This window comes from Eulemur rufifrons, chromosome 10 (assembly GCF_041146395.1).
Source record: "Eulemur rufifrons isolate Redbay chromosome 10, OSU_ERuf_1, whole genome shotgun sequence".
Taxonomy (NCBI): Eukaryota; Metazoa; Chordata; class Mammalia; order Primates; family Lemuridae; genus Eulemur; species Eulemur rufifrons.
In genome coordinates, this window is record NC_090992.1 from 32161543 (window position 1) to 32233304 (window position 71762).

General features: G+C 44.7%; 1 protein-coding gene across 1 annotated transcript; it reads left to right on the forward strand.

Moving 5' to 3' along the window:
• Positions 1-337: 337 nt before the first annotated feature.
• Positions 338-53188, forward strand: SH3TC2 (SH3 domain and tetratricopeptide repeats 2). Its single transcript, XM_069484004.1, has 17 exons — positions 338-389; positions 10525-10623; positions 14068-14195; positions 17505-17610; positions 19254-19397; positions 20454-20655; positions 21706-21779; positions 22788-22983; positions 28236-28369; positions 30962-31003; positions 31127-32830; positions 32938-33118; positions 45078-45228; positions 47208-47330; positions 48519-48669; positions 50486-50682; positions 52316-53188. Exons 1-17 carry the CDS (start codon positions 338-340, stop codon positions 52505-52507), a joined length of 3876 nt encoding a protein of 1291 aa, XP_069340105.1. The 3' UTR covers positions 52508-53188.
• Positions 53189-71762: the final 18574 nt, after the last annotated feature.

Consider the following 71762-nt stretch of genomic DNA (forward strand, 5'->3'; position numbering starts at 1 on the left):
AGAACCACTGTGTATCTGAGTCCTAGAATGCGAGGAATGTGCTGCAGCCTGGTAGGCATGGAGTGATCTGCAGAGAGGCAGGGCGGAGCCCTGCTCCCCAGCAGGGGCCTGACAGTGCAGGAGCTGTGGGCCTGAGGGCTGGGCCGCCCCTCCCACCCTGCCTGGGCCTCCTGCTGCAGCCGGGATATCAAAGGCTGCATTGTGCATTGAGAGGGCCTTGGTCCCTCGTGTGCCAGGGAGGAGGCGGGAGGAGGGACACCGTTGGGAGGCTGTCCCCTCCCAGCACTCTTCTGGCCGGTGTTCCCAGGGGCCTTGCCCAGGGTAGGATGGTGCACACATGGGTGGCTGCTTCTGCATCCCCGGGGAGCGGAGTCTGACCTGGGGCCTAGGTGAGTTTCCTGGGGGGTCCTGGCCTGTGGCTTGGCAGCGGTGGTTGGTCCAATGAAGGCTCAGGGACCTGCTGGTTTGGGGAAGCTCCTCTTCCAAAGATGGGGAGATGGCTGGGCTTTCTCCGCCCTCCCCCATTCCGTATTTGTCACTTTGGCTTTGTAAGGCAGGAGTCAAGCCTGAGAAGCATCTACTTTTCCTGAAGAAAGAGGCTTTGGGCTCTCCCTGCCGAGGCGCTGAGCTGCTCTTGGCTGCCACTCCAGGGTGTGACTAAGCCCTTCCTTCCTTTCTTCCCAAGATTCCCTAGAACAGGAAGAAAGTTCAGGCAGTGAGTTCCTCTGTGGCCTACGGGTGGTCATAAATTTGGCCCTAGTCACTGAAGCCTATTTTTGTCAGGGTTTCTGTTACTGGAGAAAAACAGGCAGTTTCCTGCCCCTTCCTATTGCAGTGTGATTTTTTTTGGGGGGGGCGGAATGTCAATTTGAGGCCACATAGAGTTGTTGCTCTAAGAAGTTGTCAAGTCATCTGAGATTTGACTTAGGGACCAAGCATTCTGGTTTGCCTGGCACTGAGGGCTTCCCTGGGATGCAGTCAGTGCTAAATCCCGGATAGTCCCAGCAAACCAGGGTGGTTGATCACCCCAATGAGAGCTCCTTGCTTCTTTTCAGAGCAGAACCAAGGCGGGGCCCTTTGTTCTCTTGTGTGATATTTATTAGCATGGGTGGTGGCTCTGGGGGAAGGCAGGGGTGGCCTGGGGGAGGGAGGATTCATTTGGGAGATAGAGGAGCATTTCTCCAAGGAATCATTCCTAATCCTGCTAGGATCATGTGTCTTCCGGGAGCACCACCGTGGTTCCTGAGATTGGGGAGCCACGGAACGCCCCGAGCTGAGGGCTTCCTACTCTCGTACAGATGACTTCCCCCTATAGTCTTTAAAGTGGGTCTTTAAAGGGAACCTGAAGCAGCCAGCTTCTGCTTCCTCTGCTCAAGGTCCTGGCCTGGGCACCTTGGCACCTGCAGCAGGGAGTGCCTCCAGACAAAGGCCACCCTGGCCCTAAAACTATAAGCAAACAAACCCCAAACAATGCCCTTGGCACAGAAGGTACAATGTTACCTATGAAACATTTTGTGTCTCCAGATTTCTGGGATTTATAAACTTTTCAGTCCCTCTCCCTAAATCCTATTGTCATTGTACTCCAGGGGAGTGGACATAGCATAGAGGGGAGACACGTAGGACCGCTGGCCTGGAGGTCAGAGACCGGGGTTCTGGATATGACTCAGTCTACCTCCACTTAGGCAGGTGTCGTCATGGCTGGTCACTTGGTCTTTGAGGTCAAAGTATCTGAATTTGATCTCGGTTCTTTTGCTTGCCTTGAGCAATTTATTTAACCTCTCTTGTGTTTTAGTTCCCTCATCTGTAGCTTTTATGAAGTGATTACACCTTCTTGATAGGGTCGTGGTGGGGATTCAGTCTACATGTGAAACACTTAAACCAGCCTGGCATGCAGGTAATTAAGCACAATAAGTGGTAGCCATTGTTAGTGACATTTCTATGACCCTGGCATATCTCGTTCTGTCTCTGGGCCTCCGTCTGTAAGATCTGAGTGTTGTAAACTGCCGTGTGGATGTGTCTGAGGGAGCACCGCCCCTGTGCCCTGACCCTCAGCTGGAGCAGCTCTGCTTCTGTTTGACATTTGTCCTTTAGCCAAAGATTTGCTGTAGAACAGAGTTATGCAGCTCAGAACAAAGATACCAATATTGAAGAAGGCATCTTCGATTTTTTCCTGATACTATCATTCAATTATTTTATTCTTTCAACTATTTTTTGCCTTTGGTAACTGGTTGATGACAGATTGATAACAGATTTACCTTTTCCCCGGGAGTCAGCCTGCCATGTGTTTCCACTGCAAGGGCTTTTCGTGCCCACACGTGTCAGGCCCTTTCCCTCGGGAGGTTGACATGGGTGCTGTAGTGAAGCCAGTTGATAAAAACATCCCCATTCTAGATGTCCCTATTTATCTTAGAGAAAGGGAACAGAGTGTGAGACCCACTCAGGAGCAACTTAATAGCTGTGTGACCTTGGGCAAGTCTCTCATGGGTTTTGAAGGTCACTTTTCCTGGCTATAAATTGGATCTAATGACATTATCCATCACATGGAAGTTTTGTGAGGATTAAATCAGATAATTCATCTTATGGACTTAGAACAGGGTCTGGCTTCTGACAACTCCTCAGTACTTCTGGGATTTTTTTTTTTTTTTTTTTTTTGAGACAGAGTCTCGTTCTGTTGCATGGGCTAGAGTGCCGTGGCATCAGCCTAGCTCACAGCAACCTCAAACTCCTGGGCTTAAGCCATCCTCCTGCCTCAGCCTCCCGAGTAGCTGGGACTACAGGCATGTGCCACCATGCCCGGCTAATTTTTTCTATATTGTTTTAGTTGGCCAGATAATTTCTTTCTATTTTTAATAGAGACGGGGTCTCGCTCTTGCTTAGGCTGGTCTCGAACTTCTGACCTCGAGCGATCCTCCTGCCTCGGCCTCCCAGAGTGCTAGGATTACAGGCGTGAGCCACTGTGCCTGGCCTTCTGGAATGTTTTATTGTTAGCTAATGTGGACCACTCCCACATCCCTTCTTCCTAATTCCTCACTTTACTGGAGAAGAAGTCTGTGCTCATATTTCTTTGGCTGCTTCTGTCTTTGTGTCTGTTTAAGTGGGAGCTAACGGTGAAGACCAAACAGTGAGTCCTCCAGGATAAGGGAGGCAGGAAAGAAGGCTCTTGATAGCACTGAGCTATCAAGACAGCTGCCCAGCTGGTCTGCGTGACCCGATAATGAATGTCACTTCTGACTACCCCAGGCGTCCGCAGTCTCACACGCGGACTCCGCCTGCAGCGTCTGTTCCCCGTGGTGGTTCTCATCTGCTCACAGAAATATCCTGATTGCACACAGTGAAAGGGCAGGACAGGCTTTTGGTTAACTGCCACCATCTCTGACTTCCCCACCCTAGGAGTTTCTTGCCACTGTTTACTAAATTATAGTTGGTCACTTCGGATCATGGAGAAAGTCATGTCAAAGTTCGTTGGTCTGAAAGCTTCTAGAACTCCATTATCTTCAACACCTTTTTGAAGAAATTTGGCAGATTTACGCACATAAAGAGAAGATGTAGATCGGGCGTGGTGGCTCACACCTGTAATCCCAGCACTTTGGGAGGCCTAGACAGGGAGGATCGCTTGAGGCCAGGAGTTCGAGACCAGCTGGGGCAACATAGTGACACCCCATCGCTATAAAAAATAATAAAAGAAGAGAAGATGTGGGAGGGATACCTTTGCCTACATTGATCACTGGTGTTTGTGACTTTCTTTCAACCTTTTGGTAAATGTGAGTCATCAATAATAATAGGAGATTGGGGGGGTGAATGTTGACAATAGTAAATGATGCTTCACTTTTGAATTTTAAAAGACTTGTAAAGCATTTTGAACATACCAGTAATAGGGAATATTAGAATAATAAGCCCGCCGATTATTGGTAACAATTTTTTACTTTGTGCCATATAATCTTGAGAACTTATTTATTTCTATCTCTTACTTTTTGAAAAAATAAAACATCACAAATACACTTAGTGTTCCCAGGAGAGCTCTGCTCTCTCTACAAAGTCAATCACTTTCATGAATTCAGTGGTTTTGTGCTTTTACTACATATTCATGAACCCACAATCATTACAAAGAATGATGTTGTAGATTTTTAAACCTAAACAAAATGATAGCATTATGCAATTTTTTTCTTTCTTTCTTTCTTTTTTTTTTTTTTGCTCAACATTATAATTGGAGATATATCCATGTGGCTAGATGTAGCTGCAGTTCTAATTTGATATTTGTCTCAACAAGGAGAAAGTGGGTTTACATCATAAAAACTGCTGATGGTATGCTTGTCAGGCCAAAAAAGAAAGAAAATGTAGGTGGAGAAAGAAAAGCGTGCAGGGAAATGTTTACTGTCTAGTTTTTTTTTTAAGTCGAGGGTGGTGGTGGGTGGGTAGCAAAGAGAGGCTGAGAGAGGAGAAATGAAAGTGAATTCTCATTTTCAGCAAATTGTCATGTGTGAGATGTTTCCCTGATGAGAGACCTTAGACCTCAGAGTTCCAGGGGCAGGTTAATGTAGTGGAAACAGCAAAGGTCTGGACCCACTGATTTGGATAACTCTGACTCTTTTGCTAACTTGCTGTGTGACCCTGGTAAAATCACCACTCCACTCTGGGCCTTCGTTTCTCAACAGCAAAGTTTGGAGTGGAACTAAATGATCTCTCAAAGCCCTTCCAACATTCATTTTCTTTAATTATTGCCTCTAACCCATCTTTATTCCTCATATTCAATATGTGAAGATGCCTTCTCTTTTCTTACTTTAAAGTATTACTATAACGTCATTCACTCTATTCCTTCACTTTTCATTGCGAAGATCAGAGTCCCCATTCTCACCCCCACATCCCTGGATTTCCATAGCAGCTGTTCGGCTGGGCCCCCGCCTCTCGGGCTTCCCTCTCCCTGTCCTTCCTATTCCACCATAAGCAGAAGTTTCACTTTTATCACGCCACTTCTATGCTCAGGAATGTTGCATAGCTCCCCATCTCTTACTGTATCTGTTCTACACACCTCTGCCTACTTTAAACTGCTCCCCCCTCCCGACCCTCCCATCCTTACCAATTTTAGTCCCACGATCTCCCACCTCTCTAGAACACACAGGCTGGCCTCTCCTGTCTTGTGTGGGTGAAACTCATGCCCGCCTATCCTGCTGACCTCTTTACCAGTAATCCTGCTTTCCCCAACCCATAAAACTCTGCCAAGAAAATAAAAAGCAAGCCACATACAGGGGAATAATATTTGCAAAACACACATCTGATACTTATATCCAGAACATACATATACATACATGTGTATGTGTGTGTATATATGTAAACTCTTATAATTCCATAATGAGAAGATAACCCAGTAAAAACTGTGCAATATGTTTATCCGACACTTCCATATGGAAAATATATGAATGGCAAATAAGCACATGAAAAAATGCTTAACATCATAAGTTATCAGGAAAATGCAAATGGAAACAACGAGATAAAACTGCATACCTACTTAGAATGGGTAAAGTGAAAAAGACTGATAGTATCAAGTGTTGGTGAGGATGTGGAGCTATTGGACCTCTCGTACATTGCTAATGGGAATACAAAGTGGTATAGCAACTTTGGAAACCAGTTTGGCAGTTTTAAAATAAATCTCAATGTTTTTTTGAATTGAGTGTTGGTAAATTTTTCTGATCACTAATAGTAAAAAGGAAACTAGCTTACATCAAAAGTAATTTATTGATTAATAAATGAAAGGCCATGGGTTTTTAAAAAATTTTTTTTTTTTTTTTTTTTTTTGCTTCAGGTATAGCTGAATCAAGACATTCAAATGATGTTTTCTGGACGCTATATTTCCTAAGCTCTCTTTGTACTAGATTGGAATCAACCTCAGGCAGGCGTTCTCTCTGCGGTGGGCCCCGCAGCTCCAGGCTGTCATACTCACAGCTTCAAGGGCAGTGGACAGAAAATTTCTCTTCCCTAAGAGTGATGTTGAGGTCCGAGGTCTAATTCTCATTGACTTAACCGTGGTCACTTGGCCATGGCACAGCAGTTGGACTATGCTTGAGTCGGGTGCCCACTTTCAGAGCTGGGAATGGACTCAGACCCACGTGAACCATAAAGACTAGGTTCAAATAGGTCACGTGGCTAATGAGGAAGCCAGGGTTTGAGTTCAGGACTGTCTGATTGCTACCTGTTCCTAGCCACTTCTTTCTCTGCCTTCAGTGTTAGAAAACAAATATAGGCCGGGCGAGATGGCTCACACCTGTAATCCTAGCACTCTGGGAGGCCGAGGCAGGTGGATTGCTCGAGGTCAGTAGTTCGAGACCAGCCTGAGCAAGAGCGAGACCCCATCTCTACTAAAAATAGAAAGAAATTATCTGGCCAACTAAAAATATATACAGAAAAAATTAGCTGAGCATGGTGGCGCATGCCTGTAGTCCCAGCTACTCAGGAGGCTGAGGCAGTAGGATTGCTTAAGCCCAGGAGTTTGAGGTTGCTGTGAGCTAGGCTGACGCCACGGCACTCACTCTAGCCCCGGCAACAGAGCAAGACTCTGTCTCAAAAAAAGAAAAAAAAAGGAAACAAATGTATGCCCATTACAAAATATTTGAAAAGTAGAGTATTTGGAAAGCAGACAAAAGTATAGAAAAGATTGTTAAAAATGACTCAGCAATAACTACCACAGGCCTTTGGCTTATTTTCTTTCAGTCATTAAGAAAATCATATATTTTTCCTAAGGTAATTGATTCTATGTGATAGTTTTTTGTTGCTTTGAATTATCTCTGTTCTTTTTCAAGGCTCAACTTGAGTTTCAAATTCCTTCATGTGGAAATAGAACTCCATGTGTAAAAGAGCTTTGGAAACTGTAAATCCCTGTGCAACAATAGTTACTGTTTTCCTATTACAGAGCTCACTCGAATTTTCCAGCTTCCTTATTGTTTCCCAAGGAGGTGCCCTTCTGGCTCGTGGGTCCTGAGGGTGCTGGCGAATTGGCTTGAGCATCCTCACACGCTAGGGGACATCAGATATATCCAAGATGCTAATTAAAAATGCACATCTTCAGACTCTGCCCCTGGATTTTCCAAGGTAGAGTAGGTAGAGAAGGCTCCAAGAATATTTTAAAATTCACCTTTTTATTAAAGTTTAACATCCACACAAAATTGTGCATGCAATCGTATGTACAGTGTGGTAACTTTTCAAACTTTTCACAAGGTGACTATACCACCTATGTTGTTCGATGCAGTTGTAACTCATTCATTCTCATTGTTGTACTGGATTTAATTATATGTACCATCATTTACTCACCCATTCTAGTGTACATGGACATTTGAGTGGTTGCCAGGTTTTGGCTGTTATGAATAGTGCTGCTCTGAATATTTTAGGAGATGTCATTTCGTTTTAGTGCATACAAATTTTTGGCTTGAATTGACATTGTCAGTTTTCCAAAGAGAAAATTTTCAAATTTTATTCTCACCCTTGCATTATATGAAAGTTCCAGTTGCTCTGTATCCTTACAACACTTGGCTTTATATGTTGTTTTCATTTTAGCCAGTCAGTGTAGTTGTGTTCCCATGTGGTTTTAATTTTTATTTCTCTGATGAGGTTGAGCAAATTTTCATCTATCTGTTAGCTGTTTGGATATTATCTTTGGTGGAATGCCTATTCAAACCTTCTGCCCATTTTTCTAGTGGGTTGCCTACCTATTTCTTACAGATTTTTAGCATTCTTTATATATTCTAGGTTTGAGTTCTTGGCTGACTATACATATTATCAGTATTTTCTTTTACTCTGGCAATTGCTTTTCGCTCTTAATTGCATCTTTTGATTAACAAATGTTCCTAATTTTAATGTATTACAATTTATCCATTATTTCTTTTGAGGGTAGCACTTTTTCCAGTCTGTTCAGGAAATCATTAATGACCTCAAGTCATGCAGATATTCTTGTATATTTTCTACAGGTTTTTCTTTTTTTTTTTTGGTATAGACATCTGTTTAAAAACAATTACCTAAGTAATTCTGATGCAAACAGTCCACAAATCACATTTTGCAAAACCTTGCAATTTTCTGTTCTAAACTTCTCATATCGTTTAAGAGCTTTGCATCTTGTCCTCCAGGACAGGGTCACCATCCTGGGCTTCCCTTCTTCAAGGTGGGCTCACTTCAAAGTCCCTCATTGTCAAGCCATCATTTCTTCTTCTTTTTTAATTAAATTTTTTTTTTTTTTTTTTTGTAGAGACAGTGTCTCAATATATTTCCCAGGCTGGTCTTGAACTCCTGCCCCCAAGCAATCGTCTAACCTCTGTCTCCCAAAGTGCTGGGATTATAGGCATGAGCTACTGCACCCAGCCAATTGTCTTCTCATGGAATTCCACAACAGGAACACACTCTCAAACCTGCCAGGCCCAGGTGTAAATGAGTGACTGGATAGAGTGGGGACCACTGTGGCTAGAGAACAAATGCCCTGCAGAGGGTCAGCAACCACTCAGCTTCAGCTGACTGTGGGCCCTGGGCTATAGATCTTGCATATTTCAAAGCAAACCTAAGCATCTGGGTTATGTAAAATATTCTGATTTCTAAATGATGTCCAGTGATGCAAACTAAAAATTTACTGTGTGGGCCAAAAGAAAAGAAAAAAAAGATGTTTGTGGGTTTGCTATAGCCCCATGGTCAGACTTTGTCCTAGGGTAGGGAAGCAGGCTGTCACTCCAAGTGTGGTCTCAGTGGCACGAGCATCACCTGGGAACACATTAGACATGTAGAACCTCAGCTTTCAACTACTGAGGCAGAATCCGTGTTTTATCAATATCCCCAGGTGATTCATCTGCACACTAAAGTTTGAGAAGCACCTATTTAAGACTTGTGGTTCTCAACACTGGCTCAAATTGGAACCATTTGGGGAACTTAAAAAATACCTATGGCTGCAGGAAGGACCCCCAAAATCAGAATCTCTGGGGATGAAACAGTAATTTTAAAAAGCAACCCAGGTGATTCAAATAGGCAGCCAGGATTCAGAAGCACTAATTTAGATCAACCCTTCATTTATAAATGGGGAAAGTGAAATCTGAAAAACTGGGCAGGTGAAGTGTCTTGGCCAAGGTCATGTAACTCCTGCATGGGAGGATTTGATTAGTGCCCCTTCTCAAGTCACGATTCCCAGGCCAGTGCCTTTTGGCTGCAATTTGGTTCCTGGGGGCAGAACTACAAAATGATCCTGTTCTGCTATAGCTCATTACCTCTGGCTTTCCAGCTAAGCTGCTTAGCTTTCAGCACTGCGCAGCTAACAAGATTTGCTGGATGAAGAGCTGTGAGCTGGTGGGCCCCTCCTGCTGCTTGTTCGAGCTGAAATCTATTTCATCCTCCTTGTACATCACCCCAAACAGTGCTAACTGGCCCTGCTGTGAAGACAAGGAAGGTCCTCAACGTGGGTGTCAAAATCCCCCTGCATAGGCACAGCACGGAGACACAGGCTCTTGGCAGCAATATGAGAATTTAGGTTCAGTATTAGTCGGCAGTGAGTGTGACTGCTCCATCCCTGTTGCACTCTTGGGCTGTGTCATCAGAGGCACTGATCCGGAACGCAAACCCTGGTCGGCCTGCTTGACTCTGACCCACAGTTTTACAAGAAACTGGGAGGGTCAAATGAGTGACTCACAAGGAGTGGTTGAGCCAAGATCCCTAAACCTTCTTTCCAGGACCAGGTCAGGCTTATAATATCCCGACCCTATGGTAGAGTTCTTAAGCAACTTCATGGAAAAGAAGGACAGAATCCAGTGACCAAACTTAACATGTTAAGGACTTGAGTTCCCTTGTTGTATTTTGAGGATACCGTAAAGGAGGCCACATTCTATAGCAGTACTGGTGACATTTCCCCTGTATCTATTTCCTCATGCTTTACAGCTGCACCATCTTCTCTCTTTTTGACACTTTGCCATCAAAGTAACCTTCTCCCCAGCCCTAGCCTGTGTCCTGACCTTCTTTCTTCTTTTCACTCCACTTCTGCAGCTGCAAAGACAAGAACTTTTCAGAGAGCTGGGAGGAGATTGGTCCCCAATAGGATCTTATTTAGTGGGCAGACAGGACAGCTGGGGACAATCATACATGTTAGGGACATTACAGCATGCCCCAGTCATTTCCCTGATGATGCCAGTCTCTGTCTCCACTTCAGCTCTTCTGTTATCCACCCATTGACCCTAAGCCTTGCTGTGGTCAGACCTATGCTGACCTGCGTAGGCTCAATGTATATTGAGCACCTTCAGTATACTAAGCCATGAGACTAGGTTTGACTTGTGGGTGGGAATCGGCTTTTTTAATAAGATGGGGACACCCAGCCTGCTGCAGGATTGAGATAGCAGGCATGGTAGTTCTTTGATAACAGCTGAGTTCAAAATAATTATAAGGCAATGGTGATAAGTATTAGAATTCTTCCACGCCACCAATCCTGGAAAAAATTGTCACTTTACAAAAACTTGCAGCCCTTGCTTATAACTTGCTTACACTCTCATGAATGAATTTTCATTTTATCTTCTCCAGGTAAAGAAACTCCTTCCAAGGATCCAACTAGATCGAGTGAGTGTATATGCTCCTCAGAACACAAGGAAAAATGTTTCCTGCCACAGAACATGACTCCAGGTATCTAAATCCCAAAGACCAGCTCTATTTTAAAAAATACCCTCCATGTAGAATATTGCAGTGACCTCCTTATCTCTCCCATCTACAGACTCCCTCCCTCTTACCCCTTCCAGGAGCTGCCACCAAATGCATCTTTGTAAGATGGACTTTAACTACGATATTCACTTGCTCACAAACCTCCCATTGCACCTCACTGCCTACGAGATTATTTCAAACCTTCTCTGGCACTCAAATCCCTTCACAGTCTGGCACATGTTAGGAGCTCCGTACATATTTGCTGTGTTAAGGAAAGTATGTCATCAGTTAGATTTGAAGGTACTCGGGGGCAGGGGTAATTTTTGTTCGTACATAGTTGGCACTCAGAAAATGTTTGATAAGTAAATATATATATGAATTATTGAATGACTCTGTGGTGGTCACATCTGTAGTCTATATAATACCTAACACAGCATCTTATTGTAGTAGGTTCTGAATAGACATTTATTAAATAAATAAATAAGCGAATGAAGGGTTGACTGTGTGGGGTGAGCCTGGCCGAGCAGAAGGGCTTCTGTATGAAACTGTCAGAAGCAGAAAAAGATTTTGAAATTAATGTGAAAAAAATCCTCTTCTTAAAACCTGTCTCTCACAAAGTCCACTTTAGGAGACCTTGATGAAGCCCACAAAGAGAAAATTGTCATCGGAGAAAGCTACACCCGGGCTGAACCCGGAAACTCTGAGGACAAACCTATGGAAGAGTTGGTTTCTGTTGTTCAGTAGCAGCGACCATTGATTTGAGGGCAAATCGTGTGTCCAGCGATCCTGACACGTTCTCATACTCACATGTGCACCTGGAGGTGCAGGCACAAAAATCCCCAATTAGCACGTGGGAGACGACTTCACCGCCACACGGTTACTATGTGATGACGAAGGTCCTTATTCATAACCACGATGCCCTTTTGTCCTCCAAAAATATACCTCGCCCTGGGATACAAAATAGAGATCTGTGGAAAAGATTTACATTATGAATATTTTAGACTATAAATCATATAGTAGATATTGTATGCTTGTCATACCAGGTTCTTTCTTTTCCCAATTTCAAATTCCAAACTGCCAAACTGCTTGGCTGGCAATGAGAAGAACCCTGCCCTCGGTTTCTTCCTTTTGTGTCAATGTGCTTATCTGTCTGTCAGGCTGGGCCATCCCTGAAAAAACCTGAATTACCATCTGCTGTTTCTCGAACTCCGCGGAGTCAGCATTTTGCCTTATCAAGGCATGAAGGCCGGTGAACAAAGGGTATCTGTAGGTGAAGCTGAGCTGACCTTGGGCTGGGCTGGTCCATCCTTCAGCGGTTTCCACCCTGACGATGTTTCTAGGAAGGTCGCGGAGTGAGGAGGGGGGACTCGGCTCCAGCCGCCAATTGCTCCCTTCTGCAGAACAGTCGCAGACAGAATCAATCCGACACATCACCATCAGTACAGGGCAGGCTTCCAGAAGGATTGACATATGACCCAATATACTTCACACTAAAACTAGAGTGAACTGGAGTTTCTCCCCACTCCGCGATGCGGAGCACTGTGGGATCCCACGGTGGGCGCAGACGTCCTGCTCTGAGGATTGGTTCTCGCTGTCTGAGAGCTCACAAGCAGTTGGCTTATTTAAGTCCAGGTCTTTTGAGTTCCATAGACATGGCAAGAAGGTGCACACGAAAGGCGCTGACGTCAGCAGGGGCTGTTCCAAGAGAGATGCCAGAGCAGGGTCTGGATCAGGTTTTGGAAGGATGGGAGAGACGGGGTCTGGAGGAAAGAACCAAATGAGGGCAGTAATGGCTGGAGTGGGGGAGGGGGCAACTGCTAATGTTTCATGTGTTTATTGAACATTTAATATGTACCAGGCACTGAGAAAATATGTTTATATGCACAATGTCATTTAGTAAGCCTCTTAGAACCCCTATGGGTTTTACTAAGGGAGAAAGCCAAGCATAGAGAGGCAATTAACTGTTCAGGTGGCACAGTTATTGAGAGGTAGGGTGAAGCCTTAAGCCCGTGTCTGTGTGACTCCTCGCTGGGTGTCATCTGCATGCTGTGCCTCCTCCTAGCGATCAGCGTGTCGTGAGGCTGCCAGATGCAGGGCTGGACGGGGGTTGCATGAAATTGGAACACAGACCAGGGAGGAACTTAGTGGAGCAAACATCCACTCCAAGTTCACATCAAAGTCAGGTCATTTGGGCATGTCGTATAGGAGCCGGACTGCAGCCTCGTATAGGAGCCGGACTGCAGCCACGGCATTTTCAGGCCTTTTAAAGGTAGGAGTTCAGGGCTGCCTTGTGGACCAAGCGGAGCATGAGAGCTATCTTCTCTAACGTGCTCAGGAACTTGTAAGGTCCTGGCAAGTTGGAGCTGGAACAGAGACCTCTGCGATTGTCTAGTCCAGTGCCTTCTTAGTGTATTATGTTGGATAATTCTGAACAGGTTGCTACTTCCTATCTAAAGAAGACACATTGCAAAGTGCAATTATAAGATAAGCCTCCTCAGTGTGGCCTTTCTTGACAACACTAACCAAAGTCATACCCCAACCCCTAGCTACTTCATCCTTCTGTCTCTTAACCCTATTGAGTTTTTTTTTTTAACAGCACTTTTCTCCATCTGAAACTATTGCATTTATGGAATTACTTGCCAAGTAGAATAAAAGCTCCATGAGAGCAGGGACCAAGTCTATCTTGTTCTCTGCTGTAACCTCAGCACCTGAAAAGCTGCTGGCTCATGGGAGGCTCTCAATAAGTATTTGTTAAGTGAATGTGCATTTTGAAGAACTTAAAGATAGACTTTAAAACACTGAGTACCTTGGCAAACATTAGCAAATACAGTGTCAGAAAGAAACTGGCTAGAGAAAATGTATGTTCGTATGTATAATTCATAAAATATGTCTATTACATATTAAAAATTTAATATATAGATACATTTATGTAAATATGGGTAAAGTAGTATTTATTCAAAACTTTCACCAATCATGCACAAGAAGCAATACATGTACCAGCCGGTTCTGTGTCAGCACCATTATGTCAGTGCCAGGCAGCGGAGGAATAAACCCAGCACAAGGCAGAAAGAACCGATGCCAGAGCATCACCTCCTGCAATTCCAGAGCCATCCCAGGTGTCAGTACTCCCACCCTCCATTACCCCTGGGGAAAACAGTTTAAAGGTGCACTCAGAGGAACGTTAAAACCACTCTAATCTCCAATTAGTGAGGACACCAATTTAGGGTTTAGGAGAACATGTAGGGGGAACATCGGGGATTTATCTAATTCTTTTTGTTTCTTTTCTTTTTTTCTTTTTTGAGGAGAGGGAAAGAGGAGTTTAATTCGCCAGCGCAGGAGGCTGGCAGACTCCCGTGCCAAAGCAACAGTGTCCTCTCTTCCTTTTCATTGCATTTCCAGGCTGATCCTTCTCCGTCTGTTCTCTTTAAGACCTGGCGCTCTCCTTCTGTGTGAAGAGCCGCTCCAGGAGGAGTGTAAACGGACCCTTGCACGAAGCAGCCCGGAGGCGCCTCTGGGCGCTGGAGAATGAGGACCAGGAGGTGCGAGCACTGTTTAAGGTGAGCCCTGGAAGCCGGTAGCAGCCTGGGCGCGGGGCTTGTGTCCGTCCCTAGCACCTAAGACAGCGCCTGGAACAGAGCGGGCCCTCGAGAAAACATCTGCCTGCCAGACAGACTAACTGAACGACTGGTTACATGCACATTCTCTGCCTAGCAGGAAGGGCAGCAACTCGGGATGGGGCAACCTGGAGTTGCTGAGTCAGAGAAAAGCTGGTTTCAAATCTGCTACTATTAGTTGCGTGACCTTCGGCGAGTTACTTAGCCCCTGTAGAATGGAAATCGTTATAGCACTACCTCATTATATACACTTTTTTTCTAATAGGATAATTTTGAATTTTATTTTATTTTATTTCTGGGATAGAATATATATGACATAAAATTTTTTATCGTTTTTAAAGTGTACGATTCACTATGGTATTAAGTACATTCATGGCGGATTCATCTCCAGAACTTTTTCATCATTGCAAACTGAAACTCTCCCCATTAAACAAGAACTCTCCATTATCCCTTCTCCTCTGCCTCTGGGGACCACTAAATATATATATATATATATATATATATATATATTTTTTTTTTGAGACAGAGTCTCGCTGTGTTCCCTGGGCTAGAGTGCCGTGGCGTCAGCCTAGCTCACAGCAACCTCAAACTCCCGGGCTCAAGCAATCCTTCTGCCTCAGCCTCCCGAGTAGCTGGGACTACAGGCATGCGCCACCATGCCCAGCTAATTTTTTTCTATATATATATAATTTTAGCTGTCCAGATCATTTCTTTCTATTTTTTGTAGAGATGGGGTCTCGCTCTTGCTCAGGCTGGTCTCGAACTCCTGAGCTCAAACGATCCGCCCACCTCGGCCTCCCAGAGTGCTAGGATTACAGGCGTGAGCCACCACGCCCGGCCTAAATATATTTTTTTTAAAGTACCAAAATTGTCAACCAAAAAGCAATGACTATAAATGTTAGGATGAGAGGAGGAAAAGACAATAAAGTAAATAAACCAATTCCTCATCTTTCCCAGTGGGTAGATGATATCTTCAACTGTAAAACCAAGGAAGAAAGGTAAGATCAAATTATTTACAATTTAGGAGGTACTCACTAGTAGGATTAACATCACGATGGATAAAAGTTGTTGCAACTAGAGGTAGAGGAAGGAGAATATTGCTCTACATATGCTCTAGTTATTTTTACAGTCTCTGCATTAATCTGGTACAAATTCAAAGACGGAAAGTACTCTAAATGTCAAGCAGCAAAAAAGATAATGTCTGGCTTTTCAGGAGGAGAAAATGAGACAGCATCTACAGAGAGCTGGCACGGTGTTTGGGCGGTGGTATGCACTCCATAAATAGTAGCTAAGGGTTTTTAAGTTTTATTTTATTTTTTTAATCTCTGGAATTCAGGAACTTGGAGATACTGGCTGCTAATTGCTACCACGGATTTTCCTTTGTTTAGCATGGTATCACTCTTAACTGGCAGCATTTGTTTTCCTTCTTGGAGTTGCATAAAATAATGGCACATTTTATAATCAATGGCATCTGAGGTTGATTGCGAGAGCCGGCCTGCTGGGCTGAGGCTTGAGCTGGGCAAGCTTGTGGGCTGAAGCTGAGGCCTGGAGTCTGCTGGATCTGAGATCTAATCAGTTACTCCTGCAGGTGACCCTGGGCCAGTTACTTAACCTCTCTGTGCGTTGACCTCCTTGAGTACAAAACAGGGATAAAGCATTTTTCATTAGACCTAAGATGCCATTGATTATAAAATGTGCCATTATTTTATGCAACTCCAAGAAAGAAAACAAATGCTGCCAGTTAAGAGTGATGCCATGCCTCGTCATCTTTTATTTCAGAAGTGGTTAAGTGTGATAAAAGTGCATCTTCGAAGGGGTTAAATACTGTCATTGCATTCTCTTCATAGGGCTGTTGTGGGAGGTAGATGAGGTATTGCTTGTAAAGCGCTTCGTGCAGTGCCTGGTGCGCAATAACTTCTCTGTAAATCAATTTCACCTAGCACCCACCCCTTCCCTGATTATGGGATCTGTATCTGCCAAGGATCTGGGGCCTCCTGGGGTCTGGGGTGGCAGAACCCCAGAGTTCCGACTTTGCTGAACTAAGGGCTCTTCCTTGGGATTCTTATACCGTCTTCTCCTTCCCCTAAGGTTCCCTCCTGATACCGCTCAGGAGGTTGGTATTGATGGCAGGACCTGGCCCGGGGGAGGGATGTTCTCACCATCTCTAGGTATAGCTGACTCCAGGGGCTTGGACAAGCAACAGAGATTTAGGGGAAAACCAGTCTGGCAGTGATTCAGGCCTGTTTTCTCAGGTATTAGAAAGGCCTCCTGTTGCTCTGCTTGTGAGCATGTAAATCAGAACACCTTTCTGGAGGGCAGCAGGGTGCCTGCATTTTAGGATTGGAAATGTGCGTATCCTTGTGTTCCCAGTGGTACTTCTTGAAATCACTTTTGTCAAAACAATTAAGGATGTGCACAAAGGATGTTTATTGCAGTACCATTTAGGATGTTAAAAAATATAAAACTGTCCAAATGTGAAACCATAAGGAAATAAAAGTCAATTATGTTGAGTGCAAAAGTGGTAAAGGCAACCATTAAAAATAATGTAGACTACTTAATGACACGGGAGATGGTTCATAAAATATTATTTTTAGCAACAAAAGATTGCAAAATAACTTATGTAATATGATTCTTTTTATGTAAAATTGTTCTATGGAAACTTGTGTAGGAAAAAAGATTCCAAGTTAATACACGAAGGTGTTAACATTGGTGATCTCTAGGAGGATGGATTTGGAATGATTTTTTATTTTTATGTGCTTTGGTTCTTCTGTTTGTCAGCTTTATAAAAATAATCATTAGACACAGATTCATAATCAAATTTGCTTCCAAGATGCCTTCTATGAATCATCCTCTACTCTCCCCCACACGCTTTTTTTCCCCCCACAAAAAGTAGCATTCTCCGTACGCAGTTCCTCACCCTGGCTTCTTTTGTCGCTGTAGTTGTACAGCAGTGTTATATTTGGAGGCTGTATGCACACAAAGAACTTCTTCATTCTTTTTTGTGGCTGTATAATACCATAATATTTCACTGTATGGATAAATTGCGCTCCCTTTAACCCAGTCTCCTGTTGATGAATATTCAGGTTGTTTCCATCTGTGTGTGTGTGTGTGTGTGTGTGTGTGTGTGTGGTGCGCTGATGTAAAAATCAATGCCACAATCAAGAAGCTCCTACAAAGCATTTGGTGCATATGTGAGTTTGCCAAGGGGATGCTTCTGTCATCCTAGGGTGACCCGTTGTTCTCTTTGTTCAGGACCTCTCCGCGAGGCTGGTCAGTATCCAGTCCCAGAGGGCCCAGTTCCTCATCACCTTCAAGACCATGGAGGAAATCTGGAAGTTCTCCACCTACCTTAATTTAGGTATGACACAAAGCAGGTGGGTGGAGGAGGATCTACTTCCACAGTTCAGCCAACTGGTAGGGGTTGACATGAAGGAATTGGCCAGGCTCTGATAATTAAAAGAGATAGAGCCCTAAGATTGATGGTTAATGTCTGGAATATCACACACTGCCTGAAACTAAGTCTAAAGCAAATATTAACTGTTAACTCCAAAATGCCATATGAGGAGGTTCGCTTCTTTGTGTCCAGGGAGATCTTTTTTTATTAGATAACCAATCACTTGGCAATCAGTTATTGGGCCTCTATTAAATTCAAAGTACTGAGATAGATGTGAAGTTGATTTTTTTTTTTAAAACAGGGAACTAATCTTGGGTAAGATTAAAGTAGCTGCTTGAAATAGTAAAGTTCCAGATGCTTTATCCCATGTATTTGGAAAAGAGTCAAAGAAAGAGATGAGATTATCTGCTTACAGCAGCCTCGGGCGGCGGGGTTTTCTAGAAGGTAAAGAAGGACGCTGGGGCACAGCATCAGCACCATGGTGGTGATAAATGGCTCACCTGCCTTCTCCAGAGAGAAGAACTGCCGATAGGGAAGTTACAGTTACAAAGCAAAGCCAAGCAAAGTAAGAGGCCTCCCTGATTTGATGCTCATTTTACGTCTCCCAGAAAATGCTGGGTTCCATGCATGGTACACAGGGAGAGATGCTGTGCAGGGGTGGAGGGGCAAGGTGGCTCATGGCTGGAACGTACAACTTCTCCTCTTATGGTCTTGGGGATTCTCTGCTCTCCACACTACATATCTCCTTCTGGACCATTAGAGATCCTCACCATTCAAACTCTGCTCCACGGACCAGCTGCGTGGGCGTTATACAGGCCCTGCTATAAAGGTAGAATCTCAAGCCCTATCCCAAACCTACTGAATGAGTATCCACATTTTAAGTTCAAGAAGTGCAACTACAGAAGATACACAAGTCTTAAATCAGTACAATGGACAGTCAGAATGGAAAGAGACAGGTTTTTGGATCGTAAGAAAAAGAGGAAGCCTCAAAAGAAGAAACATTTTAATACAAATAATTCATGTTCATAGGCATGTTTAAAATACTACACATAATTATTATATGTTTGCAATGTACATGGTTTGTAGTCTGCTTCTAACAGGAGAGAGCTTACTGGTGTTGCAGGAGGGGCAGGGGCAGAGTGTGTATTGATACATGGAAGCGAGTCCTGACTCCTTTGTGGGCCCTGGAGCTCTTCTCAGCCACGGCATCATCGGGGGCACAGGAATTTGAACCTCAGGTCAGGGGAACTTGAAGAGGGTACTAGGAACCCCCCGAGTCAACACAGTAAACTTAGAGATCTCCATGGATGTATTAGAAAAAGGCAGTTGGGTTTGGTCATCTCATGCATTTATGAAGACCCACAATATGTTGAAAATGGTAAATAATATTTAAAAATGACTTATATTTCCCAACAGAGGCTGAGAAGAATGAATTCATTCTAGGAAATGTCTAGCTACCCATCTTATGCTACTCTACTTCCAGTTAAATGGCAGGTTGGGGATCGGGGTTCCTCCTGGGGTTCAGGAGGGAGCTTGCTCACCTCTTCTGTGCTCAGCTAATGGCAGGTGTCATTGTGCTCAGGAATCTTGTTGGCTTGACTTCCTAGGCTACGTGTCCACATGCCTGGAGCATCTCCTCTTTGACCACAAGTACTGGCTCAACTGCAGACTGGTGGAGGACACAGAGATCCAAGTGTCCGTAGATGATAAACACCTGGAAACAATCCACCTGGGACTCCTGATACAGGAAGGTGAGCAGGTGTGAGGCTGGGGCTGGGGTCTTATCTGCATATTTGCTATCCAAGGCCCTAAAATAAGTAGGATACAAAGGAAGGCAAAAGTCATTCAAACACGAAATTGTCACCAATGAACCCACCTATTATAACAGTACTTCAAACATGCCTCTTAGTTCAACACTGACATCACATGAACAGCTGTGTTGTCAGTCTCACTGAGTGATGTTACAACTGCTTGGGGAGTTTTACAAAGATGCCCCTGCCAGATGCCCACACCGGTTAATGCCTAAACCCATGAACTCTCTGGGGGTGGGGGCCCAGGCATTGGCACGTTTTGGAAAGTTTCTCACACGATTCTAATATGTATCTAAGATTGAGAAACACGTCTCTAAACATGTGATATAATTTGATTGTAAAATAAACATGTAAATCTTGCAAAACTTGAAGTAGTTCATGAAATCGAGGAAAGTGATGTTGAGGAACCCCTTCAAGCACCCCCCTCATCTGTCACCACCCCCAGTTGACAACCAAGCTGGACAAGCCTGATGACATAACAGACACATTGAAAGAGCCAGATTTGCATATGAGATTTTTGCAAAAATGATTATGATTGCATTGCATGAATCATGTATGACGAAAAGAATTTCATATTGTGCTATTATGAAACGTCATTGGAATAATTATATTCACCCAAGTCAATTTATTTTTCATTGGTTCTAAGATTAAGCATGAAGTTGCAGTTATAAATGAAGTTCTGTTAAACATAAACATATCTTTGTAAGTTTTTATTTCATCTCTTTCTCAAGGTCAAGTCCCAAGTAAGCTTTATTCTCACAAATTACTCAGAAATTTTGGTGTCTATTCTCAGTGAATCCCCTTTTAGTGGCTTTATTCTTTGTACCAGTTTTCCTGGGATCACAAGGACCTCTTGCAGTGCCTGTCCCTGGACTGCCCACTTTACTCCCAGGAAGAAAATTATTTGGGCTCTGGATAGACACATTGCGTTGCGTCTTTTCACTTTTCACTTCCTGCCACTCCTTAGAAAGTTGCTGCTTTTTTCATCATCTGCAGGCCAGTTCTTCTGCAGAGCCACGTTCTCCGTGGCTCAGCCAGCGGAGAAGGAAGGAGAGTGTTTGGCACTTTGCAAGGACGAGTTAATCTCGGTGAAGACAGCCGAAGGAGGGTCTGAGTGGGAAGGTGTGTCCTTGGTGACGGGCCAGCGGGGCCTGGTGCCGGTGTCAGCCTTGGAGCCCCTGCCTCTCCCTTTCCACCAGTGAGTAGCCACCTGCCTCCGGGGAGCGGGTCTCCGAGCAGACTGAGGTCCGCACAGGACAGAGCAGGCGTGCTTTCGTGTGGCATCCCCAGTGCAGGGGAGACAACAGAATCGGGGTGGCCTTTTGTCTTTCTGTATTTTTTTTTAACCATTAAGGTTTGCACAATTTGATGAAATTAGAGACAACTCTAAATTTCAGATGGACGTTGTACCTAGGAGGACATATACCACCTGTCCTCTAATGCATTGTTTCTCAATGAATGGCCTGGGGACCAAGTGTGTCAGCATCACTGGGGATTTTACTATAAATTTAGACTCCCTGGCCCTCCTCAGACTCTTTCAGGGTTAGGTCCAGGAATATGTAGTTTAAGTAAGCACCCTAGAGAATGTTTTTCTTTTTCTTTCTTTTTTTTTTTTTTTGAGACAGAGTCTCACTCTGTTGCCCAGGCTAGAGTGAGTGCCGTGGCATCAGCCTAGCTCACAGCAACCTCAGACTCCTGAGCTCAAGAGATCCTCCTGTCTCAGCCTCCCGAGTAGCTGGGACTACAGGCATGCACCACCATGCCCGGCTAATTTTTTTTTTTTTTCTATATATATTTTTTTAGCTGTCCATATAATTTCTTTCTATTTTTAGTAGAGATGGGGTCTCGCTCTTGCTCAGGCTGGGAGAATGTTTTTCACACTTAAGTTTAAGAATCCCTGCTGGAAGGTATTGCAAACTGCAAAATATAGCGTGACAATGAACATTATCCCAGGCTGTGGACGCTGTGCGTGGCTCTGGCAGAGAATCTGACCGTGCGAACGTAAAGGGTCTGTTTGTTAGCTATTTAACTGACAGACTGATTGCAGAGCCAGAAAACAGCACAGGTCTGCTGAACTTCTCTCTTTTTCACAGTGCTTGGTATACAGTAAGTTCTCAATAAATGTTTGCCATCATTAGAATATGAGAAATAACAATACTTACCATCATCATCATTCTAACAGACTATTCTGTTCATTGCTGTAATTTTTTGAAATCCACGTTTGCAAACCCAATGTTTCCATTGGCAGATGGTTCCTAAAGAATTATCCAGGAAGCTGTGGCCTTTCCAGGAAGAGGGACTGGACAGGCTCCTATCAGATCGGTACGGCGGAGTTGAAAACATAGTATTGTTAGGAAGATGATGTTGTCCTGCCTCCTAATTTTATCTGCAGGTTTGGAGTCAGGTGATGTGAATTCCTGTCTCGCCTCTGCTACTGATTGGGTTTAAGGAAGCCAGTTTCTGTGTGTACGCGTGGGTTTCCCTGCCTGGGACACGAGAGATCTCAATCCAGGGCTGCACATACAAATGTTTGCAGGGCAGGCAGGACGTGCAGATGCGGAGAACGGCAGGGATGACGGGGATTTCAAGATATATGGGTAAAAAAAAAAAAGCCTAGTGTGGGCCACATTAAATGTTTTTGTGAGCCAAATGTGGCCTGAAGGCTGGATTCTTCTGGGTCATCAGTAGCTTTTTACTCCACCAGCGATAATGAGGCTAACATTTACTGAGGGTCGACTAGGTACCAGGCATTGTGCATTTTATCTTTTTGATTCCTCCTAATATTTATAAGCATCAGGTATTCTTATTATCCCCATTTTGCAGCTGGGGAGACTGAGGGTCAGAGTGGCCCAAGGAGCTGGGAGTTCATGTAGCGATCATCTGGTATAATGATTTGCACATGCTGGTCTTGGATTTGCGCCAACCGTGACACAGTGTTTACATAACAGTGGCAAAGTCAGACAAGCCAGGACAATGTCGTGAGCTTTCCACTTTTCCATAAGCTATGTTTATTCAGTTTTACGGCGCAGCCAGTATTCTGAGAATCTCTGTCTTACGTTTGTTAAAACATTTTTCCTTCTGTGAAACATGGAAAGTACATTGTAATTCTTTTTAAAAGGTCCTAGTTTGCCAAAATGAAAAGCCCGTTGCTTTGTGCCATTTCTGTTAATTTGTGTGTGTGTGTGTGTGTGCGCGCGTATGTGTGTGAAATTTTACTGGCTCTTGAAATTCTAATGTCTGGGAAGCCCTCATTTCATGCTCCATTGGAAGGTAGTGGAAGGCTCAGCTGTTTATGCCGTGCGTGGTTGACCTGTGTGCTCTCTCCCACAGGCAGGGGACGATGTAAGGCCTTGAAGGATTATGAGTCGGAAGAAAAGGATGAAATGAGTTTCCGCCGAGGAGAAAGCATCGAGATCATCGGCTTTATCATACCTGGGCTCCCGTGGTTCATCGGAAAGTCGCTGGGCTCAGGAGAAGTGGGCTTTGTTCCCACCAGGAACGTGGATCCTGGTTCTTATTCCCCATTGTGAGTGTGGCAGTGAGTATGTCGTGCAGCTGCGCCGCCTTCCCGGGGGTCCCTCCCTATTCTGAGCAGATCGGCAGGTGGTCTCCAGGGGTGCCCTGGTAACACGGAGCCAGACAAGTACATTTTGACAGCCAAGGCTGACACAGAGAGGGATGCGGGGGTGGCGGTGAGGGCGTGATCAGGGAATGGGTCAGTTCAGTTCACTGCAACCGATGGTCACTGCGGCCTTCCTCTGAGCAAGGAGAGGCACAGCCCCAAGACCCAGGGCCTGCTGTTGGGCACCGAGAGTGCAGTCTTGGTGCTTGGCTCCTGCCTCTCACCCCATCCAACCCAGGGGCCCTGTCAAGGAAAGGACGGGTACAGGGAGCAATAGATTACCAGCTCGGTGAGCCGACATTCCCCTTCCGTGTGGGGCTGGGGGTTGGTCTCATGCAGGTCTTCACTCATTCAGTTCTCAGGCTAAAAGCTTAATGTGTGCAGCCCATGTCGGCTAGGAGAGCAGGGTGCCTCCTTTACTCTTTCTGCCTGGAATCCAGAAGGGCTTGTTCTGAGGAGCAGACCTATGGGCCTGGCCAATCAGCAGATGGCCAGCCTGTCCCACCCACGCTGTCACGGAGGGGCAGGGAGTGGGGGTATTGCCAGTGTCCCTGAGGTGGGCTTCCTGCACGGGGCCAGGAAACAGTAGAAGCCTGTGCACTTAGAATGGTGCTTGGCACAGCGTGTGTGTATGATCAGTGGGCATTAGCTCTTATCGTTCTTGTTCTTGTCACTGTTGTGCATGGTCATCTTTGAGAGGCAGTTGTAATAGGATATTGGGGGCAAGTGTCAGATTTCATGAAAGACTTTTGCACCTCACACCTTGCCCCAAAGGACAGTAACTCAGTACCACTAATTTAATTATCACATTTTAGCTGGCTTAGTGGTAAGGGGTACACTGTCACACTGGAGGGCAGCATCCCCTGTGTCACATGAGGTGGCAGTACGACTTTCTCCTTGTGTCCACAGTGTCATCTGCTGGCCTGCACCTGGTCAGCTGTGGGACCCAATGCACCAGAGACTGCACATCTGGTACAGAAGGGGAAGATGAGTCAGGAAGCAGGAAGGGGTCAAAGAAGGAGAAGAGAGGAGAACTGGCTCTTTGTGTGCCCCTCAGAACACTCTCTAGATAGTAGACGTCCCTGAAACAGCCATCAGGGGATAGATTCTGAGCTTAGAAGAATGACAAATCACCTAAAAGTGTATGCGCTATTCCCTGTCTGGCCACTGGAGGGCACTCTTGGCCTATGTTCATTTGGTATTGCGTTTCTGAAGGTCTCAGCATTTGCTAAAGTCTCCAGCCTCTTCCTGTAGGTTCTCTCTTTGTGCTGGTGTATTACTCCCTAAAGTGTGTGTGTGTGTGTGTGTGTATATATATATTTAAATTAAAAAATAAGTCATATTGATAAATTAATGCACTTAAACCAGAAAAAAGAACATAGGAGAAAAGCCAATATTTTATAGTATTTAAAATTTAAAAAATTATATCTTTTTTGTTATATCCCTCTTTTATTCTTTATATTGTTTATCTGTGTCTTCTTTATGACTTAATTTCGTGTGGGCATCTATTTTTGTTGGTGAGAATTTTGTTAGTGTCATAGCCACCTCTTTGCAGGTAGGCAGTTTTTTTTCTTACTGGTTATTTTTTTTTTTTTTAAAGATTTTCTTTTTGTCATTGATGTTTTACAATTGTTTTGTAAATTATATGTCAGATGTGATATATTCTGTTATATGTTTATAGCAAATTGTCCACTTCTTTCTTCATAAAGTACATCACGTAGTAGTTATTTCAGTGGAGATCTGTGGGTTATAAATATTCTCAATCTTCAATCCTTGTTTGTCTTAATTATACTTAAAATAGATTCTTGAATGATAATTTAGCTAGGTATAGAATAGTACCTTCAAAGTGTGGAGAAAAAATAACTATTCATATAAAATTGCAAATCCATTTTGCCAGGGATTTCTCCATTTTATTAGTTTTTTCAGAGAATCAGTTTTTCTTTTCTTGACCATCTTTATTATTTCTTTATTTTCTATAATAACATTTCATTAATTAGAGCATTTACCTTGATTATTTTCTTCTACATTTTTGTTTTTACTTAATTAATTTATGTCTTTATCCTTTATATTTAAATCTTTCGTCCCATGAAATTGAACATTCATAATAGATAATTAAACCTAGAAAGAAGGATTAGAAGAAACAGACAAATTCTAAGACCTATAACCTTAAACAAATGGACATTTTGTTAAAAATGATATTTTTATTTATTTTGCTCAGGACTTGGTGTGCTTCCTCAATTTGAAGACTCATGTCTTTCTTCAATTCTGGAAAACTCTCAGTCATTCTTCCTTTGAATGTTGCCTGTCTCTCATTCTTTTTAGTCTCTCTTCTGGAATTCCTATTAGAGGTATGTTGGGCTCATTCTATCCTCAATCTCGCTCAGTTAATTCTTTTATATTTTTCATCTTTTTGTCACTCTAGGCTACATTCTGGTTGATTTTCTCAACATGATCTTCAGTTTCACTAGTTCTCCCCTCTGCTACGACTAAGCCTGCTATTTAACCCATCCATGTCGTTTTTAATTTCCATGCTTTTGTTTTTCATTTCTAGACTTTGTATTTTGCTGTTTTTCACATATGGTTGTTTCCCCTTATAATATTTCATCTTTTCATTGCAGCTTCTATTTATTCTTTTTATTTCATTGTTTTAACCATGTTTATTGTAAGTTATTCTTCAGATTACTGTCATTTCTAGTTTTTATAGTGTTAATTAACCAATTTGTGCATATGCTGGTTCTCTTTGTGATTAGTTCATTTTCTTGTGCAGTCGGTAGTTTTTGTTATGGGAACTAATTTTCATCATTTTAGAAGATGGACTTTGCATGAATCCTGGACTGAAGAAAACCTCCCTGCAGAGGAGATTTTGCATTTGCTTTTCCTGGGATCTTAGGAACTCATGATCCAGGACAGACTTTTTAATGTTAAGTTCATTGAAAGTGGTATCTACACCGTGCAGTGCAAATTCACACCCCACACCTCCCCATGGTGTGGGCCTAGCTGTTTGAGTTTTTCTTCCAGGGACTTAGACAGATGGAAAGTGTGTTCTGGACAGGTAGGAAGAAGTTTCCCAATCCCCTCTTTATGAGAGTTTCATCCTTTTCAGACTCCAGGCTTTATGTAGGGGGCTTAATTCAGCTCCCTGCTTCACAGAGATCCAAAATCACCTCTGCCCCTGGGAGGCATTATAAGGTCAGCCCCAGCTTTGAGGGTCAGTGTCCCAGATGAAACCTCCAGGGTCTTTAGACCATCTGCTCTCACCTACCAACCTGAATTTGGTTTCTCCTTTTGTTTCTGGCTCCCAGGGATTTCCCTTTCTTTCTTTAAAGTGAAAGTATGTATTCAAACATCCACGTTGGTTGCATTTATCCAGGATTTTTGTGTGTGTGTTGGGGAGCGTAGCTCCTGTAGAGCACTTCAGCCTGCCAGATTGCCAGGAGCTTGGCCATATTCTTCTAACCCAGTGTTCATGTTTGGAAATCCCTCGAGTAACCTGTCCAGCTTCCTAGAACTCTCTCTAAATACCCGGAACTTGGACGTCAGCAAATCAGCTGTGAGGTCCTGGGCACAGAGGTAGAAGACCTCCCGTTTCCGTCTCAGCTTTACCACTTTCTAGCTGTGCAATGCTGAGCATGTCACTGAACCTTTCTGAACTGATTTCTTCACCTACAAACATGGATTTTTAAAATTCACCTCATAGGGTTGTTATGAAGAGTAAGTGATACAGTAAATTTAGGAACACTTTGTAAGATTTAAGAGTTCTACAAAAATTTGGGATCCTATGTTATATATTTTTTTAATCCCAACTGAATTTAGTTGTAGATTTCAGTACATGCTGTTTTGGGGCTGAAGCTTTCACAGTGCTGGGAAGAACCTGGAGATCAGGCCAGAGAGCTGGGGGCTCCGTGAAGGTGGTGGGAAGAGCCCTGGGCCAGATGTCAGGATGTGGCTCTAGTGCCACTTCAGCCACTAATTAGTGGTGTGACCTTGAGCAATTCGTATAAGCCGCTAGTTTTCTCACCTTCGGCTTTCAAACTGCATTTATCTGAACTTCGGGGACAAATGGTAAATGGCCGACCACAGCAGCCCTGTCCCATCCCCTCCCTGAACCCTGTTTTTAGAGACGCTCTTCTTACGTCCTCCTCTACCACTCCCTGAGCACTGACTTCATTTTGCTGTGCCTCAGTTTATTTGCCTGTCAAAAGGGGCTAAGAATAGTGCCTGCCTCATACAGCAATTGCGTGGATTAACCGAGATAACAGTGTCTGATTCATCATAAATATCCCTGAAGTATTAACTGTTAGTAACTCTTGGGCTTCCAAGCTAATTTTGTTTTAAAAAATGAATTCCAACATAAAACAATCTCTATTTAGAACTGAAATAATGTTCAGATAGATACTGGCTTTTATCTATCTGAACTTCTAGTTTCTAAGGCACTCCTAGTTTCCAAATTATTTAATTCTATAACAAATCTTCAGTAAGCAAATCAGTTTTAACAATTCGTTTATACATAGTGCGTATAATGATCTATTATTTATAATCATTTCTTACCCGCTCCTGACCCCCCTTCTACCCACTTCCCACCTCTTAGCAATTTGTTAATATAATCCTCTCTAGTGTCACATAAACTGTTCTATGTCATAGAATCACGTCTCAACAATTGAGAAAGATTTCTTCTAACCATAGTCAGACTTTCTTCATTGTTCCTCTAGATTATATCACCTATCCATAACTTTTTCTTGAAATACTCTAGGGACAAAGAAACTTCTTTTAATGGTCCCTCTTCAACCCTTACATTTAGGGGAAACAAATTCCTCTTTCTTCTATTAAAAACAGGCACCATGTGGTCCCCCAAATGGGTAGGGGTTGAGAGAAGGGGCTTCGTGTTTCTTGGGAGATGGAGTTTTGAAGGAGGGGTCTTTTCATCCCCCCTCTGACCTACTTGGCAACCGCCCTGCTCAGTTCTCCGTGCACGAGGTGCTGGTGGCTCTATTGCCCTGACGGTGCAAGCGCAGGGCGGGAGTGAGCTGAGGACCCCAATTTCAGCTATGAGCAAATGGGTCGATGGCTTCTCGATGTCCCTCACTGCCTCCTCGTGCAGAAAGAAGACGGGATTGAGTGTGAAACCTTGCACCGCTCAGGCTCTGTGTGCTTTGCAGGAGCAGGACCTCCGCCTTTCTCAGCGACGAGGAAAGATGCTCTCTGTGGGCCCTGGGAAGCGACAGGACGGCCGAGTGTGCCAGCTCTCTCCACACCCTCGCCCGCACTGACATCACATCCGTCTACCGGCTCAGTGAGTGTGGTCCTCAAACCCCCTCGGCAGACTGTCTCAGGCTCCTTGAGATCGAGAGGGTGTCCCTAACCAGGAATAAAATACCTCTAAATTCTAATCCCATTCAGGAATTTGGGGCCATGGCCACCGTTCAGCTGATGACCTGGATCATATTTGATTAGCAGCATTTCATTTTAGGTGTCAGATAATTCTTGGGTTGCACGGAACGTGTTGCCTAGAAGCTCTAAGATAGGATGAAATCAAGTCACCTGTACCAAGGGTAGGCAGCTGTATTGGGCCTTCCTTCCTACATTTGGGGGAAGAAAGACTTCCTGAGTCGTGGCTGAGGTCCCTCCTTCTAGGGCTGAAGCAGGTCCCCCAGGACAAAAGTGGGGTTGTGGAATGTTACAGCTGGAAGGGCCTGAAGAGGTGATTGCCCCCCACGCTTTACAGATTGGGAAACCAAGGCCCAAGTGACTTAGTGCCTGAGCTAGGGTAAGAACTGCCCTCCCCTAGCTGCGGGGTAGGGCAGTCCACGTCACCACGCTGCCCCCGGCATGAAATGTCACTGATCCTTTGGTGGGCGGGGGGTGCTGAGCGCTCAGCGCAGCTTTCAGCTGTGTGTGAAGGAGTGAGTGAATGATGCTCATTTCCTTCCCTTTATTGACGGCCCACTGCCCAGTGTCGGGAAGTACATTCACTCACTGACGGTGGTTTGGGGAAGGCGTTTGGCTTCTCCCATCTCTTTAGTATGATGATGTTATGTCTACTACTGTGTGGCCAGACTAGGGGGCCACGTTTCATGGGTACAGCCAGAGACTGTGCAGAAAGGACCCTCAGGCCACCTCCCGAAAGAAGAGAGGCGAGTTGGAGGCCGTGTCGATGCACAAGGGGCATTCGTGAGAGCGCCTGCCCCGGGCGTCAGCACCAGCCCCAGCGGAGCTTTCTTGCCCCAGCAGACCGCGCTGCTCCACGAGGCTGAGCCAGGAAGCTGGAGTGTGGGCAGTGACCAGGGGGTGGGAGCTGAGGTCTGCTGGGCGGCAGACTTGGATCAAAGAGTCCTGCCAACTGTTGATCCAGTGGTTGGGAGAGATCCAGGCCCAGGCCCCAGGGGACACATGGCAGCACTGCTGGGCGCAGGCTGCAGCCTGTGGTCGCGCAGCTGCCCCAGCACCGAGGGCGTCTTGTTGGTACATCCCAGCCCCCCAGGGAAGGAACGCCCTCTGTAATGCCTCCTCCCAGAGCGGGTGCCACTTTGTAACCCATGTTCCATCTGTGCTCTCAGTGTCCTGGCCTGGAGAGAAATGGTGGCAGTGATACTGGCGTGTGCCCCTCAATATCAGAAAGGCCAGGGCACGTGAACAGCTCTCCTGAGCCAATCTTGAGTATCTGCAATGACAGTCACAGCAGAAGGCCTCCCCGGAGAGCAGGAGGAAAAGGCTTGATTGGCGAGGGGCCTGCCGGTCCTCAAAGTTCACTGGAGAAGCCAGAGTGGGGGCCCAGACAGCTGGTGCTTCTCTGCCCAGAAGAGGTAGAATCTTCTCCCAGCAGCTGCCGTGCTGTGGTGTGTGAACCTGGCCTTCACCTCCGCGTTCCACTGTGGCTGCTTTAGCCAAGAGCAGTCACTTCTTCACTGCCAAACCCAAGGTGTCTCCCTGGTTCTAAGCTAGTTTAATTTCATTTTGGTGGTGCTAGGTGGCTCTGCCGCAGTCGCCATGGCCCTCGTGACTCCCCTTTTCTCTCTGACTGTGCCTTTCCACTGGCCACTGTCTGCCAGCAAAGCCTGTGTTCTTCCGGGCTATTAGTGAGTCCCGCCTCCCTCCCTCCCCTGTGGCTTTTCTCTCCTTCCAAATGCTTCACCTGCGTGATCACATTTAGTCCTGGGGCTCTGCCCAGCTCCGTGTGACCAGCTGCGGGTCACAGATCTGTATCTGAACCTCTCAGCTTTTCTCCTCGGCTCCAGACCGATTTCCTTCTCTGCTCCTGCGGGTGCCTCTGACTCAAAATGTCTAAAAACGGCTCCAGACTCCCCCTTCCCCACCTCCTCCCACTAAGTGACTTCAGGGAACAAAACTGGGGACCTCAGATGCATCTTTGCTCTGTATTCTTTACCCCTCACTTCTGGCCCCTCGGTCCTGCCACTTTTCCGAGGCACAAGTCCAGCAGGTTTACCGGCCACTGGACACGTGTCTGCCGAGCGTGTGATGAATGAGTGGGAGAAGGAAGGACACACACGGCGCCCTTGGGAAGGGGAGGCTGCGCCGGATGCTGCCGCGAGTGCTGCACTTGGAGCTCTGCCCCGGCTCCACCGTAAACTCACCAAGAGCCTCGGGAACCACGTCCCTCTGGCCTTCAGATTCTACTGTCCACCCCTCCCCGCCCCCGCCCCCCCACGCATGCCTCTTAGCACAGAGCTTGTGTTTCCAGCTTTTCTTCTCTGACTCTGGGTTTTCTTTCTACTTCAGTCCTTGACTGTAAAGTGCGTGGATTAAACAGGACAATTGGGCTTTGTTCTTTAATGACGGCCCTAAGGGCCACTCACCAGTCTGGGGAGGTAGAGGCATGGTGGCCCATTCTGACCTAACACCAGGCCTGTCCTTCCTCTCTACCTAGGTGGGTTTGAATCCATCCAGAATCTTCCAAACGACGTGAGCGGTGAGTAGAGATGGTGCTGAGCCTGACCTGCAGTCCCCGAGGACAGCACGCCTGTCCTCTTGCTGAGAGCGGCCGTCTTCATTGCAGGTGTGCGGGGTTGCTCAGCTTTGCCCGTCCTCGCAGCATCCCAGCCCGAGGGCTTCAGGGAGGCCGGGTCCGGCCGAGCCTGGGAGGAGCATCCGGCCGCGGGCTCCAGACGGTGCAGCAGCTCCGAGGACTCCAGCCCGGAGGAGGAGGAGGAGCTGCTCTCGGCTGCCTCCGACAGCTACCACCTGCCCGAGCCCGATGACCTGGACGACCCGGAACTGTTCGTGGACCTGAGCACTGGTCAGGAGGAGGAGGAGGCTGAGAACTTTGCCCCCATATTGGCTTTCCTGGATCACGAGGGTTACGCCGACCACTTTAAGAGCCTCTACGATTTCTCCTTCTCTTTCCTCACCTCTTCCTTTTACAGCTTCTCCGAGGAGGACGAGCTGGTGGCCTACCTGGAGGCCTCGAGGAAGTGGGCCAAGAGGAGCCACATGACCTGGGCCCACGCCCGGCTCTGCTTCCTCCTGGGTCGGCTGAGCATCAGGAAGGTCAAACTCTCTCAGGCCAGGGTGTACTTCGAGGAGGCCATCCACATCCTCAGCGGGGCGTTTGAGGACCTATCCTTGGTGGCCGCTCTGTACGTCAACTTGGCTGCCATCTACCTGAAGCAGAGGCTGAGGCACAAAGGCTCGGCCCTGCTGGAGAAGGCGGGGGCCCTGCTGGTCTGCCTGCCGGACCGGGAGTGCAGTGCCAAGAACGAGCTCGACGTGGTGGCCTACGTGCTGCGCCAGGCGATTGTGGCCGGCAGCAGCCCCCTGGAGGCCAGGGCCTGCTTTCTGGCCGTCCGGCTGCTGCTAAGCCTGGGCCGCCACGAGGAGGTCCTGCCCTTTGCAGAGCGCCTGCAGCTCCTCTCGGGACACCCTCAGGCCTCAGAGGCTGTGGCCACCATCTTGAGTTTTCTGTATGACAAGAAGTATCTTCCACACCTTGCAGTGGCCTCCGTCCGGCAGCGTGGTACCCAGAGTGCCCAAGGGATGTCTCTTCCTATCTGGCAGGTCCACCTGGTCCTCCAGAACACCACCAAGCTCCTCGGTGTTCCCTCCCCACACTGGGGCGACGTTTCCACCCTGGCCTGCCCCACACTCAGGCAGGCGCTGGCCAGCTGTGAGGAAAAGGCAGACTGGAGCACCCAGCGAGCCCTGTGTCTCATCCTGTCCAAGACGTACCTCCAGCACAGGTCTCCCGACGGGGCCATACATTACCTGAGCCAGGCCTTGGCGCTAGGGCAGCTGCTGGGGGAGCAGGAGGCCTTTGAGTCTTCCCTCTGCCTGGCGTGGGCCCATCTCCTAGCCAGCCAGGCGAAGAAGGCTTTGGATATCCTTGAGCCACTGCTGTGCTCCCTGAAGGAGACAGAGAGTGTCACCCAAAAGGGAGTGGTCCATAACCTCCTGGGACTTGCACTTCAAGGTGAAGGCCGGGTGAACAGGGCAGCCAAGAGCTATCTCCGGGCCTTGAATAGAGCCCGGGAGGTGGGAGATGTGCGTAACCAGGCAGTGACTATGGCCAATCTTGGCCACCTGACCCTTAAGTCCTGGACTCAGCAGCCGGCCAGGGACTATCTCCTACAGGCTGTCCGACTCTATTCCGAACTCCAAGCCAGCAAGGAGACGGACATGGAATTGGTACAGGTGCTTCTCTGGTTGGCCCAAGTTCTGGTTTCTGGAGGCCAGCTGGCCCAGGGCCGCCTTTGTTATGAAATGGCATTGCTGTTTGGCTTAAGACATCAACACCTGAAGAGTGAGTATAGCCCGCGCTGCCGAAAAGCGATAGAGAAAAGTGTTGGAGCAAGCTTTGCCCGTCTCCTGTGTCAGGTCATCTCATTCATGTCCCTGCTTTATGTTCAGGTCAGCTTCAGGTCACCAAATCCCTCTGCCATTTCTACAGCTCCGTGTCCCCAAATCCTGAGGCATGCATCACCTACCATGAGCACTGGCTGGCGCTGGTCCAGCAGCTCAGGGACCGGGAGATGGAGGGGAGGCTGCTGGCGTCCCTCGGGCAGCTCTACCGGAACCTGAATACGGCCAGGTGAGTCTGGGCTCAGGGACCATCCTAGAAGCAGCTTTCTCCCTTAAGGAGCAGCAGGGTTCTTTCTCTCTGGAAGTTAAGTCCAAATGCGTATGGCACAGGCATCGTGCATAACAGCAGGGGCTCTGCAGCCACGCATGGTGCCATCTGTCACTGATTAGCTTGTGTGGCCTTGGGCAAGTCAATTTCTCTGTGCCTCAGTTTCCTCATCAGTGAAAGGAGGATGATAATGGCATCTAACTTATAGTGTTACTGTGAGGAATAAGCGAGTTCATGCTCATGGAACTCTTGGAACACTAACGATAACTTCGCCACTGTTACCTGTGTGTTTCCATAACTACCCCTCGCAGGACCGTGGCTGAGGGTGCTTCTTCAGAGAGGGAGCAGTTAGACCTAGGATGGAGGAACCTGCAGGAGGTCTTTGTTACCTGAAGACAATTGATTTTAAAGAAAGGACACTTAACCTAAATAAATCCACTGAAAGGTGGGGTGTAGAATTTCATTGCAAGAAAAGTTCAATGGAGACCTTACCTTTAAAATGAAACTGGAGATTATTAAATGACATTTAATTTCACCTTTTAGTTAGGAATACTTAAATTATGATTGCCACTATGCACCAAGTCTTAGAATAAACATACAATAAAAGAAAGAGTGTTGACTTTTTGGCTTACTTGTGTTGATCAAATTGCATAATAGCACAATGAGACATTCTTTGTTTTGTGATTGACTTTTCAGCAGTGTCTCAAAAAGCCTCATTTTTGCAAAAATATACCGGAATGTGACCATTTAACCAAAAGGCCTTTTAACTCTTTGATATTCAAATTATTTGCACTTAAATCTTGCCATGTCCTGCTGATTTTCTCTTCTTTGTCTCTTCACTGGTCTAATGCTGCTTAATCCTCCTTGCCAGTGGGCAGCCTATAGTTCTGCTCTGTAACAAGCCTCAAATTGATTCCATTTAATCCTACGTGGTTTGCAAGATTTTCAATTTCACTTTGCAACAGATTTGCATTGTAATATTGTATTTGTAATTATGAATGGCTTCTACAATAGAGCAGGGATAATTGCTGCTGTTGAGCAGAGAAGGTGGTTGAGGAGAGGCTAATTAAATGACATTTTTTGCTTTCTAGGCAACATGGTAATTGGGCACTTGAACAATGAGTAATCAGATAACAAATTCTCTCTCTCTCTCTCTCTCTCTCCTTTCTTCTCTTACAAGAAGCAGGTGCCCTCCCAACCTCCCACTGTCTTTGCCTTCAGTCTAGGGAGGGAGTTTTGGATCCCTGCAGCATGTGAGGGGAAGGGAGGCTCCAGGCACCCCAGAAATTTGGATGCTTCTGGAGCAGATCCAGAAGGCAGGCCCGAATTAACCATAGAGACGGCACAGTCGTGCTCGTGGTGAAGCATCGTGTAGGGCTGGGCTTTGGAAAAGGTGGAGTCTAAGGGACTGGAGCAAGGGTGGCACATACACGTCAGGCTTTTTGCCACCTCTCGCTGCTGTGCGAACTCAGTCTTGAATACTGCTCTCAGCCATCACCTGCCTGCTGCCATCCTTTGCTCCCCACGTGCAATTGTCTAAAACCACTGAAATCCTAGGGGGGAAGCCAGAGGGAAAGCCCTGCACACTGTGGACATGGACCGTAGAGGCCTTATTGAAGGCAGTGTGCAGAGTCACTGTCCTTAGGTGGTGGCGACGAGGACAGGAGTGGGGCTGCAGAGGGCCCAAGGAGTCCCTGCAGGAAGTTGGCAGCCAGAGAGCTGGGAGAGGAGCCAGGAAACTTGATTCTGCCATGGCCTGCTAGCGTGTCCTGAAGCAAGTCACTTTTCCTCTTGGTTACTCCATTTATAAAGTTAAATCGAATCAGGTACCTTCCAGTTCTAAAGTGTTGAGTCTGGGACCAGCTAGCTTCACTGGATGTTAGTAGCAGAATTCCTGCTGCTTCTGAAGGGTTTTTAGTTTGGGGGGTAAATGCTTAAAGTTGTAGGTTTTCTAGGGGGACTTTGAGATCAAAGAGCTAAGCCTTTGGCATTTGAAATACTCTACAGTATGTTCAGAAGTTCTTGGGGGCAGACATTAGGTCTAGCACAGAGGTGGGCACAGAGCAGACATATAGTATGTGTGTGTTGGGCAGCCAAGTGGTTAATTACTTATTAATTTCACCAGCTCACAGCCCTTGAGCTGCAGCTATATGCTGACTGGGTGGCTGACGATTGAGATGGGGAATGGGGGAGTTTGCCTGGGGGAGTCTGTCTCTCCTTTACTCAGGACTCAGGTGTGAAACAAACGTGCTTACAGCTTGGAGGTAGGCTCTCTGGTCTTTAGTGACAACCACAGTAGTCAGAATGCCATAAATGGAAACTCAGATGTCCGTTCTAATAGCTCTTTGGAGATACTGGCCTAGATTATACTAGCCATAGAACACAGTGGGTCTCGTCTTAGGGAGTCTCCACCAGTAAGGAAGCAAATCACGCAGAATGAATTAGAATATCAGGGATTTGCACCCAAACGAGGAAAGCATTTTTTTCCGAAAATCAAATAGTTGCTTAAGATAAAAAACATTAATTAAACCAGTATTGAAGGTTATAAGTTGAAAAATAAAGGCCCTCTCTGAATTTCGTTTTCCACAAGACTCTTCTGAAGTAACTACTTAGAGACTTTTAAATATCCATCAAAAAATATTTCATGCTTATGAATATCAAATATATTGGCATATATTGTCATTCTCTATATTAAATAAGTATTAGATATATTAAATATAATATGCTCATGTTTTAGTTACGTAAGTGGGATCATGATAAAATTTCTGTTACATAATATACTGTTCGTTACTTGATTTCTTTTTCATTTAAAAATGTCACTATGAAATGTTGATCCAGTGTTTTATCACATTACAAGAGCCCTTCTGACGTGACAGGCACTGCGGTAGGTGTTGGGGAATTCAATGGTTAGGAAAAAAAATCCAAACTATCCACAAACGGAGTAGTCTACCCATGAGGGAGTTGGCAGTTATCTTTATATGTATTCAAGCAGAGGCTGATGATTCAGAAATCTTGTGTTATAGAAGAGTTTCCTGCATCGAGCCGGATCTGGATCTTCTTAATAACAGCTTTATTGAGGTCTAATTAACACACCACAAAATTCGGCCTTTAAAGTGTGCAATTGAGTTTTTAGCATATTCACAGAGCTGTGTAACCATCACCCCTATCCCATTTCAGCACATTTTCACGGTCCCAATACTTGTTAATGGTTGTCTTTTTTGTTTTAGCCATCCTGGTAGGTGTGAAATCGTATCTCATTGCAGTTTTAATTCACATTTCCCTAACCTGTCGTTTCATGTGGTTACTGGCCCTTTGTATACCTTTGGAGAAATGTCTGTTCAAGTAATTGCCCATGTTTAAATTGGATTGTTTCTCTTTTTATTGTTTAGATGTCTCCTTTGTTGTTCAGTTCAAGGAATCTTCTGATTTCCATCTTAATTTCATTATTGACCCAATAATTGTTCAGTAGCAAGTTGTTTAATTTCCATGACTTTGTGTAGAAGTGAGGGTTACTCTCAGAATTGATTTCTAGTTTTAATCCACTACGGTCTGAGAAGATACATGGTATGATTTTGATTTTTTAAAATTTGTTGAAACATGTTTTGTGGCCTAAGATATTATCAGTCTTGGAGAATGTCTCATGTGCTGATGAGAAGAATGTGTATTTAGTAGATTTTGGGTAGAATGTTCTGTAAATATCTCTTAGGTCCATTTGTTCTAGGGTCTCATTTAAGTCCAGTGTTTCATTATTTATTTTCTGCCTTGATGATCTGGCCAGCTCTGATAGTGGGGTGTTGAAGTCCCCAGCAATTATTAATACTATGCTATTATTTTTTTCGTTGCTTAGCTCTAGTAGAATTTGTTCTATGTATCTGGGAGATCCTGTATTAGGTGCCTTTTTACTATTGAATTGTAACCATTTTCTATATATATATTTTTTTTTTTTTTTTTTGAGACAGAGTCTCACTCTGTTGCCCAGGCTAGAGTGAGTGCCGTGGCGTTAGCCTAGCTCACAGCAACCTCAAACTCCTGAGCTCAAGCGATCCTCCTGTCTCAGCCTCCCGAGTAGCTGGGACTACAGGCATGTGCCACCATGCCCGGCTAATTTTTTCTATATATATTTTTAGCTGTCCATATAATTTCTTTCTATTTTTAGTAGAGATGGGGTCTCGCTCTTGCTCAGGCTGGTCTCGAACTCCTGAGCTCAAACGATCCGCCCACCTCGGCCTCCCAGAGTGCTAGGATTACAGGCGTGAGCCACCGCGCCCGGCCCATTTTCTATATATAATAATTCTTTAAACATTTGGTAGAATTCAGGGGTGAAGTTATTTAGGCCTGTGTTTTTCTTTGTAAGGAGTTTTTTCATTACTAATTCAATTTCTTTAGTTGTTATAGGTTTATTTAGATTTTCTATTTTTTTCTTGATCAATTTTGTTAGTTTTTGTATTTCTAGGAGTTTGTCCACTTCATCTAAATTATCTAATTTGTTGGTATGCAAATGTTCACAGTATTCTCCTATAATCCTTTTTATTTCTGTAAGGTTTGTAGTTGTCTCCATTTGATTTCCTGAGTCTCTTCTCTCTTTGTTATTTTTGATCAGACTAGCCAAAGGTCTGTCATTTTTAAAAAATCTTTTAAACAAACTTTTGGTTTTATTGATTTTTCTCTATTGTTTTTCTATTCTCTATGCCATTTACTTTGGCTCTAATCTTTATTATTTCCTTTCTTCTGTTTGCTTTGGGATTACTTTGCTCTTCTTTATCTAGTATTTAAAGGTGGAATGTTAGGTTATTGGTTTGAGATTTTTTTTCTTTTTGAATATAAGCATTTACAGTCATAAATTTTCTTATGAGTATTGCTTTTATTCCATTCTATAACTTTTGGTATGCTGTGATTTTGTTTTCATTCATCTCAAAGTATTTTCTACTTTGACCCATTGGTTATTTAGGGATACGTTGATTAATTTCCACATGTTTGTGAATTTTCCAAATTTCTTTCTGTTACTGATTTCTAATTTCATTTCATTGTGGTAGGAAAACGTACTTTGTATAATTTCATTGCTTTTAAATTTATTGAGATTTGTTTATGGCCTAACATATGATCTATCCATGGAGGATGTTCCATGTGTGCTTGAGAAGAATGTGTGTTCTGTTTTGCTTGGTGTGGTGTTCTATAGATACCTGTTAGGTCTAATTATAGTTAAAGTCATCTATTTCTTTATTGTTCTTATGTCTAGTTGTTCTAGCCAAGTTGGTTATTAAAATCTCCAATTATTGTTGAATTGTCTATTCTTCCCTTTAATTCTGTCAGCTTTTCCTATCTGTGTTTTAGGGTTCTGTTATTATGTGCATATATGTTTTTACTTATGTCTTCAGGATGGATTGAGTCTTTTATCACTATAAAGTGTCCTTCATTGTCTTTGGTGACAATTTTGGTCTTTTTATATGCTATTACAATAGTATAGCAACTTTAGCTGTCTTTGGTTACTGTTCATGTGATGTATCTTTTTCCATACTTTTAGTCTGTTTGTGTCTTTGAATCTAAAGCATATCTCTTGTAGACAGAATATAGTAGAAACATTTTTTTAACTCCATTCTTCCAATCTCTACCTTTTGACTGGAGTGTTTAATATATTTACATTTAATTAATTACAGGTAAGATACAATTTATGTCTGCCATTTTGCTATTTGTTTTCTCTATCTCTTATATCTTTTTTGCTTTTCTATTTCTCCACTTCTGCATTCTTTTGTGTCAAATAGATATTTTCTGATAGACCATTCCAATGTACCATTGTCATTTCTTGTACTATATTTCTTTTGGTTATTTTCTTAGTGGTTACCCTGGGGAGTAATAATTAACATCTTAACTTATAACAATCTCAGGTGTTTCCTGAACATACACACAGCCCTATACATGCATGTGGTCTTCTGGATTCCCAGGAATATTTCAGAGCTTCTCAAAGCTTCTTATGGACATCATTCCCCAACTTTTCCTTTTATGTCTTTTTGTTGGCTTGTTTGCTTCAAATATTTTCACCACCTAAGGCAGTGACAATGTCAAACAATTGCTGCTGATTGTTTCTGACAAACACCTCAGGGAAAAAGGTGTTCTGCCTCTGAGTGAGCTCAAAGTCAGGTCAAATAAAAACACGCCCTGTGAGTAGAGGCTTTCAGGGAACTTTCAAATAGATCAAATAGTGATAATTCTCTGGGGATGGAACTTGGGGGATTCCAAGCTCATAGTCTCTTGCAGTGGCTGCTGGTTTTTCCAGCCACCATTTCGAGGCTATTTGTTTTTAAGGCTACCACACGGCTGCTGCAAGCAGGATGGCCCTAGGGCAAGCTGAAAAGCAACAAAGCTTAGGATTCCTAATAAGATTCAGCCCTTTTTCTGAAAAAATGCTCCTTGCGAACCTTTGGTTAATATTCAGAGTTCTGAAAAATTTCAGTTTGACAATTTTTGCTAGTGTTCTCATAGCTTTTATGGAGAAGCAGATTTTTGGAGGTCCTTTACTCCATCGTTTTAGAAGTTGATCTAGCATGGAAGTTTTAGTTTTAATCTTCTCTACTTCTAAACTCTGAGATTCTTATTCATTCAACTGGAAGGAAATAAATACCCACTTTTGCTTTACCACCAATATAAGTGGTAAAGTGGAAAATTGGGAAATACTTTAGGTGTCAGAAAAAACCCCTGCAAACATAAGGTCATTGTGCCTTTGCAAAATAGCTGGTTCATCAAAGGGAACATGCTGTAATGCTATATTTATTTGGCATGTGTAAATTACCTACTCCTACAGTGCACTCAAAAAAAAAAAAAGAAAGAAAAAGAAAAAGACAAAGACAAAGACCAGCTATAGATCCAGATAAACAAGTATTTCCATGCACCCAGAGGGTGGTTACTGTAATATAGTGCTAAGCTTCCTGGTAGCTGAGGTAAAAAGGGGAATGCTGTATGAGGTTCTCACTGTCTGATAAAAGAACATAAACAAATGTATTTGTCAGAGCAGATTTTTTTCCTGGCACTGATTTCTAGGAGGAATTTATTAAGTGGGTCTTGATGTAATGGACAGATTTCTTCCACTAAATCCCCCTTAAGGGATTTGCATTCTCACAAAGCTCAAAGCCATAGCAAGCAAAGGCAGGAAATGTTCACGGAAGAAGTGGCAGGCTTCTGTAGGGACAGGTTTGGAGGGAAAGGAGACAATGCTTTTAGCAAAGGATGGGGGTGATCTGTCAGGTAAGACTTCATGAAAGTGGCAGCATTTGAGGAGGCCCTTGAAGGATAAGTAAGATTTTGAAAAGTGGAGAAGGGGAGAGATAGCATTTCAGGTGTAAGGAATAGCCGTAGCCATAGAGATGGCTACGGGGACACATTTGAAAGATGCTTTGTAGATTTGATAGACAGATTTTGATCAAACAGATGTGGGCAGAAAGAAGTCTCAGATCTGTCCCCTAGGAGGGGATACGGAGGTTGAGTGGGCGTGGGGGTGGCAGCGGCTTCCAGACCTGCACAGTGAACATCTGTAGTGAGAACAATGGTCATGAGGGTAACAGAGCATTCAGTGAGCATGGCTTGTTTACCAAGCAATATGTAAATCTCAGGATAACCTCAGGAGGAAGAAAGAGTTGTGGGAATTGAGAGACAAAGAAGCCAAACAACTCCTATGAGGCCACATAGCAGGGACTGACACCCCAACAGTCTGAGTCCAGAGCAGGGTTAGCAAACTTTAATAAAGGTTCAGAGAGTAAATGTTTTAGGCTTTGTGGGCCATATGACCTCGGTCACAACTACTCCACTCTGCAGCTGCAGCACGAAAACAGCCATCGACAATACGTAAATGAATGAGTGTGGCTGTGTTCCAATAAAACTTTATTTATAAAAGCAGGCGGCAGGCTGTATTTGGCTCGTGGTCCATAGTTTGCCAGCCCCTGATCTAGAAGGCATATTCTTAAGCACTCTGTGTATATTCTGCCTGCCCCAACAACAATTCTCACCCTAGATCCACGCTAGATGTGGATGGCTATATAGTGAAACCTCGTGGAATTGTGTGGATGAGATTGGCTCATTTTTTATCAGGGCTGACCCCTGCCTGCTACAGAGCGTCCAGACTGATTATGCCACTTGGTTTCACTGGTGTTAGCTCGGATCCTTGACTCCACGACTCAAGGTCGTTTTTACTATTCCATGCTACCTTTTTACTGATTTTAATTCCTCCTATTTGAAAGGTTTTCTCTGGGTTTTAGAGCTGGGGATGGTAGAGAAGGGCAAGTAGATTGAAAACTTTGTCCCTGCCTTCAGGTTTTTGCCTTGAGACACTTTGCTGTTCCCTCGTCCAATACCTTCAGGGTCATGCCCTCTCTGCCCTCCACGTAACAACTACAGAATCTAATTTGATAAAGTTTTTCATTTCTCAATGGGAGGGATCTTTGGGGGTCTTATCTTCTGTCTTCAGGTGATATAACACAGACTGGCACCTGGTTCTGGAGCTGAGCCAGGTGGGGTCCATGAGAACTTTGTGGCTCTATGGAATCAATTCAACTAACACTTACTGAGCAGTGACGATGGCCCAGACACTGCGCTAAAAACTGGACAAAGGAGATATGGTCCCTGAGCTCACAATGCTAACAGAATAGCTCAGGTAATAAACATTATATAGCCACCAAAGGTATCATATATATATATATTGTGGTAAGTGCCACAAAGGATGTGCATAATATTATTATTAGAAAGAAGGGATGCCTTGCATGTAATAGGTCCTCAGGAAATAACAATTGATTCTTTGTATGTGAATATAATAGTAGCCTAGAAGCCATTATTCCTGCCTTTTATTCTTATGCTTCTTACTGCTACAGAACTGAAGAAAATGCTTCAGTATTTGGTTTTGTATAATAATATAACTAATATGCTAATCCCTAACACTTTTGTAATCCTAAATAAGGAAAGAATTGCTTTTGCAAAATGTCTTCATATAGTCACAAGGCTATAATGTACACTACCACCCCAGTTTTGCAGATGAGAAAACTTTGTTCAAGCTTTAAAATAGTGTATGTCCTCAAAAACTTCAGAGCTTTTAAAGTGGTAAAAGAAAAAAAAAGTCTTCCCACATGCTGATATGTGAGCTAGAAATTAAGAACTGCTTGTGGGTGTGAATGTGGAGGATCTGGGGTCAGACTCCTAGGGTTCGAGCCCAGTTTAAACAGGGTTTATTACTTGGTCCAAATTGCTCTTTCCCAGCCTTACTTTTGCATCTATAAAATGTATATAATAATAGTACTGATCCCTTGGGGCTGCTATGATGATTAAATGAGGTTATGCATGTAAAGTACCTGGTACACACTAAATGCTTAATAAATGTCAGGTAACAATACTGCCATTGTTACTATTATAAGAAAAAGCAGCAGAGAGCTCAAAATAAAGCTTTAGAAATGTGCAGGGAAACTTAGGTAAGTTAAAAAAAAGAACCCACTCCACTGCATTTCTTTATTTGCAAAGTGGGCTAAGATCTCTAAAGGCTTAGGGTTCCTACAGGAATTAAATGAGATAATGCATACTGAAAGTGCATATCCCAACACCTGGCACGGGGTCAGCCCTCCGTGAGTGGCAGTTCTTATTATCAAAACAAGACCGGTCAGTGGGGGCTGGGCTTTGGGCAGAGGTCAGACAAACTCATCAGGCCGGGCAGGGACCTGGGAAACCCCAGCAGGGGTTGGTAGGAGGAAGTCCGGGAATGCAGGTGTACTGGGGTCACTCGGCCACAGGCCCATGGCTGTGTATCAGCCAGGAAAGAAGAAACAAAGACTCAGCCCCAGAGACTGAACTTGGGGACAGGAAAAATGAGGAAAAGAGAAGAATCAAGATTGGAAAGGAGAGGAGCTAGCATGGCAGGGCACAGGCGCAGGAGATCAAGTCTTGCCTTTCCCTGATGACATGTTTCTTTGGGGAGAAATAGTGATCTCCTCTCTTCCACAGTCATAATGAACTCAGACAGAGCAAATGCTGGCTCTGTGATTTGGTCTCTCTGTAATAACCCAAATCTTGTTTCCCGAGGGTCTGGAGAAAATGGACTGTAGCCCAAGGACAGCACATGCTAATAATCAAAAATACAACAGATAACACGATCAGGATGAGATTTATGGCTCCTGTCTCCATCCGCTGTTGCAGTGAGCATGGGGAGAGCCTCAGAGGCCGGGCCTGCCGAATCTCTTCATCCTGCTTGAGGTTCAGGGGTCTGGAGCAGGGGAGAGAAGGGCAGGGCTTCCCTGAGTGAAAGAGGCCTGTGGCTGTCGTAGCTCAGCCAGGGAGACTGGTGATCACCTCTGCACGGTGTGGAGTTCCTCAGCTCCCAGCACATTCTTGCCGCTGAGAATTTGGAGAACTTTGACATTGTAATACTTGGGACAGGGTGGGCAGTGCCCATTCTGGATGTCAATAACTCTCGTGTCAAGGGCAGGGCAGTGGGGAAAGCTTGAGTTCATTTATCTCAGTTCTTACAAGGCCCAATGCCTGGAAGGCTAGGAGCTGCCTCACTGTCAGTAGGGTCAGGACCTCATGAGTCAAAGGCAATGCTTGTTCCCATCTCAGTGCACACGGGGGCCGGGTGGTTCATGATGAGGCAGTAGCCATGTTTGATGGGGATTTTTTTACCTAAGTGTCCACAGATGTGGTTGATGATGATTAGTGTTTCTAGAAGGAGTTGCATAATTTGGTGCAGTGGTTCTCAAACTTTGGCGTGCGTGAGCGTAACCTGGGTGTGTCTTAGAAATTCTGCTCCCTGGCTTGCAAGCGCAAAGACTCTGATTCAGCCAGTCTGAGGTAGCTCTGGGGGTCTGTGTTTTCAATAAGCTCCCCAGGTAATGCTGCTGAGAGTGGGCCATGAATCGCGCTTTGAGAAATGAGGGTGCTGTGGGAAGAGTCCTGGGCTGGGACTCGGGAGAAGGGAGTTCTGGCCCCGGATGCCCCTCCTAATGTGTTGTGCACCCTTGTGTGAGTCATTTCCCATTTCTGGGCCTGTTTCCTCTATAAAACAAGGGGGTTGGACTAGATCAGCAAGTCCAGGCTGCACAATAGAATCACTTGGGGAGCTTTGACCCAGAGCTGGTGCCTGAGCCTCTCCCCCAGAGAGTCCAGGGTGCGGGGTAGCGTGACATTTCAGTACACTGGGGAGAGTCTGGCTGTGTGTATGTTTAAAAAGCATCTGGATGACTCTAATTGCTGCTAGGGTTGAGAACTACGATCTAGATGATGCCCAGTCTTCTTTCCCGTTCTCAAATTCTGAATCTGTGCAACAATATATTATTGCCTACGCCTCATTTCTTCTTTAATTCCTATCACAAGGGAATAGTTTTCTACGTAATATGATTTTCCAAATAATTAAAGTGTGCTCCGTAAAATTTTCACTCTACTTTGATTTCTTTTTTTAAACAAAACATCAAAATCTTTTTGATGAGTTAAAGTTACTTCTATGGTCACTAATTCGTGCATGCACTCAATAAATATGCATTTGGTGTCTACTGTGTGTGTGATGTGCTTTGAAAAAAACATTATAGTGCAGTGGAAAGATTGATGGGCCATGGGTCAGTAATAATAATGATGACAACTAATATTTAAACATTCGTTATGTACTTACCATGTGACAGGCACCGTTGGAGGCACTCTAGCTTTATTATCTCTTATAATCCTCTCGACAGTCCCCTCAGGCAGTTATATTTCTATCTTACAGGTGGAGAAACCAAGGCACAGGAGGTTCTGTACTTGCTCAAGGTCACGCAGCTGATTGGGGCAGAGCTGGGGCTGGAATCAGCCCCTGAGCTCTCTGTGTGATGTGGGACATGGTTGTCCCCTCTCAGACCCTCGGTTTCATTCTGTGCTGAGTGAACTCCGAGGCCCCTTTGAGCCTCACAACTTCCTGTCTGTCCCCCAGGTCCCTCAGGAGGTCCCTCACGTGCATCAAGGAGAGTCTGCGTATCTTCATCGACCTGGGGGAGAGAGACAAGGCCGCCGAGGCCTGGCTCGGGGCGGGGCGACTCCACTACCTCCTGCAGGAGGACGAGCTGGTGGAGCTGTACCTGCAGGTAGGCCTCCTGCTCTGGGGTCTGCTGACTTCGCCACCCGGGCAGGCAGCTGCGCCCTACAAATTGACCAGCTGGAGCCAGAGAGGGGTGATGTCCAGGACAAGCCCTCGGAGGGAGGGTCAACAGTGTGCTGCTCCCTGGACACATGATGGAAACCAGGGTGGCCTGGCCAGCTGAGTACAGGCAGCAAAGGGCCAGTCCCTGGGTCCCCTACGCACATGTGAGCTCTGGGAGAATGTGAGGGGAGACTGTCCTCACATGTCACCTGTAATGTCACCCGTCACTTTAAGTATATCCATCTTAATGAATATACCTTGGCTTACCGGTTTTATTGCAGTTTGAAGCAAGGTTGGTGTACGTGGGGATTTAAGACTGTTCTGGTTTTTTTTGTTGTTGTTTGTTTGTTTACATATTTTTAATATCTGAGATGTGGTGTAGTGTAGTGATTAAAAGCCTCGGCTCTGAGAGAGAAAAGCCAGAATCAAATCACAAGGATTATGGACTGTGTGACTGGGCTTGCCACATGAGCTCTCTGGCCTCAATTTCTTCACGAGGGAACCCCATTTCTTAGCATAAGGATTAGGAAAAAGTATATATATATATAATATTTATTTATTTATGTTTTATTATATTATACTATATGCTATATATGACATATGTTATATGTTATATTTATATCTATCTCTCACTGCACAGCAGTAAATGCATACTTCTACTGAAACTCAGTAAAGGCTGTGTAACACTGCATGCTTCCTAAGGACAGGAGACTGTGCTGAACACTTCACCTGCACGATGTAGTTTAGTCCTCACTGCAAGTGCAGCAGGAGTTTCTATCCTAGTTCGCAGTTCACAGATGAGGCTCAGAGAGGCTGAGAATTTGTCCAAGGTGACACAGCTGGCAAATGGTGGTGCTGAGAACTGCTCACAGTCAGGGGGACCTAGCGCCTTCACTCTCAGCCCCCACGCTATCCTGCCTCGGGATTTTAGAGCTGGAAGGGTTTTCAGAGAGTGGACCTCCCTTCATGCTCTGGGAGGCTGAAACCCAGAGGGTTCAGCTTGTTAATTGTATCGATGGCGGAGCCTCCTGACTCCAGGACCGCATGTCTGGGCCCCTCCTGCTCTGTGCAGCTTCCCGTGCAATGACAGTGTTCACTGGTCAGAACTGGTCCCGGGCCCCACCCAAGCCCAGGCTGCCACCTAACTGATGTCCCTCAGGGTCATTCCCAATAAAGTGAATCATTCTCTCCCTGAGGCTATTTGAGGTCCTCTACCTGTGCAGCAGAGGCAGCAGGCTGTGTCTTCACTTTGCAACTTCGTCACACTGGGTTCAGGTGCAATTTGAAATAGCTTGCTAGAGAAGAAGAGGCTGTGGGGGCTAGGAGAGGGTACTGGGATGGAAGACACTGGCATTTGTTTGCCACTAATTATTGGTGTGAATTGGGGAGGTCCCATGTTCCTTCTGAGCCTCACTCTCTCCGTGTGGAAAGAGTAGGTGTTGGACTAGATCACTGGTTTTCAATTTCAGTCATTTATAAATTCAGTTAAACATTTTGCTATATCCATGTACCTTTTATATCATTATGCACTTATTTTTCCTTGACTCAACTTCAAGTCTTCTTAGCTTTCTACACTTAGCCTTATCTTACACGATGCTATCTGAAATCACAGGTTTGATGCACGAATAGTTTTTTTTTCTAAAATGCATTAAAATAAATATTTAACTATAAAAACTTAAAATGTTTATCTATGTACTGCTAAAAAAAATCTCTAGCCACCAGGAGTAATCTCTCATACCATGACGGCGACATGCCAGACTCGAGAATCTCTGTCTTTCCAGCGCTGTGAATGTGCAGGACAATTCAGGATTTGGGGGCCTTGAGCAGAGGGTTAGTGAGGCAGTCTGCCTTTTGGGCCTGCCAGTGCTGTGTAGGGCTGGAAGCCTCCTCTTTGCTTTTAACAGCCCTCTCTGTCCCACCCAGGCAGCCATCCAGGCAGCCCTGAAGTCAGAGGAGCCCTCCCTGGCCCTCAAACTTTACGAAGAAGCAGGTGACGTGTTCTTCAATGGGACCCGCCGCAGGCATCTTGCAGTGGAGTATTACCGGGTAAGTCACCGCACAATCATGGGAAGGGCCCCACTGGACTTCGGTCTGGGGGTCCCTCCTCCCCTCTCTTGCTGGAATTTCTTTTTCCTCCCTTCCTTGTCTGGCATCCACCTACTTGCCCTCGCGCTAATCTAGCAGGTGCTCAGGGAAGGATCTGATAAACTCAGTCCTTGTCAGGCTTGATAACTTATCCTTCCTGGGATAATGCACCATAATAATGACATCTCTTGGGTGCATGGTACTTCACAGTTTATAGCACACTTCCGTGCTTACCAGCATCCCCCACTTACTACTGGTGGCATAGTGGGAGATTATTTAAAGGGGTACATAGATGTTTTTATCAAGCATGTATTAAAACATATTTTTAAAAAATTAAAAATGTGTAACACCAGCTCATCAAACCCCAAGTTCACAGATATTATTGCAAAAGATGAGGCAAGAAAATAAAAGAGTTGGTTTAAAAAAAAAATACAAATTAAATAAATGTCTAGAGATTAAGCAGATACATCAAAAATTGTGAATGTTGTCCGCCACTGACTGACATTTGGCAACTCGTATTATCTTAGCCTAAAATTTCATTTGTTTAGTTATTCATTCATGTGTTTGTGCAGCTGCTTATTCAGTCATCAAACATTACCAAGCACTCAATCTGTGCCAGGCATTAAGCTGGGCGTGGGGAGAACGAGAAACACATCCCAGACTGTAGAGGGGCTTATTTTCACACGCATTTTGCAGATGAGAAAACTGAGGCTCTGAGAGATGAAGTGACTTGCCTAAAATTCTATCATAGTTAAAAAAATAGAAATGACCATTGATTGAGCACGTTCAGACACTTTGAGCATACTAATTCGTGCACTTCATAAATTAGCTCTGTGGGTGCTAATAGCTGAGAGGCGAATAACTTCCCATATGGCCTTGGGAAGAGCCACGACATCCCTTTCCCCAATTTTAGGTGGCCTGATGACCTCTAGTCCTTCCACCTCTAAGATCTGGGCAAAACACCAAGAGCAAAGACCAGGAGATAGAGTGGAGAAAAGGCGCCAAAGGAAACACAGCTGCACCTCCCTCTGCCCCTGTTTTAGTGGCTGCCATCCCCCAAGTCCTGCCACTAGAATAGAAGCCTCCTGGTGTGTGGGACGTACTGATGGTTCTCAGCTGGGCTAAGGTTTCCTGTGTCTCTGTCCCCAGGCTGGGGCTGTTCCCTTAGCGAGGAGGATGAAGGTGGTGAGAACCGAGCTCCGGATTTTCAACAAGCTGACGGAGCTGCAGATCAGCCTTGAAGGCTACGAGAAGGCTTTGGAATTTGCCACCCTGGCTGCCAGGCTCAGCACGGTCACAGGTTGGTGGTCCCCTCTGTCAGGCACGTTGAATGGGAGGGGCGGCTACTCAAGGATGGACAGCAAAGCAATGGCAGCATGGGCGCTGGAGTCGGACTTCGTGGGTTCAAATCCCAGGTCCCACTGTTGGAGAGCCCTTAAATTAAGCAATCTGCTTAACTTCCATAAGCCTCAAGTTTGTCATCGCCACATCAGGAGTAAAAATAGCAGCCACCTCATGCAGTTGTTATGAAGACCAATGATTATCCACCCAAAGGCTGCAGCACAGTGCTAGGTACATGATAAGTCCTTGGTAAGTGTTGCCTGTGCCACACTACTTATCATATGACAGTTGGTTCTGTTCCCCAGTGTAAGATAAATGGTATTTTATCCTAGGCAGAGGTGATGTCCCCATTAGAAAAGGACTGTACCCAGATTTTTTAATTGGTTGATTGTTAGTCAAAAGCTTATTTTTCCATGGAATAGAAATGTACATGAAGGTCAGGTTTCCATTAATCTAACTCACAAACTCATTGAAATACCTTGCATTTATAGCAAAAGCTAATGGGAAATGATATATCATTAAAACAGAGAAAAGGCAGAATAAAAAAACAATATCCCTCGTCCTGAATGCTGGTGCATGAGGAAAAACAGGTTTGATTAGAGAAGGCTTGATTAGATGTAGGGGTAAATGGAGTCATCTGTGATGGTTCTAGAAGGGACTTCTGGGCATTTTCAAGGGCATTCAGTGTGGCTGGTACTGGACTTCATTGTGTCTAATTACACTTGAGAGCTCGCTCTTTTTCCTACCTTTTTCTTTACTGCCGAAAACCTCATCTGAGCAACTGTCTGCTACTCTCAGCGAAGGCCGTAGTGGCCCCAGGCAGCTCCTCTGAGCACTTTTTATCCTTCCTAGACAGGAGCTGAAAGGAGGCTACACATCCTTTATGCATGTACTTCCCCATGACTGGGTTTTTCCATATCAGAGAATGTTCTCTCCCTCGGACTTTCCCTTTTAATCTTGGCTTTTGACCCTTTGAAGCTTAACGGCAATGATTTTAGATGGCCTCACACAGCCACCTTGCAGATATGCCAAAGACAGGATTGTAAGCCTTTGTTTCCTGCAAAAGGTCACTCTGAATTAAAATGATTAGTTATTAAAACAACAAACCCACCCAAACCCCAAACGACAAGTCCTAGGGCCATTAGAAACCAACGTTCTAAAGCGTGACTTGAAAGTGAAACAGGTCTCTGTAGCTTATGTGAGGCCGGGAGTTGGTAAAGGGCTAGGAAGTGACTGCTACTTGGTGGCAGCCCAAGAGAAGTCTCTGCAGAGTGAGACTTTCCTGTGGGGAACACGTTTGTTATACAGAGTTACTCACTGGAAGGAATTCTTGGCTACTCGGTCAAGCTCAGTCAAGCTCAGTCTTATCACCATGTCCCCTTGCAGGGATTTAGAAATAATTCATTCCCAGAGTCCAGTGTTATAATGACATCTGCAATAAGGAGAATATTTTATTCAGAGAGTCATCTCAGAAAACCTTGACTAGCACATGTGCTCTGCTCAATCCCTCTCGTAGAAGAGCACCGTGTTTTCTTTTGTGACACTTAACCACAGGTGTAGTTGTACCTGTGTTTGTGGGATTGTTTAAGGAACGTCTGTGTCCTCTGAGACAATAAACTTCATGGGGGCAGGGACCTCTTCTGTTTTGTTCCTGATGTCCCAGGCACAGTCACTGACATCTAGTAGACCTTCAAAAAGTTTTACGGAATGAATGAGCGAATGAATGATGCAAAGTGTTGGCCCCAGGATCTCTCTCTCTGTCTTCCCATTCCTAGGAGATCAAAAGCAGGAGCTGGTGGCCTTTCACCGCCTGGCTACAGTATACTACTCCCTGCATATGTACGAGATGGCTGAGGACTGCTACCTGAAGACTCTGTCCCTCTGTCCCCCCTGGCTGCAGAGTCCCAAGGAGGCCCTGTACTATGCCAAGGTGTATTATCGCCTGGGCCGACTCACGTTCTACCAGCTGAAGGTAAGAGCCTCTCACATAACTTCTAAGGGGAAGTGACAGCTACCATCCCACCATACTCTTTCTTCATCAAAACATGGTGAGGAAGCTTTGGGGAGGCACTGAGAGGACCAGAGGGTTGAGATTGGGAGTCTCGTTTCATAGAGCGGGGAGTGGCTCCACAGGGGTCACAGTGACTCTTCCCACTTGGCCCCACTGGGCACCTCAAAGGTGCTCCCATCCCTGCCAAGGAGACAGATCAGAGCTTCCCTTTCTCCTCGTCCTGCTATAATTTCTGTGGCTGCTTTATCAGGTACTACGGGCACATTGTCTCGTGCCTGTGAATCCCTCAAGGGCCTATGAAAATATATAAGACCTCAAACAAAAGAACTGTAAGTCCCAAAATTAAAATCAAAATTAATACTTAATTGTGTGTTCATAAATGTCACAAATCAACTAATCAACCGCAACTCATTTCTTATAAAGTTATATAAAACTACATTTTATGAGAAATGTGAGCGTATGTTAATGTTTGAGACAATGAGGTGTGGGGCTTTGAGTGTAAGTACGCCTAGATCCCAGGAAGGTTTTAGCCCTGATGCTGCTTGCTGGGCTGCCGTTGAATCCAGAAATTCTTTTTTTTTTTTTTTTTTGAGACAGAGTCTCACTCTGTTGCCCAGTCTAGAGTGAGTGCCGTGGCGTCAGAAATTCTTATTTTTCTAGTCACTTCTAAAATGGTGTTGGTGGTCTGCAATTCTGTTACAACCGGGACCCTCAAACTGTGTCCCAGGTTTAGTTCCCTTTTACCAGAGGTCCCCGTCCTCTCCAGCACAAGCCTTAATCTCTTAATACGGTGGCTTCTGAGTCACCCTCTGTTCGGCCCCCAGGGGACTCTCAGGGCAGCTCTGCTGTCCTTTTCTTACTTGCCAGACTTTACTTCTGGCCCGAATAAATTATTGAGGGTTAATGGAAACCAGACTTTTGAGTCTCACCCAAAGAAGCCTCTGTTCCCTGTCTTTACCACATGGGGAGGGCCAGGGCTAGTGAGGGACTCCCTGGCCATCTTGCCTCTGCCCCACGGCTCCCAGGAAGTGGTCCAGGGACAAAGTGTGTGCGATCTGATTGTATCAACCAAGGGCTCTCGGGCTTGCAAAGGAAAGGACTCAATTCAAACCACCTTAAGCAAAAGAGGCAACTTATTGGCTGAAAGAATTAGAAAGCTGAGGTATAGTCTTAGTTGCAGGTAGCTCTGGATCCCATACTCACGTGTCATTATGGATTCCCCACCTCTCTCTCTATCTCTATGTTTCTACTTTGCTTTGTTTCATGACCTTTTCCCCTCTACACACTGAAAAGTCCTGGGGAATGACAGATAGGTCAGGTTTGGGTCATGCACACATCCCTGAAGCACTGTGCCCAGGGCAGTGGGGTTTCACCACTGGCCAAGCCTGGGTAAGGTGCCTCCTCTGTGCCTGGCAGGAGGGCACTGTGATGAGCGATCCCACAGGGACCACAGTGGAGGGGAGAGCAGCTCACCTAAGGAGCCAGGCGCAAGGATGGGATGTTGGGCAGAAAAGAGCTGGAGTTGCCAGCACCGCCTCGAGCCTGGAGCATTTTCTAATGCTGTCTCTTCTTTGCCTCCATACCACGGGGTTAGGATGCCCATGATGCCACTGAGTACTTCCTGCTGGCCCTGGCAGCAGCGGTCCTGCTGGGTGACGAAGAGCTGCAGGCCACCATCAGGAGCAGGCTGGACAGCGTCTGCCGGAGCCCACTGTGGCACAGCAGCACCTCTGGGTGCTCCTCAGAGAGGGCGCGCTGGCTGAGTGGTGGGGGCCTGGCCCTCTGAGGACACCAGTCCCATCTCTGACCGGTGCCATGGCCAGGCACAGCCTCGCTGCCTTAGGCTCTTAGGTACTAATAGGAAGGCCGAGTCCCCACCTGGCCCAGTCCCCCCATGTTTCAAAGAGAGGAACCAAGTCCAGAGGGAGAGAGAGGGCTCGTTCCAGGCCCCACGGGAGCTGATGATGGAGTGGCGGTTGGAAATCCTAGCTCCTAGATCCTTTTCCCGTTGACCGTGGCCCTCCCACACAAATAGCCTCTGAAATGCACTTTCTCAACACATAATTCTGGAGAAAATGAGAAACCTTGCCCTTGGGAACCTTCCTTCCTTCCCTCCCCCAGGAAAGCAATCGGGCTCTGCACGGGGGAAAAGGCAAGCGGATCAGAGATCGTGCCCTTCACCAATTTTCTCAGGGAAAGACCCCTCCCCTTGTCAGGGGAGGAACCCATAGCTTCTTTTTCTTTCTTCAGAACCAAAGCAGGTGCCACTCCTCATGCTCATGAGGACTGGCAGGAGGGAATTTGCCAGGCTCTTAGCTCAAAAGACACAGCCTCAGAATGGCCAGATGGAGCACACGGATTCCCTGTCTCCGCCCTGCGGTAGCACACTGTGGTCCTCTTCATCTCCCAGAAACTCCAGAGAAGCTTTCCAAGGGCCAAGGCTTGGAAATTGAGCCTTAAGAAAATTATGACATAAATTACATGTAAATAGTGTATATCATTAAATATTGTCCATGTACATTTACACACACGTCTTGTCTCCTCCATGATAGGGACAGATGAGATGGGAGACTTGGAGGGTGGGTTAAGATACCAAGGGTCTTCCTGATCTCAGGGCAGCTCCTTTACAAAGCCCTTCTGTTAGTTACCTATCACTGCGTAACACTGAGTGGCTTGAAACAACATTTATCTCACAATTTCTGTAGGGCAGGAATCCAGGCATGACTTAGCAGGGTCCTCTGGCTCTGGGTGGCTCTCAAGGCCACAGTCAAGGTGTCTTTTATAACCTGTCTTTTATAACCTAATTGCAGAAATGACATCCCCTTCGTTTTGCCTGTTCTGTTCGTAACAAGTGAGTCTCTAGGTCTGGCCCCCACGAAAGGGGAGGTGCTTGCCAAGGGCATGAAAACCGGGAGGAGGGGAATCCCTGGGGATCATTGCAGAAGCTACCTACCATAGCATCCGAGTTCTTTGATGACGGAATCGGGAATCCTCTAAGGTGGTGAACTCAGTGTGTTACACTGACTAGCAGCAAGCATCATCTGTAAGATTGCTCCAAATGAAAATCCTGGCGCTCCACCTGAGACCTCTGAGTCACACTCTCTGGAGCGCGGAGCCCTCATTCTCCCAAGCCCTCCAGGTGGTTCCAATGCACTCTAAAGTATGGGAAACACTCCTCTTGAGGCTCCCAGATAGTGTGCATAAGAATCACCTGGGGAGCTTGTTGAACATGAACTTTTTGGTTCCTACTCCTAATGATACTGATTCAGTAGGTCTGGGGTACAATCCAGGAACATGCATTTTAGCAAGCACTTCAGGTCCTCCTCAAGCAGGTGGTTCACATTTGCTCTGAAGTGTGCGAACACACAGTCCCTGCACCTGCCGCCCATCAGCTCGGAGTGTACCGTCAGACCATCTGCTCCTTGTTTCTAGCTTCTTGGGGTTAACCAGATGGTTGGTTGTGTGGTGAGGTGGGATGGGAGTGGTGAGTTGAGTCACCATTGCATCTTCTAGGCACGAAGATTGTCTACACATCAGCACATATGTTCTCTTAGGGGCTTGGTTGGTTGTCAAATACTCTACTCTAGAGAGTATTCTTGCCCAGGAAGGAAATGAAGTGATCTAACCACACTACCATGTAAAATAGAGGTGCCACAGCAAGCCATAAAATCCCCACGCTGGAACGGATGTTGTGGTTGAGGCTACCGGTCTAATTGCCCATGCAGAGTCCTTTCAGCAACATTCCCAGGAGACCATGAGGGGCACATGCGTTCCAGAGCAGTTACACATCTTATATTTGAAGAAGGCTCGCGTGGCCCTGGAACCCATGCCATGAGCCTGTCCGGCTCGGGTTACACATCCCAGCCCTTTTCCCACCTACAGATCCTTCTCCTCTGGCCAGATTTGCTCCTGTTCTTCTGAAAGGGCAGTTCCCATAACCGCACCAGGACTTTGATACTGGCTGGTGGGTGAAGAGTACGGCGGGATGTTACTGTACTTAATGTAACTTAGTGTGGTGTTTTATCTTTGTATTGAGGTTTTTCTTCTCCCCAGCAGCCACATCTTACCTGGGCTCACACTAAGCTTAATAATCAATGGAAACCTCTATGTCTTCTGATGTGAACTGCTGTTTGGCCAGATCTTTCTCAATTGCTACAAGTATGTATAGACATAAACATATATATACATATGTATATACATATATGTGAAGGACATTGTATCTATCCACTTTGCATTTCATTGGAAGTTTTGGTTAAAATTCTCTGATTCTGTGATTCACCTGTAAATCTGGTAAATTTGCCTCTAACCAGGTCCATTATAAAAATACTCAGCATGCTTTCCAAAGACAAGGGTAGAGATTGTGTTGTTTAAATGAGAAAAGCATTGTACTATGTAATTGCAACCACTACATCCTATACGTAAGTTGTTTGCTAAAATAGTCTTTAAAAAGTGTTGGAAAATCTCATTTTAAAAATGCGAGCTAACTATTCCCCCTGGACACCTTTTGATGCTACTTTGTTCATGATCCACAGAGAGTGATTGGATCTGGTCCCTATTTAAGCAGGTTTTACTGTGCATATATCATAGCCAAAGGTGAATTGGTTGCTCTCTTTATTCTAATCCTCCCCCTAAAGCTTGCTGGGGTTGCATGGCTCCTGGCTCCCTGCATCTAATCCAAATAAAGAACAAGGAAGGAATTGCAACATTGTGGAAAACCCTGTAACGTGTTTTCTCAGCTTTTAGGTACACTACTTCCCTCTCCATAGTATTAACACTGAAGTCTAGTACGGCTTTTACCCTTTTCTCATTTGCTTTTGTATTATTTTAAGATGCCTTTATGTTGTATATGTGTATGTGAATTTGTTGTGCTTTATAAACACAATGAAACTCATTTGACTAAAGTTCACTTAGGGAAAGGAGTATGCAGGGGTGCAGGGTGTCAGGATTGGGGGGCGGATCACCAGAGGGAATCTGGATTTTGGTCTTGATTTTGATGTTAAATTGCAGCGTGCCAGTGGGCAAGTCACTTTACCTCCACACACCTCAGCTCTTTGGTCTCTAAAATAAGAAGTTCACCTCTGGGTTCCTTTTCAGTAATGTTATTTCCATACCGCAGGAGCTGGATGAGAAATGTTGTTCCAGAGACGACATCATATATTTTATTTTATTTATTTTTTTATTTTTTGAGACAGAGTCTCACTCTGTTGCCCAGGCTAGAGTGAGTGCCGTGGCGTCAGCCTAGCTCACAGCAACCTCAAACTCCTGAGCTCAAGCGATCCTCCTGTCTCAGCCTCCCGAGTAGCTGGGACTACAGGCATGCACCACCATGCCTGGCTAATTTTTTCTATATATATTTTTTAGCTGTCCATATAATTTCTTTCTATTTTTAGTAGAGATGGGGTCTCGCTCTTGCTCAGGCTGGTCTCGAACTCCTGAGCTCAAACGATCCGCCCACCTCGGCCTCCCAGAGTGCTAGGATTACAGGCGTGAGCCACCGCGCCCGGCCGACATCATATATTTTTAAAGCCCAATTTCATTCTCTTCTTTTTACAGGTGAGTAAACTGAGAAACAGAAAAGTAATTTTCTCCCAGACACGTAGGTAGTTAGTGGCAAAGACAGCAAGCAGTACTAGGGGTCTCATGACCCAGGGACTTAGTTGCACAAATGATAGGATTTCTGCCTTTGAAGGCTGCCTTCACAGTTGTATGTATCTATGTATGTACATCTGTATGTAGGCACGTGTGTGTATGCGTGCATTTATCATTATATGCACCACCTGAAGAACATTTACCAAACTTCCACTAAATTGATTTACTTCCTTTATTCATATACATTTATTTTTATAAAGGATGACTAGTCTGTATAGAAGCAAAACTTTTATTGCTTTCCATAAATAACAGCACATACAATGAAAACAAAACTGCACTGAATTCAAGCTAGACCCTGTTGCTTACTGCAAGCACCCAGCCTAGACCTGATCTGGTATTGTTGGAAAACTGAGAGATTAACACGTGGCAGGGAGTGTAGAAGACAGACTAGCACCAGCCGCTTTTTCCTTGAGCGCTCAGAGAAAGCAGAGAAGGGGCCTGAGCTCACAAGGGGAGTCAGTGACATCCAGTGCCAGGTCTGAGCACACACTCCTCCTTCAGGGATACAGGGACTCAGCTGGGTGAGAGGAAAGTGGCAAGTGATATGCTATGTGGTATGATTCAGAATCAGAAGCACTGTGATGAGCATTGATCACAGGGTGTTACAGGCACCAGGTGTGGGAGCGAGGGCGTCAGGGGGGATTTCCTGGAGAGTTTCCTTATCATCTAAGCTGAGTCCGGAAAGAGAGATCTACTTAATTCTAACCGCAGGCCGGCAGGTTGGTGTTGACAGACAGGGCATGTGTCAAGCAAAGGTCCAAAGGGTGGAGAGGGCATGACATATTCTGAGAGCAGCAGCAAGTTCAGCGAGGCTGGAGCAGAGTCAGGGAAGTAGAGTCTGGACTTCGCCCTGAGGGCAAGGGGGTCTACAGAAGGGTTATACACAGGAGAGAGAAATAGGGTCAGATTTGGGCTTTGGGATGATGATTCTAAAAGTACAAGAATGGATTACAGGGCAGCAGAAGGGAAGGTGAGAGACCCATTAGGACCTGGCTATTGCAGCAACACACTCCAGCCTTTGTTTGGATATCACCAGTTTCCCTACTGATGTCCTTTTTCTGACCCCAGAATGCCACGTTGCATTTAGTTGTCCTGTTTTCCTAACCATCTCTGGTCTGTGACAGTTTCTCAGTCTTTCCTTTCCTTGTTTTTCGTGACCTTGACAGCTTTGGCCTCCTTTCCTTTTGATAGTTGCCCCCATTGAGCTGTGTGGACAAGTGGCAAAGGTGGAAGAAATTCAAGGGAATGGGCTCTGTGCTCACCCAGGTGGCAGGTCGGGTGGGGGCAAAGGAATGGGCTTTGGAGTTAGGCATACCTGGGTTAGAATCTGCTTCTTAGTAGCTATGTGGTCTTCAGCAAAGTAATTAACTTCTCTGAGCCCAGTGCTATCGGACAGCACCGATAAAATTGCCGAGCACACACAGTCCCTGTCACATGTAACTAGATGATCTCATAAAGTTGTGATGTGTTTACCTTCTTTGTGTTATAGACAAGGAAGTGGCTGAAGCAAATCTAACTTTGGGGAAAAACCTTTACTCAAGGAAGAAACCTAATTCAGGGGGGGAAAAAGAGGATATTTTTAAAGGGAGTTAATAAATAAAATGGATTATATTCTGAAAAATGCCTTCTATAACCCCACCCATCAGTTTATTTTAAAGTTAATCTTTAAATTTTTTTAATGCTAGTGTTTTTTTGTTTTGGTTTGTTTTTTTTTGAGACAGGGTTTCACTTTGTTGTCCAGGCTAGAGTGCAGCGGCGTCATCATAGCTCACTGCAGCCTCAAACTCCTGGGCTCAAGCCATTCTCCTGTCTCAGCCTCCTGAGTAGCTGGAATTACAGCTGTGTGCCACGACGCCTGGCTAATTTTTCTATTTTCAGTAAAGACGGGTTTTGCTCTTGCCCAGGCTGGTCTCGAACTCCTGAGCTCAAGCAGATCCTCCCGCCTCGGCCTCCCAGAGTGCTAGGATTATGGGCGTGAGCCATCGCACCTGGTCTAATACTAGGTTTTATCTGCCATGTTGCAATCCAGTCATGTTTTATTTCTTTCTCAATATAAGCCTTGACCTTGGGAAGTGCAGCCAAAAATAGAGCAGTGACTGGGCACTCAGGTCCTGCATTCAGGGACACTTGGGTCTGAAGCTGGCCTCTGCCTCTTCCTCACTGAGTGACCTGAGCAAGTTACTTCACCTGTTGAAGCCTCAATTATTCCTCTGCTTGGAATTTTAATTGAGATGATGTGTGGATGACTTGGTACCGGCACTCGATTTTTTTTTTTTTTTTTTTTGAGACAGAGTCTCGCTTTGTTGCCGAGCTAGAGTGAGTGCCATGGCGTCAGCCTAGCTCACAGCAACCTCAAACTCCTGGGATCAAGAAATCCTCCTGCCTCAGCCTCCCGAGTAGCTGGGACTACAGGCGTGTGCCACCATGCCTGGCTAATTTTTTCTATATATATTTTAGTTGTCCATATAATTTCTTTCTATTTTTAGTAGAGACGGGGGTCTCACTCTTGCTCAGGCTGGTCTCGAACTCCTGACCTCGAGCGATCCACCTGCCTCGGCCTCCCAGAGTGCTAGGATTACAGGCGTGAGCCACCGCGCCCGGCCAGCCGGCACTCGATTTGTGGCCGCTGTCACAGTGAAGCAGCGGCACGCAGTAGGTTCTTAGTAAGCCCAGCTGGTCCTTGGCCCACACCTTAAGTGGGGGTGTGTGTTAGGGGTGCTCTTGGCTCCTGGGCCTTTCCTGTGGCTGTCGTACCACCTGGGTGGGACAGCGTGTCTTTCCTGGTGTGCACTTTCCCACTCCCCAGCCCTATCCATTCTTCAGGGGACTAGAGGATGGAGACTGCTGGAAGTTCTTGCTCTGAGAACTTGCGGTTGGTTTGCCTTCCTCCTCCAGAGGAGCAGAGACAGGTGGCTGCTTAGGGAGTGGGGACTCTGCTGTCAGGGGACACAGGTGGAACCAAACACAACATGTGTGGCTGAGATTCCATAAAGCAGAGGCTCAGCTCAGCTTCCCCTTCCAGGAGAGACTGCGGGAGGCAGGTTGACTCTGCTTTCAAAATCATTTGAAAGGTGGGAACTCCAGCTCCCACTTCTAGTGCCGCCTTTGACTCATTGTCACTCCAGGGGTGAGTCCCTTCGAGGTGAGTGTTCAGTCAGGGCAGGTGTGGGAGGACGCCTGAGGGCACACGGGTGATGAGAAAGGCTCGTCTGTGCTTGTCTTTCTCTATGAGAAACCAAGAGTCCCAGTAGGGGGCAGTAATGTCTTTACTAAATAGTATATCGTTACCGAAAGGATGTATTTATTAATAATAGCTCTGGATTAGCCTAGAGCAGCAGCTTTCAAACCTTTTTTTTTTTTTTTTTTTGCTGTGACCCATAGTAAGGAATGCACTTTACATTATATCCTAGCATGCACGTGCATGCATGGATATGCATTTATGTTCAACAAAACAATATTTTTACTTACTTTTTTATTTTTTTTTTGGAGACAAAAAGTCTCACTCTATTGCCTGGCTAGGTGCAGTGGTATCATCATAACTCACTGCAACCTCAAACTCCTGGGCTCAAGTGATACTCCTGCCTCAGCCTCCCAAGTAGCTGGGACTACAGGTGCATGCCACCATGCCCGGCTAATTTGTTTTTCTTTTTTTTTCTTTTTTTAGAAACAGGATCTTCTCTGGCTCAGAATGGTCTCAAACTCCTGGCCTCAAGCAATCCTCCTGTTTCAACCTCCCAAAGTGCTAGGATTACAGGTGTGAGCCACCGTGCCTGGCGCCTGTTCTTTTTTATATATCATTTGATGGAGAACTTTTTGAGACCAGAGAATGTGTACATCTCAAATCAAAAATAAAATAATGGTTGATGTTGAATGTGTGTTATGCATTAGGTCTTATGTAAAACCTTTGTGATGACTTTCTCATGTAATCCAACAACATTTTCAGGTAGATGCTATTATATTTACCTCCATTGAGGTTTAGAGAATGCAAGTGACTTGGCTAAGTCCACAGTTAGTGATAGTAAGTGGTGGAGGTGAGATTTGACACCATATCGCTCTGATGCTGGAACTAGAGCACTAAACCATTATATTATATCCTGTGTCTATGTCAGGTGATGAATCTCTAAGAGAGATGCTATCACTAATATGATCAGGAATAAAAGCTAGATTAAAACGTGTTTCTGCAGCCTGGAACATTGGGCTGGAGTCAACACAATGACTCTGGTAGGTCAAAAATTGATTACTCCAGAACAGGACTGGGAAGACCTGATTTTTCAGGAGTTTTTGCAAAAAAGTACTGGGGTTATAGTTGACTATCATGAGGTAACTTAGCAAAGAAAAAAGATAAACATTTTTCCCAAATGGAAAATGGCATAGTTGCAATAGATCAAAACAAATGATAAGGTCTATAAATCAGATTTTGGAGAAGATTCCAGGTGGGGTTTGAGGTGGATGAAAGGAACTTGCGAGAGATCCCAGAGCCAGTTGCAGAAGACTATGGACACCTGAGCAAGGGAGGCAGCAAGGTGGAGCTCTGTGGGCCTCACCCCTCAGGGTACATGTAGCTTGAATGGCACAGCTGGAAGGAGCTCGCCAACATGAGCGAATAATCTACTTTTGACATCATGGAAAAGCTCTTAGGGACATTCTCCTCCCCAAATGTGTCTTGTGAAACAAATAGCCTGTAGAGACTTCTTATGCATAAATAGTGGTAAACACATTTTTTACTCGATCATGGTATTCAGGAGTGCTTAATTATCTATTCTCTTAACCTTTCATTTTACTGCATTTTTTATTTGGGGTTGGAAATTTTACCATTATCTATGAAAAGGATTTTGAGAATAGGTAATTTCTTCTGTCTTTATTGTAACCTTTCAGATCTAGAGTATTGTATCTACACGTGATGTGTACAGCTTGCAACTATTTTACCTTTCTGGCATGATCCAAATATTATGTATGAAGGTGACTTTTTTGTTATTGAACTTTCTTAGAAATTGAGAACTTCTGATGTTTGGTCATCTGGGGATATATTGGACATCTGCTTCATAGAGGTGTTCATAGGAATGTTTCTGAATTCTCTGAACATTGTACCAGACAGTAGCAAGATTAGCTACATCTCCTTTCCTCCTCAGGGGAGCCGCCACAGACCAGGCTGAAATAACAGCTGCACGGTAATCCTGGTGACCAAACAGCTACTTATTCATAAAACAAAACAAAACTGACTTTTGTCTGTCCTAGAACATGTAGCTTTGGGACTCTCGTGGGTGGAAGGGAGGCTAGCCAGGCAGAGAGATGACTTGGGGGATTGACATTGTAGTTGTTTTAAAGTCCTAATAGATTATATAAACTGATATTCTGACCGTCTTCCAAGTCCTAGGGCATTTCTTTCTTTCTTTCCAAGTTAGATAAAGTTTGTTTGTTTTTTTTCCCTTTTTTCTCATGTCCTAAGTTTTGATTCTCCCTTTTGCATGTGGTCATTGATCCTTGTAATTTTATTTTGGTTTTTTTTTTTTCTCTTTTTTTTTGAAGAAAGAGTCTCACTATGTTTCTAGGGCTATAGTGCAGTGGCATCATCATAGCTCACTACAACCTAAAACTCCTGGGCTCAGCGATCCTCCTGCCTCAGCCTCCTGAGTAGTTGGGACTACAGGCACGAGCCATCATGCCTGGCTAATTTTTAATTTTTTGTAAAGGTGGTGTCTTGCTATGTTGCTGGTCTTGAACTCCTGGCCTCAAATCATTCTTCTGCCTTGGCCTCCCAAAGTGCTAGGATTGCAGGCATGAGCTACCGCGCCTGGCTGATCCTTGTACTTTGTACTTTCCTTCAGAGCACTTATCATAGCCAAAAGTTATACTTTGTGTGGCTCAGTTTTTTTTTTTTTTTAATAAATCATCTATGTGCTCCACCTAGATTGGAAGCTCCATGGGAGCAGGAACTCTGTCTGGGTCACTCACCTCTAAATTTCCAGAGCCCAGCCCAGTGTCCGACACATGACAGACTCTCAATAAAGGTTTGTTGAATGAGTGAATAAAGAAATGAATGAATGAAACTTTGAATTCAGGTTCTGACCCTTTCTTATCACTTACGAGAGGGAGAAAGTATTAAAACCATTATATAACTCTATTGTTCATGAGTGATTGGGAAATCACATGAGAGGGCTGCTCACACACATAGCAAATAGCCAGTAAAAGTTTTTGAGAACAATAAGCATAATTTTAATTTGTTTAGAGTGAGTTTCTATGGGCGTGGTGGGTCTTTTCCTAATTTTCAAACAGGTAGTAGTTAGGACTTGTAGTTTCAAACAGGTAGCAGTTATGACTAGGGTAACCATGGTCTTTTACTGAATCTGTACCAGGCACTGTGCTAGGTAGTTCACTTGCAGGATTGGATTTGACCCTCCAAATGACCCTACAAAGAAGATGTCATTGTCCCCTCTTTCAGATGAGGGAATCAAGGCTCAAAGTAGTTAAGACGCTTGCAAGGATTCCAAACCAATTTTTTCTGACATGAAAATCAGTGCTTTTCATAAATATCGAATTCTGGTTACACATTTTCTCTTTCAGAACTTAGGATCTTGAAGAGAAATATTTGCCTTGTGAACATTTGATAGTTTCCCTTTGTCTTACAAAGGAAGGGTGACCAGAAAATCTAGGGGGCAGAGATCTTGGTTTATATAAGCATTATTGTACCAAACATCCCGGGAAATCCCTTCAATGATGAATGTTCTATGGAATAAAGGGCACTAAGAGACAGGTGACACCTTTAGAATATCTTGGAGCCTAAGTGGTCGGAGTATTGTTTCAGAATCCCAAGTCTCCTTCCTTGGGGAATCATAAGTTGAGGGTGTGGTGGGATGCCGGATAAATGACCTGGTCCCTGTCCTTGAGTATCTATCAGTCTGCTTGGAGGAGACTGGATACATGTGTGAGAAACACTAGGAAAAAGAGTCTGAGTTTAGCTCCTGTGGGACAGAGGAGAAAGGGAGTCATCCATGTATTCATCCATCCATCCATCCATCCATCCATCTGTCCATCCAACCTATCAACTAACCAATCAACCAACCAACCAACCAACCAACCAACCAATATTCAGTGCCTCCTATGTGCTAGGCTTACACTCTAGTGAGCAAGGTAATGACAGTCCCTGACTTCATTCAGCCTATGGGCACTGGGTAGGCCAGAGTCCTCTGATGAATTTCTCCATAATTCTCACCACAGCTTAGATTTGAGCACTTATACCCCAGACACTGTGCTAAACGTTGTACTCCTGTTCTATCATTGACTCCTCTTAACTTCTTTCTCTATCCCCAAAAAGTAATTGCATTGTATAATTGTTCATATGGCACATGTGAAGAAACAAGTTCAGAGAGGTTAAGTAAGAGATTTACTTTTACCCAAAGTCCTGCAGGTGAAAGTGGAAGAGTCAGGATACCAATCCAAGCCTTGTCCATATTGTAAGCATTGTGTCAAACCTAAGCTGGACTCGTTCTAAATTTCATGCAACTGTAGCTACACAGATCTTGTTTACTTGGACACCCTGTCTAGGATGAATGGTGGCACCACTGAACAATTCCACTGCTTATTAAATGTGTGACCTCAGGCAAGTTGTTAAGCTTTTGGTGCTTCACCTTCATCAGTGGTAAAAATGGGGATTATACTAGTACCTATGTCATGGGATTGTTGTGTGGATCAAATGAGTTACTATTAATATATGTAAGTGCCTGGCACATATTATATAAGTGTTGGCTATTATTGCTATTGTTGTTGTATTGACAGACATTTCAAAAGAGTACTTGTTTGGGTGAAGAAGATAATAAATTCAGCTTGTAGAGCAAGCATCCAACTGAATGTGAAACCAGTTTAATATACAAATTTTCCATTTGAACTCATGTGCCCTGAGGTCAGAGAGGGTCTGCCTGCGTCCCTACTGCACCCACAGCACAAGAACAGTGCCTGACCTATGGAAGGTGCTCAATATTTAGTTATTGGATAAATGAATGAATGAACGAATGGACTGTAGACATTATTTAGGGTTTACATACACATGGATGAAATAGTGAAATAATAAATATGCCCCCTACATGACACCGGCACCACCTGAAATAGAGATTTGAGTGTGCGAATGTGGGCCTCCAGCAGCTTCCAGGAAGAAGTAGCAGGTTCTTTCTCTTTCCAGTTCCAGCACGAGCTGTCTTTCCAGGGCTCTGGGACGTCCTGGGCTAGGCCCTCACAGCATCCTGAAGTTCTACCCCAGCCAACTAAGTGACCAATCCCTATGAAAGCAAGGGACCTTTCTTCCTGTCCTTTGACTTCAAACTGGGGTCAAAGGCCTTAGGCTGGTGTAAAAATAAATAAAAGCCCTGCACAGACAAAAGCCATTCTGGAGCCAGCCCTCACTGTAAACACTGGCCTTCCTCTCCTCTGGCCCGAAGCTTCCAGGCACTTCCCTAGGCCCACTGTGACCTCACTTGGCCTAAAGGCCTGGTGGCGGTGGCAGGTCCTGGTGATGATGTGGGAAGAGATGGAGAAGCTGCTGAAGGAAGTCAGAGGTCAATGTCTAGCAACTTGCTCTCTGCAAACCAAATGTGTGCATGTATACACATACTCAAGTTTATCCTAAATTTTACTTTTATAAAAGATGCATAGCACACAATTAAAAATAACAATAAAATATCAATATTCTCTATTATAAATTCTATGCAGTCAACTGGTTCTCAGACAGTGGATTCATTGATTTACGTGGAACTCTTGTATCTCGAACCAACTACAGTTGCAATTAGATAACAAATGTAGGTTTGACGTGAATGTTGGTTGATATTTTTGTCAACGAGAAAGATGAAAGTGAAACCACAAAGATGTTGGAAAAGTGCTCATTTGTCAACTATGTTAGCAACTTTTTTTGCTGAATCCAAAAGAATATTGCCTCAGTTTTTTTGTGCTCATCCCAATGAACGGCAACAGAGCTGGCATAGTTTTAAGTATAATCTGCGTTATTAGCATCACTTTCTTAAGTGTACTTAAAAAAACCTTGTAAATTAAGCCCTGATTTGTAGAATTTGCAAATTTGTGTGAATCTTCCCACTTTGGCTGATTTCAAGCTGCTAAGGAGACATCACTGAATATGGAGCTGGGAGAGGCATGCAGAAGCACAGCACTAGAGATGATATGGGCAGGTAATTCCTGGGATCCACTGGAAATGAAAGGCAAAGAGGAAAGAGAACCTTTTCCTCAGGAAGTGAAGGAAACTCTCCAGGAACCCTCCTGTAGCTTCGGGAAATTCTTCACTTGACACTCATAACTTTTACTCCTTCTTGTTTCACTTCTTCCCTGAACTTGTGGGGTTAAGGCATGCCTAGAGAAATGCAGTCTAGGCTAGTTGCCTGGCTGTTCAAGTGAGCTTATCAGGCAGCGATTATCTCTGTCTGCCTCCCTTGTCAGATCCGTGTCTGCAAGTGATGCCTCCATCACTTCCCAAGCACAGGCAGAGAAAGGTTTGACCTCCCTTTATTGGAGCTGTCATTCTGAGCCTACTGTTTAACCTGACAGATGTTTCGACCTCCGTGATTTGTCACAGAGGGTGATTTGACTTCATGCTCTTAACTACAACATTGAAAGCACCAACAATAGCCAAATTTTTGTCAAGGTAGTATTTTTCTTTTTAAAAATTTTTTTAATTGAGGTAAAACATATAATTTACCATTTTTTCCATTTTTAAGTGTATAGATCAGTGGTGATAAATACATTTATATTCTTTTTTCCCATTTCTCTGCCCCCCTCTCCCTTTCCTCAGCCTCTGGTAACCACCAATCTAGTCTATTTTCATGAGATCCACTTTTTTTAGCTCCTGCATGTGAGTGAGAACATGTGACATTTGTCTTTCTGTGTTTGGCTTATTTCACTTAACATAATGGCCTCCAGTCCCGTCTATGTTGCTGCAAATGACAGGATTTCATTCTTTTTTATGGCTTAATAATGTTCCATTGTGTATATAGACCATATTTTCTTTATCCATTCATCTGTTGATGGACATTTAGGTTGATTCCATATTTTCTCTATTGTGAATAGTGCTTCAATAAACATGGGAGTGCAGGTATCTCTTTGATATATTGATTTCCTTTCTTTTGGACATATAATATATCCAGTAGTGGAATTGCTGGATCATATGGAAGTTCTATTAGTTTTCTGAGGAAGCTTCATACTGTTATCCATAGTGGCTGCTCTAATTTACATTCCCACCAACAGTGTATGAAGGTTCCACTCTCTCCACATCCTTGCCAGCATCTGTTATTGCCTGTCTTTTTGATACAAACTATTTTAACTGGGGTGAGATGATATTGCATTTTGCTTTTCATTTGCATTTATCTGATGATTGGTGATGTTGAACATTTTTTGATATATCTGTTGGCTATTTGTATGTCTTCTTTTGATAAATATCTGTTCAGATCTTTTGCCCATATTTTAATTGGATTATTTAATTTTTGGCTATTGAGTCATTTGAGCTCTTATATATTCTGGTTATTAATCCCTTGTCAGATGGATAGATTGCAAATATTTTCTCCCATTCTGTGGGTTGTCTATTCACTTCGTTAATTGTTTCACTTGAGCACCTACAATGAGCTGAGCTAAGCACTGGAACCACAAGGAATAATTAGACATAATCCTTGCCCTCAAGGAGTTCTGAATTTAGTACAAGGAGGAAGTATGAAAATGGGCACTTTATAATATAACTTGGGCTATAATAGAAATCTCAGTAAATTTTTGTGAGATTCCAGAGGATTGGAGGTTTGGGGAGATAGGATGTGGGAAGGCTCCTCAGAGGAGGTGACATCTGAGTCAAGTTCTTAAAGAACAAATAGAAGTTCCTAGGCAGAGAAGTGGGCATGGGGAAAAGGTGTCTCAGGGATGGGATATTCCAGGTGGAGAGAATAAGATTACCTATTAATAATAATATCACCATCTCCTGTTCTTTCTGTGGCCTCTTCAGAAGCTCCTTCCTCTTTCTTTTCCTCTGCCTCTTCTGTCAGTGGAAACATCACAGTGGTTAAGAGCACAGGCTCTGAGCTGTGAAAGATTTTGGTTCTACCAGACAGAGTGCCTCATGCCTATAATCCCAGTGACTCAGGAGGCTAAGGTGGGAGGATCACTTGAACCCAGGAGTTTAAGACCAGCCTGAGCAACATGGTGAGACCTCATCTCTACAAAAATAGAAAACTTAGCCGGGCATGATGGTGCACGCCTGTAGTCCCAGCTACTCGAAGGCTGAGGCAGGAGAATCACTCGAGTCCAGGAGTTGGAGGATGCAATGAGCTTTGATGACATCACTGCATTCTAGCCTGTGCAACAGAGTGAGACTTTGTCTCAAACAAACAAACAAACAAACAAATATTTGGTTCTGCCACTTACTACACACATGACCTTGAGCAAAATCACTTACATTTTACAAATAAGGACAATAGTGTATTTGCCTTACAATATTGTCAAGAACACTAAACAAAATTACAAATATAAAGAATGTACCTGGCACAAGGTAATTCTCAAGAAATGTTGGCTGCTATTATTTTTATTGTCATAAATCAAGAACCTTTAAACACTAAGGAATAAAAAACCAAACTCTAACTAGCATAAACAGTAAGGAGATTCTTCACTGCACATAATGGGCCGAATGCGAGATAAGAAAGGGAAGAGTGTGTTGGCCTAGAAAGCCGGTTACTCAGACCTTTTATTTATGAAATGTAAAAAGGGGGATGAAAGATGCATATGGTTGTAGTCAAATTATGTGAAACAGCTATATCCCTTTCTTTTCTTTAGTGATAGACTGATAGATGAAATGGCTGTGTGAGATCTTGCCCTCAAGATAATGACTTTGGGTTGGGTTTGATGTCTGGAGATTGTCCCCCATGCTGTTCTCCAGGAACTTCTCAGGAACTACTCCAGGCTATAGAAACAGATGCTGAAAGGCAGTTATTTAGTCAATGGGTCTAGCAATTGTAAAATGAAAAATTTATATTTCCTTTTTGTCTGCTGGGCTCCTTTTAGATGTTGTGAAAACAGAGCTCTGCCGGGCAAGGCCCTGTTAGCTAGGAGAGGGAGGGAGAGAGTGCAGAGAGCTTTCAGTTAGGAATTTAGTCCAGTTTTCTCTGTCCAGATTGTTTGGTATTTATTGAACATATTTGCTTAGTGAATCTTCACCGCTAGATCGCTGCCTGCTTTCAGCTCTAGGTGGTGCCTTAAGCCCAGGTTCACCTCAGCTCTAGTAAATGGCCGAGCACTGTCTGTCCCAGGTGTGGGAGGCCCCAAAGGAATTGTCCCAGCAGTGTGGGATAACCCGGCAGTGGCTAGGGCTTTGTGCCCAGGGGACCTGGACAACACACCTCCTACAGCTGCCCTTATTTGGTGTCTCCTTTGGCCGCGATACAGAGCAGAGTTTCTGGGCCGGAGATGGTCCTGCCTTCCCCATTTGTCTCTGCCTGTCCTCAGGGATACCTCTCTCTTCAGGAGTCAAAATGCTACCCGTGGGTTAAGGCAAGGACAGGTCTCCTGCTAGGAGCCTGAGAAGGTGGGGAAGCTGGTTGACCACCTCAATTTCACTATTTCCAGTGATGGGGAGTGGGGTGTGCATCTTGGATGTTGGAGTCTGGTTTCCTACTGTCTTCTTGGACTTTTTCCACTTCTCAGTGGCCCTGGGAACTGTCTCACCCTCATATGTGAGCCCTGCATTATTGCTGGAGAAGATCTCAGTGCTATATATTTGGTTTTGGTCTTTTGTGGGAAGGGAGAGGAGAGCCTCTATGCCTCTATGCTGCCATTTTGAAACCAGAAGTCAAGAAAGTATTTTTCTTAATTAATGCTCATTAAGCCATTTTCACTCCAAGATCGATGTTCAATATATTGCCATTAGACTATTTCTACTTTATCTTCCTTTTTATTTTATCAAAGTCACTTTATAGAGATGAATTCTGTTGCCTGTGAAGTTTTAAAGAATGGCTTAGTTTATTAATTGTGATTTATCTGTGTCAAATTTTAGCATCTGCCACCGTGAATTTTTTATTGTGGCTTTATTTCTACTAAGTCAAGTTTTCCCGGTTCATATTTGGTTGACACGAATTTTGTTGGAAGAATTTGATTCCTTTGTTAATGTTTAGACATTAACACATTTTGCTTTGTGTAGTTTAGCTGTTGTCAGCTTGATTTTGGACTGATTGTTTCAACCAAAACAGTGGGGGACAAATGTCCAACTACCTTCATCATCTATGGAGGCCAGGAGTGGGGCCAGATAAAGGCAGAGCTGGGCCAGCTCTAAATGAAGTGCTGTGAGCTAAGTTTTCACTCATAGCAGATGAGTACTCGAGAGGCAGATCAATAGTAATTATTAATGATAAGAACTTCAAAGAAATGAAGAGATGCAGAGGCCCAAGGTTAAATGCAAAGATATTTATGAAGCATCACCATTGTCTAAACCATACCCAAAGCTTGTGAGCTGTGTGTGTTATTCTCACTCCAACAGACCCTCAAGGTACTTTGGAGGGATCTGAGTTAGCTCAGTGGGATGTAGCCACAGAGCCGTGGGCCTAGGGTCACATGACCTGGGGTCTGAGCCCAGTTCTGTAGCTCCTTGTTGTGTGCACTTGGACCAATTCATTTGTCACTCAAGGTCTCAGTTTTACCAACTGTCAAAAGATAGGTTGATCTCTCAAAGTTCATAGACCCCTTTGACAGCCTGGAACAAAATCCCTCAGAATTATGTACACACACCTACATTTGCACATAATTTCAGAGGGCTCATGGACCCTTTAATTCATGCCCAAGGATGATGAGTTAAGAACTCTCAGCCTACGTGATCTGTCAGGACCTGTCCAGGATTAACATGCTAGGACTTAGGTAGGTGTTATATATATCCACCAGGTGAATCCTGAGAACTGACACAAACACTGTTTATGGATAAAAATGGAGATATCCAGAAAAGTAGGGTCTGGAACTCTTAGTATGCATGGTTGGCTTATTAGTGTTTTCATTAATATTATTAATGGTTAGAAGCATAGACCTTGGGGTTATGCTGCCTGGATTAAAATCCCTACTCTGTGCATGATCTTGGGCAAGACACTTAACCACCCTGGGCTTCCATTTCTGCATCTGTAATATGGGAATATCCATGGTCCTAACTTCATAGGGCTGTTGGGTGAAACAGCTAAATATGTTAAATTGTTACTTCATATTCCCTCTTAAGTAAACAAATGTTCAGATCATTTCATATCACACAAAGTGGCAACTGTTACAACTGGTGGGCTTTGGAGACCCTCTAGCTCAGCTCTGTCATTTTACAAAAGGGGAGCCAGAAAAGGGAATGCCTTACCTGGGGTCACCCGACCCATCCATGCCAGGGTGGTTCTCTGACACTCTCCTTAGACACCAGGAAAGTTTGGCAACTACCGTGACATCATCAGCATGCCACTTTCCGATGCAAGAGGAAGCTCGTCTCCATGGATCAAGTCCCACGTGAGGATTTGCAGTGTACATGGAATTCTCTGACACCAGCTGCTTTTGCTGTGAGTATGGAGTGATTCAGGGTATGTTGGACATCAGTGACTATAACTTCTACAAAAGTAATTTGCAAGAGCTTCTGATTTTACCTGGAAATTAGTCACACTAATTGTAATTACTAGGCTTTTGTGACCCCAGCTGACTGGCTGCCCCTCCCAGGGAAGGCATTTCAACTGCTGAACTGCAATGTCTGAAGGCTGCTTAATGTCACCACCACTAAAAGAACCGGAGCCTCTGGGGAGAACCCACCAGATATAATCATCTTATCATTCAAATCAAAGCAAAAGCTAAGGTGGAAGCCCACTCAAGAAACTTCCAAAGACTCCTGGGCACTAGGAAATACAGGATGATCCTGTATGGCTGAGGGGAGCTTTGTTTTGGGGGGAATTGTGTGTTCAATAGTTGGTGGAAAGGTTTGCATTGCTACTCTCTAGAAAGCAGTGGACTCCCTTCCTCAGAGCACAGCAAGGGGTGTGCATTGTGCACCTGTAAGCACCTTCTCTGCTCTGCTGCTTTCAGCGACAGGCAGGTGGTGGTGGATAGAGCGCCAGTCCCATCACCATTCCTGTGGGGTCCTGAGCAAGAGAAGCAGCCTCTCTGAGCCTTGTTTCCTTGTCTCCATGGCATAACTACTTCAAGAATTGAATATTAATAGCAATTATACCCCACACACCTACCCCAAGAACCCATTTTTTTTTTCTGTTATGCATCCCGTTCTCTCTCCGGTGCAGATAGATTGATCCACAGTGACAGCTCCTAAATGTCCTTGTTGCTATCGAGTTTTTCCACTCTAGTTAATTCCAGCTGCCTCTGAGTTCCAGATTGTTGAACCTCTTGGAACTCTATAACTATCTCCT

Excerpts from the sequence above, each read along its gene's own strand:
- SH3TC2 (XM_069484004.1), top strand. The coding sequence starts at position 338 with ATGGGTGGCTGCTTCTGCATCCCCGGGGAGCGGAGTCTGACCTGGGGC. Across the intron at positions 22,984-28,235 it reads CCTGGTTCTTATTCCCCATT|GAGCAGGACCTCCGCCTTTC; the intron begins GTGAGTGTGGCA and ends TGTGCTTTGCAG. Across the intron at positions 48,670-50,485 it reads CAGGCTCAGCACGGTCACAG|GAGATCAAAAGCAGGAGCTG; the intron begins GTTGGTGGTCCC and ends TCCCATTCCTAG.